Below are 72,089 nucleotides of genomic sequence, written 5' to 3' on the forward strand. Positions count from 1 at the left end.
CCTGTGAGCAGACTTTTCAACAAGATACAAGATACAAATGTGCTTTATTATTATTACCAAATAAAAACATTTGGTGTTGCCAAAGCAAGGAGGAGGTTGGGGGTGGTGGAGGGGGGTGGGTACGGGATTCGTGGGTTGGGGGTTTGAGTGTCTTTAGGGTCTCGTCTTTCTTGTTTGGTGCGTGTGGGTATCGGTGCGTATAGGGTAGACGGGTGATGGGGGGGCTTAGTGGTCTTTTGGGTGGGGGTGGGGGGTTTAATAGTCCATGGGGGGTGGGGGTTCCATTTACAACCACTCTTGAAAAACACTATACATACAAAGCTATCACATGTGCAATGTGAGGAGGAACATGGTCACAAGACGCCTCCACCATTGGCCATTACAAAGCCAGAGCTCCATGCAGTCGGAGCATGCTGCTGGACCTTAGAAAAGAGCGGACCTAAACTAAAGAATAGGGGCACAACTTTTGAATCTGAAGAAATATGGAGATTCTGTTTTGACATAGGAAATACTTAAAATGATTTGTATGGAGATGCTGTGAGCTACTTGCCTAGGCATTAGTGTAGAATTAAATACACAGCATCTCCTCAGCATATAGTATGTCCTTTTAAAATGCTTATAAAATATTTTTTACTACATTTTTTACTTTACTGTGCTCAATTTATTATTTTCACTCAGTGAAATTAATAAATTGGTGTCCCATAAAGAGTTAACCTGTGGACAATTTACTGTAATATTGAATGTACCAGACATTAGTTTAGCTTTGGAAGCAATACAAAAATAATTTTAATTTTTTAAGCGGCTTCCTATGTAAACATTAGCCAATGCTTTTCTGTGACAATACTAAATATATTTCAGGTTACAAGACATAAAAGTCAATTTGTATTTAGTGTGTGTATGTGCCTATTCCCAGATACCAAAGGAGATGAAAGAGGTCCATAATGGAAATCACTGTTTGTTCTACGTAAAACAAATAACTTTCTTGGTCCAGTCTGTATGAACAGGGAGTATTGTGCGACAACTCTTTAGATAAATGTAATAGTCATCTGTTGATCAATGCTTGAAGCATGGCACTGTGTAAAGATGTTATCAATTTTCAAACAGGCCGTCAACTAGTTGTATTAATTCACTACACTTTTACGTGCCATATTATTTTTCTCCTCTCTGGGGTTTAATGTGGTTGCTGGACAACATGATGCATTTCTGTAGTATTCTTCTTACTCACAGAGACTAAAGCACATGTTATAAAGCCAACAAGCCTTTCTATATATGGCTCATAATGTCACATATTGAAAAGCTTATAGCTTTCTTTGCACTTAAACAATTATTTCTGTAAATATTAACTTATTGGGAAGGACAAATATTACTAGAAAGGGAAAATTAAAACAGAAAAAAAATGTTTGTTTGCATAGGTTATTGTGTAGGTTCGCTACTTTTGCTTGGTATTGTTTTAGTATTTTGACATTAAATATAGAATATATTAACTTCCATGTAGATAATATAGAATATAGTTAAACAGGAAATACACAGTTATTTCTAATAAGACATTATATAAATGTAAGAAATGAGTGCATAATTCTGCAAAAATGACCCAATGAGTTTTGTGTTAATCTGTCCGTGTTAAGTTGTTTGCTTTTCCATATTGTAACTGTTAAAGGTTAGTTATGAAAAAAAAAATGACCCAGAATCAGTGTTATAAATATCACCATAGCGGCTACCACAGGGCCCGGGACCATTGGATCCTGGTGCTTTTTTTTTTTTTTTAATAGGCCAGTAGGTAATGGGCCCTACTTACTTACCAACCCCTCAATCTGCTCACATTCGTCTATGCTTCCCCTTGTGTCCCATATCACATCACTGGGGCCCCTTGGAGGACAGAAGGGGAAGCACAGGTAGCTGTGAGCAGGAGTGAAGATCGGTAAGTAAGGGCACAGGCCCACAGCAAGAGTATTTGTTGGGTGAACTGCTTTTATTATACTGTGAGGTCTTTTCAAACTCCAGTGTATAATGATTGGAGGCCTAGGGGAAATGACAAGCATAAAAACCAGTGTTACCCATCTTTCCTGGGCCAGAGCCCAGCCATTCCCTGCCATCTTCAGGCCTTTTACTGTGTGGAGGGGCCACTGTGGGACATAATACTGCGTGGAGGGGCCACGGTGGGACATTACACTGTATGGAGGAGCCACTGTAGGACATTATACTGTAAGGAGGGACAACTGTGGGACATAATACTGTATGTAGGGGCCACTGTGGGACATTATACTGTATGGAGTGGCCACTGTGAGACATTATACTGTGCATAGGGGCCATTATGGGATATTATACTGCCAAAGAACACTATGGGATATTATAGTGTGTAGAGGGGTCGCTATGGTACATTTTAGTGTATGGAGGGGTCAGTATGAGACATTATATTGTGTGAAGGGGCCACTATAGGACATTATACTGTGTAGAGGGGATGCTATGGAACATCATAATGTCTGGAGGCAACTTTTGGACATTATAGTGTATGTAAATTACTGTGTGGGTGGCAGGAAAGAGGGCACTATGCCGTGGGGGGAGGAAGTCAAATGTTTGTTATAGGACCCAGTATTTTCTAATTATGCCCCTACCCAGAATGATTATTTTATGAAGTGTTCAAAATAGGTTGCCTGCTAAGGATTTTGCTAGTATCTGATGTGGGGAAGTTAGCTCGGTAGAAGCAGTGCTGCGGATCCAAACAGTCAAGGCAGGGACACAATACATGCAGCAAACTGATTTATTTATTTAGAAAAAAAAGGAAAATAAACAAACCTTTACATCAGGCATAAAATAAACAAAACAAAATGCAGCCTTAGGGTCAGTTCACACGTGAACTGCCCGCGCGGGTTTTGACACCGAGAGAGCCGTGGCGAGCCGCGTCTCTCTCTTGTCAAAACCCGCCTGCCGCGACCATCGCGGTCGCGGCTTTCCCCTTCACTGTCGGCTCAAATGAATGAGCCGACATAGGAGGGAGCTGCCGGGGGCGGAAGCCGCACAGCTGAGCCCGCGCGGCTTCCGCCTGAAGATAGGGCAGGTCGTTTTTTTTCTCCGCTAGCGGCAGCCCCATTGTAAAGGGGTGGATTTTGAAGCGAAATCCGCTGTCAAAATCCGCCCCTTTGCCCACATGTGAACTAGCCCTTAATTTTATGCAAAATAACAAAATAAATACCTGCTCGTCTGAGCTACTAACTAGATAGTAGATTAACCTAACTATATGTGTAACTACCTCCAGTCACACAAACAAAACAGGTGCAATATTGTCTCACTGGACTCAGGGTTACAGGACAGAACCACACACCTCCTTTCACCTCATGGAACTGCACTGCAATGCAGGAGCTACAGCCTTTTCTGGTCCAGTAATGAGCCAAGAATCTACACCTGGGCTGAGGCCTACTCCAGATCTACCCTGGACTACAAATACATTAGAAACCTGAGGCTGATATATCTGGACTCCAGTACTCTGCCTATCACCTTCTCACATTGGATACATAATGAGATGTATAATGCAGTTATGTTGTTTAATGTCACTATTTATTAGTGGGTATTTGCATGTTCAGGCTTTATGCTGGGTATGTAACTTGCTATTTCTAAGTTGTTATGCATGCAGGAGTGGCTTATGCTCTGAGATTCCAAGTAGGTGGGAGGAGCTTAATGGTTAATGCAGCATTCCAGAGTGCTACTGCTTTAAGTGTTTGTCTATTGTTCCCCTGAGCTATGTTGATATGTCCCATTCTATATGTTATATGTCACTGTTTGTCAGATTTTCCTTTGTTATTTCCCCCTCTCTTTTCAAACCTTTGCCTTGGTTCAGCCAATCACAGGCTGCTAGGTGGGATTATAGGAGACATGTCTCCACGGCAACCATGTGTCCCCAGTTCAGTTAGTTCCAGCTTAGACTTTGTGCAGTGCACAGTGCAGAGTCTTCCTGCACCCCAGCTACTATACTGTGGGCCATCGGTCAGCATTACAGCCATATGGAGGATCATCTTCTGCCCCAGGATCATCCAGAGACCACCCTGAGACGGGGAACGCTTTGTCTGGACATTTGCAAGCGGTGCCAGGAGGAGCGGTGGAGGACCCGTATAGGAGGAATTCATTCAGTCCTAGCCAGGAAGTAACCAGATCCCTGTCAGGTTACCCTGAACCACTATCCCCAGCATCCTAAGTTGGTAGTGGCATTGGAGGAGTAGTAGTGGTGGACTATATCACAGAGCCTGTAACATCCCTAGGCATCCTCCTATGACCAAGGCTGGGGGACTGGACAGTAAACTATTACCCATTTCCAAACTGCTTTGCTGCTTGCTCCAGTTGTGTTCAATAAATTGTTTCCTGGTTCACAGCACCCTTGGCCTCCTGACTCATGCCTGCATACTGCATCAGGGCCCTTCAGAGTAACACCACATTGGCTCAGAGATGAGAGGTCCCCTCTCCAACTGGAAGCGCCCCGGGGGAAACTATTGCTACCACCACCATCTGGTAGTGCTACAGGACCCCCCTTGACTGTGTCCAGCCCTGGAGTGGGACTGGAATAATTGCTGGAGTGTGCTCGGCCTAGCAGGTGGCACAGCATCCATCATTACAATTCCCATCCTCCAGTCTCCTCCATCCGGGTTGTGGCATTAACCCATTTATGCCGGAGGTTGTATTTTTTTTTGTTCCAATAATGGAACTGTAGGCATAAAGGGGTTAATAGAGTTCTTGCAGTATTTAGCCTGGAGGTACTTCCTATATTGACAGACAATATAATGCCTGTCCATTACTGTCTGTTGCCCATAGACTTTAATGTTAAAAAATAATGGACACTTGACGTCCGTCATGAAACAGTTATTTTTCACGGACACAAAAGTCCTCCACGCAGGATTTCTGGTTCATGAAAAATAACTGACGTGACGGATTTGGTGTAAGGGGACATAAATGGTCACTAACGGACAAACGATAAAATCCCATTGACATCAATGGAATTTTTAACAGATTTGTGATGGTTCTGCTAGTGTCCGCTGCTAAAAACTTGCTACAATAAAAACTTGCTACACTGGTTTTCCCATAATATTTGCTACAATCTGTGATGAGGTCTCCAATGTGGATGTATACATAGGCTAACTTTGACATTGGGCTAGTTGCTGATCAATGTCAAGAAAATGTATTTAAACCTAATTTTTACAGTTTTCTCCGACTGAGCATGCTCTGACTTTTTGGAGCCGCTCACAGCCTAAGTGCCAGTTCTCCTCGACTGAGCGTGAGGTCATAGCCACCGCCCCTATTGGGCGGGGACTTCCTTTTAAAAAGAGTGAGTCGACGCCCGCCCGGCGCTCACACTTTGTCTGAAATTGCTAGTCCTCATGACAGTGGTCCCAGGGAGAGTCTCCAGTGTTTAGGCAGGTTGCAGTGTAGGGTGCTATTAGATAGACCTGTAAATCCTGAATGACTGACAGCTCTACACCAAGGCCCGGAGCAATAGACATTGTTCCAGCCTGTGGAGCTGCAGCAGGTGTGGTTTCCCAAATAGCCGTGCTCGCCCTGTCTGACACTGTCAGAAGCTCCTAGCTGTGTGCAGGAGCACCCCTAGCTACTGCAGGGGATTATGTTTGTCGCTGACCTGGGGTGAGTGTTAACCCTGGGCAGCTGTTTTGTGTTTGTTTACAGTCCGTTCACATTGGGAGCTGCACTGTCATTCACTCAGTGAGATTAACTGGTGAACTTGTGTTGCTCCCAGTTCACACTGTGCGGTACTGTTGCATACAGACATACAGCCGCCCATAGGGCCTGTGGACCTCGCTGCAGTGCCTTTGCAGCCCAAGAGGTTCTGCGGTTTCAAAATATTATTTTTGTATATATACCTAGAACCATAACAATTGTATATCCATGCTACTAGTTGAATGATTCTTGATAACTGTAATAAGTTTCAGTTTTCCCACAGCTTTCCTTACGATCAAATATTGAATCCCATTATAGTCTATGGGAAAAAATGCTTGTTTCAGGGGAAACCACTATTTGACTAAAGGAGAGTCACCAAGTCCATGAGTAGCTGGAGGAGAGTGTTTAGGAGGAGTGCAGTTAAAGCGCATGGACCCCATTATAGTCTAGCAGTTGTGGTGATAAAAAGTAAGCTCCCTCGTAACTGCAAGCTTCCAACTCTCTCGACTAGCAAAGACGAGCTTGCGGCAAATCAATGCTGGTTCAGCAGTAGGCTCATCCTTGCTAGTCGGGAGAGCTGGCAGCTTGCTGTTACGAGGGAGCTGACCAGTGGCGTAACTAGGAATGGCGGGGCCCCGTGGCGAACTTTTGACATGGCCCCCCCCCCATCCGACGCCGAAGACCTCGACCGACCCCCTCCTCCGCACTCTATTATGTCCCTTACTTGCCCCTGCACACACTATTAACCCCAATAGTGTCCCCTGCACACAGTATTAACCCCAATAGTGTCCCCTGCACACAGTATTAACCCCAATAGTGTCCCTAGCACACACAGTATTAACCCCTATAGTGTCCCTTGCACACAGTATTAACCCCTATAGTGTCCCTTGCACACAGTATTAACCCCAATAGTGTCCCTTGCACACAGTATTAACCCCAATAGTGTCCCTTGCACACAGTATTAACCCCAATAGTGTCCCTTGCACACAGTATTAACCCCAATAGTGGCCCCTGCACACAGTATTAACCCCAATAGTGGCCCCTGCACACACTATTAACCCCAATAGTGTCCCCTGCACACAGTATTAACCCCAATAGTGGCCCCTGCACACAGTATTAACCCCAATAGTGGCCCCTGCACACACTATTAACCCCAATAGTGTCCCCTGCACACACTATTAACCCCCAATAGTGTCCCCTGCACACAGTATTAACCCCAATAGTGGCCCCTGCACACACTATTAACCCCAATAGTGACCACTGCACACAGTATTACGTCCCACTGTGGACACCCATAAACAATTATTATACTCTGGGGTCTAATAATCAGAGACCCGGGGAATAAAAACATTAAAAAAACAAACCACTGTTGCTTCTTACCTGTTCCCCGGCTCCTGTGCTGTGCTGTCCTCCTGTGCTCGCGTCCTTCGTTAATGACGTCGGACGTCACATGACCCGGGAAGCATGCCGGGTTCATGTGACGTCAGAGACGTCAGACAACAGTAGGACGGAGGCCTGGCAGGATCACGGAGAGGTAAGTAACAGTGTTTGTTATGTTCCCTTACCTCTCCCGATCCGCCGGTCATTATACTCGGGGGTCTGCAAAGACCCCGAGTATAATGATAGCCTTTGTGGGGCCCGCAGTGTCACTTGCCGATCCCGGCCCAGCCAGGATCGGCAAGTGAATAGGGCCCATAACTGCCTATTGAAAAAAACCACAGCGGTAGCGGCTGTCACCGGGCCCCCTAATGGCCCGGGCCCTGTGGCAGCTGCTACTGCTGCTACCACGGTAGCTACGCCACTGGAGCTGACTTTTTTGTCATAGGAATGCATTGACCAGCGTTGATTGGCCAGTGTACAGCATTTGGCCAATCAACGCTGGTTCTGCCGGAGGCTCTTCTGTGAGGAGGCGGAGTCTAAGATCGGACCACAATGGAGACTGCCGTGGGCCCATCTTAGACTCTGCCTCCTCACAGACGAGCCTCCGGCAGACTGGGGAGACAGTGTATATTGTCTATATTGTCTATATTGGGAAACAGTGTGTATCATTGTACTAAATAGCTATGTTTTCAAGAGCCAAGTCCCTGCCTCCCTACGGCTGACATATACAGAAAGAGCTTAGCGTATACTCAGTATGAATGCACCCTTATACTGTTTTTTGGTCTCTTTTTTTGTATCTGCTTTCTGAGCATGCGCAGGAAAAATGGACAGTAATAACAGACAATATAATGCCTGTCCATTACTGTCTGTTGCCCATAGACTTTAATGTTAAAAAATAATGGACACTTGACGTCCGTCATGAAACAGTTATTTTTCACGGACACAAAAGTCCTCCACACAGGATTTCTGGTTCATGAAAAATAACTGACGTGACGGATTTGGTGTAAGGGGACATAAATGGTCACTAACGGACAAACGATAAAATCCCATTGACATCAATGGAATTTTTAACAGATTTGTGATGGTTCTGCTAGTGTCCGCTGCTAAAAACTTGCTACAATAAAAACTTGCTACACTGGTTTTCCCATAATATTTGCTACAATCTGTGATGAAGTCTCCAATGTGGATGTATACATAGGCTAACTTTGACATTGGGCTAGTTGCTGATCAATGTCAAGAAAATGTATTTAAACCTAATTTTTACACAACAAAAAGAGAAGATGTTAAAGATGGGAAGTTTAAGAATGAATATTTTTAAAAGAAATCTGATTGCAGTGAATATGTCAATAAAAACATTATTTCAGTTTACATTTGTACTCAAAATGACCTCAGATTTTATTACTAATGGAATCTAATGACATCATTTTCTGACAGCCTTGATCTTTAACCTAGTTTGATGTAAACCAGACTCCTTTGGAATGATATCATTAAGGTAAATCCCTCAAAGAAAGGGTAGACCATTCTAGTATGAACAGTTTAATGATATTGAGTTACTAAGAATTATTTCACCCAACAAAGTTAACCTCATACAGGACATCAAAAACTTACCTAATAGCTGAACATCTTTTTTTGGTAATACAATAAACCTCAGTGGATAAAATCGATTAATCTGTGTGGTTGCACAGACCCTTGGCCTTCTAAATTAAGACCATATTTTTCATTCAAATGTTATACTCATCTTGGCAACATTCTTTCTCTGAAAATAAATTTGAGCCCATACTTAACTTATTTTAATACTGATATGAAAAGGGGTTAAACATGGATCGGTGCCTTTACGCTTAGATGGCACCATTAGATATCATAAAATATTTCATTTTCCATAATGTATTCCCTATATGTCACCAGTATACGTATATATGTTGCTGCAGCATGTTTCCTATACTGCAACAATGTCAATTTAAGTGATTCCTTTAATGATAGATTGCACTGCACACTTTGGCATTAAAGAGATTGCTCTGCCACGGTGCCAGCCCAATCCCCTGAAGTGAGTACTTAGGTCAGCTAGGTGTTTAGCTGCTGCTATGCCACAAAACAGTGTAGCCATCATAGGACAGGGTTCTGGTGTCATATGACAACTGAGATTCATGATGCTTGTTAAACCAATTTATCGAATGTGTCCTAACTGGTGATTAGAGATGAGCAAGTAGTATTTGATCGAGTAGGTATTCGATCGAATACTACGGTATTCGAAATACTCGTACGTGATCGAGTACCACTCGCTATTCGAATGGAAAAATTTGATGCAGAACCAGCATTGATTGGCCGAATGCTATACAGTCGGCCAATCAAAGCTGGTTCTTCTCCAACCTTTAGAAGTCTTCTCTGTGCAGCTTCCCCGCGGCGTCTTCCGGCTCTGAATTCACTCTGCCAGGCATCGGGCCTGGGCAGAGCCGACTGCGCATGCCCACTTGTAGTGCGGACATGCGCAGTCGGCTCTGCCCAGGCCCGATGCCTGGCAGAATGAATGAAGAGCCGGTAGATGCCGCGGGGACGCTGCACGGAGAAGACTGCTCGGAGGATCCAGCCTGACCCTCACTCGTGGACTTGGTAAGTATAATTTGATCGAACGTTGCCCTCCCCTGAAACAAGCATTTTCCCCCCATAGACTATAATAGGGTTCGATATTCGATTCGAGTAGTCGAATATTGAGGGGCTACTCGAAACGAATATCAAATCTCGAACATTTTAGTGTTCGCTCATCTCTACTCGTGATATCTCTATGTATACAGCGCTGATGTTACATACACAATATAAGATTCTGTAGACAGAAAAGATGAGAGCCATTTTGTGATCTTATGTCTGATCCAAAGTAGAGATGAGTAAGTAGTATTCGAAACGGCAGTTTCAAATAGCAAGCAACCAAAGCAATGAATGGACCTGGCCTGCGTCCTGCCGCTTAACCCCCTGCATACCAGCTGTGTCCATTCATTCCTATGGGGGTGTGCTATTCGAAACTGCCGTTTCGAATACTACTCGCTCATTTCTAATCCAAAGCAATTTCTGCAATTTGCTACTGGGAAAACAACACCAACATTGCAATAGAATTACAGGATAATAGGAGGATGACTAGTGGAGTACGGTTTATTGATATTTAATCAATATTAGCCAAATAGGCAAAAAAATTATAGGAGCTGGGGAAAGGAGAATTTCATCATTGTGCGTGGTGTTTGTGTGAATGGAGGCTTTGCAAACACTGGATTGTTCACCATTTCACTGCCAATAATCACATTTTGGTAAGTCTCTTTCCATTATTTAGTGTAGCTTGCTGCACTGTTATCTGACTTTTGGGCAACAGAGTGTTTTAGGTGGATAGAATAAGACATTGTCCATGTCTGATACATGTGCTAAATTTGGTGATGTGCCGCTAATTAACATATATAGTGGCTTAAAGGAGTTGCTGCTCAAGACCAGAAAAGGGTTCACACATTTTAGCCATTCTTATGTGGCTAAAATACCCTGATGGACTTACAGTGATGAAACAGTTTGCCCTTGCACTGTCTCATCTCCAACATTCCAACTCAATGGAATTCCACCTTGTACATACTGGAGAAACTCTGTTACCAAGAAAAGGTATTGAATAGAGATGAGCGAGTAGTATTCGATCGAGTAGGTATTCGATCGAATACTACGGTATTCGAAATACTCGTACTCGATCAAACACTACTAGCTGTTAGAAGTTAGGATTTGATGCAGAACCAGCGTTGATTGGGAGAATGCTATACATTGCCAATCAACACTGGTTCTTCTCTTATCTTTAGAAGTCTTCTCCATGCGCAGTGTTCCTGTGTCCTCTTCTGGCTCTGAATTCACTCTGCTTAGGCATCGGGCCTGGGCAGAACCAACTGCACATGCCCGCGCATGCGCAGTCGGCTCTACCTAGGCCCGATGCCTAGCAGAGTGAATGCAAGGATGAAGAGGATGCGGGGACGCTGCGCAGGGAGAAGAATCCAGCCCAACCCTCACTCATGGACTTGGTAAGTAGAATTTGATCGAATGTTGCCTACCCTTGAAATGAGCATTTCCCCCCATAGACTCTAATTGGATTCGAAACCCGTTCGAACAGTCGAACAGTGTATGGCTGTTTGAATTGGATTTCGAACTTAGAACATTTCAGTGTTCGCTCATCTCTAGTATTGAATGATGCAGCAACAGTTATGTCATACATTTATTATATCTTAATTTATGTTGACCACAACCACCCTGGCAAAGAAGACCAACCATGGCAGACCCCTAGGTCCATGTAAAAACTTGCAAAAATAACATATGCTTCACTGCTTACATAGTGACAAGCTTATTATTAATATGAAGCAGAGAGATGAGGACATGATCGCAGTGCTTTTAAACCTTCCCTATAAAGAGAAAATGACAGAAAATGGAGGCAAAATTGGCATTTTATCAGGATAGTCTCTACACCCAGCTTGTCACAGCTTTTAGGAAGATCACTGCAACTTGGCAGTTGCATGTCTGCCCAGATGAAGTCTGCCCACTCACAGTCCACCTCTCTCACTCAGCACTTCACCTTCTCTACCAGTGCCACAGCTACAAATAGCAGGAGGTGAAGCAGTATAAGAAGCCAATACAGTACCCAAAACATTATGAACCAGAAGCGTTTCACCTTGCAGTGCCAACTGGAGCCAAGCAGCCAGCTGACAACTACTGGCTGCACCAGCAGGTACAATTGTGCCTAGAGTGCTCTTCTATTCCAGCAGGTAACATTGACCTCATGGCGTTTTGGGGCTAATAGGTCAAATCAGTGAAAGTAGTTGGCCCATTTTGCCATGGGAATTTCATCTTGTCCAGTCTCAAGTGTAATGGCTGAGATGGAGTTTATTCCTGGTGGTATAGAAACAACTATGCAGACCAAACTGTCCACTGCAAGAGTGGAAAAAATTACTTTTCTCATAATGAATCAGCCATGGATTTCTTAGGATTTTCACACACCTCCTGCTGATGCCACTGAATAGATTTGCCACTGTCTCCCTGTATCATGTTTCATTTAATATATTGCTGAGACTTGCTTGCTACTTCTAAACAGCAGAACATCACCTCCTGTGGCCCAATCGATCATATTATTCCATATTGTACTGTCACATACTATAAGCAAGAAACAGAGTAATTCTAATGTTCAAAAAAATTCAATATAGAAAGAACTAGAGGTTTTTGAGGATTTTTTTTTGTGAAAACAGCTTTAAAAAATCACTAATGGATTTAGGAAACATAATGGATTCTAGGGAAGAAGATGGCATCTAAAAACTCCTTCAGAAACCTCTTCAAAATCCATTGACAAAAAGCTTCAGAAACCTGAACATTTTTTCTGCCTAACAAATAAGGGTATGTCTGGAAGGAATTTTTTTTCCCCCTGAAATGGATCAATTGGCATAAACCTCATGTTTTTTTTTTGTTTTTTTTACTTCCTCTGGGTCAACACTGTAGGGATTGTAGGGTTATAGGTTGGACTTGACGGACTGATGTCTTCATCCAATCTCATCTACTATGTAACTATGTAAGTTATGTGTGAACTTACCCTTAAGAGTACTGTCCTCTTTTACACTGTAAAAAATACAGCCTAACCACAGGTTAACAGTAGTAGTTATTTCGCTTGTACATGATAAACCACAGAATTAAGGCTCATTATAGATGTTGTTCACGCTTAACAATATTTTCTAATTAGGCATGCGGAAGGTAAACAAAATAAAATATAAACATACGCACCTGTCCCTGATGCTCTAGTGTCCTCCCAGAGTGGTCCAGCTGGTTGCCTTATTGCTGATGAATTTCTTATTAGCTGTGACAGTTCTCTTCCACTGAGGCCACTGATTGGCCTCAGCAGTCACGTGTCTGTTAAGGCCAATCAGAGGCCTCAGGAAGGGAGCTGAGGACATCACATGTAGTGATGTTCACCATTCCCAGCTTGAGGCTGCTGATTGACTGTTTTAGCTCTCGCATTCCTCCAGTATTTCCGCTTGGAAGACAACAATGGAGCTGAAGGAACGAATTGCACGAGAAGGCGCTGGAACACCAGGGACAGGTGAGTATGGTTTTCTTTTCTTTTTTCCACCTGCCCTAATTGATAAATAATATTTCAGCCTGGAAAATCCCTTTAAGTCCTAATGACATAATTAAACCACCATTGCATCCAGTACATTACATCCATTAGAAATCTGTTCATCTAAATGGCTTCTGTAGAACCTTGTGATGATGAAGTATACACACTTATGAAGATGCTGGTGGACTTATTTCTTTTTTATGAATTGCTGTACATAATCTTTTGCTTTCATTTAGAACTTAATCTCATCCAACCACACAGAGTTACACATTTTTAAGACAGAGTCAATTTAGACAAAGTCAACATCTATATGTGGCATGTACACTGGTTATTCTGCTGTAACTTTCTAAAAGTGTGACAATAGGACATTTTCCTATTCCTATAGGTTTGATTCTAGAAAAAACTATTTTGTTTTCTTAAAGTTTACTGTGTTAAATCTTTGTGAGACTGTTTTGTTGGAATGCAACAAATCTGCAACTGTTTACTGTCAGTTGTATTTTTCCTACTTTACAATGAAACTCCCATGTCTAATGTAGTGTTAACCTTTGCCATTAGAAAATCAGAGCGAGATGCTTGAAAAGTCAGTTATAGCTAAATGCCTGGCTGTAAATACTACAGAGACAGAAACAGATGATAATGTGTTGTTCTTGCTTTTTCACTTCATATATAATGGAATAGCATGTATCTCTAACTACACATTTCAAAAACGTGAATAAATATGTGTCACTGAAATTGCAATAACAAAGTGAAGTCATGTAATTAAAATAAAAATCACAAGATCAATAGACATTATATTGATAAAATATCTCAATTTACAGAAATTCACACACTTACGCATCTTGGCATGCTAACAATAAGGTTAATAACATTTATGCGAGGAACGTTGGAACGTTACGCCACACTGAATGCAGTTGGGCACACAAAACCTCAAGATCAGCTTCTGGCAGCTTACTTGAAATTGGCAAACAATGATGCTCCAGCAAGCTATTTAGGACCACAGAGTCTTTTCACTATAAGGCCCCATTCACACGGGGCACGGGACTGCATATTTTGGTCCTGATTTTGCCGCGGGAAGCCGCGTCAGAATAGAACAAAAATGTGCCTGCCGCGACTGTTACGACAGTCGTGACTTCCTGCTCTGGAGCAGGCCCAAATGAATGGGCCTAGTCTGGAGGGTGTTGCCGTGAGGCAGACGCCATGGCTGAGTCAGCCACAGAATCCACCTGAAGAAAGGGCAGCTTGCTTCTTTTTTCCACTAACGGGAACAAACCGCTAGTGGAAAAGGAATGCTAGCAGTCTGCATAGACCTCTATTGTGAGGGGCAGATTTTGAGGAGGATTCAGTGCCAAAATCCGCCCCCTCTTGCCCTGTGTGAACAAGCACTTACATGAGCATCATGTGGTCTGACGTTGTGCTGTTGAAATATGACTTCTGGTACATTTTGGAGAAATGGCCATACAACTGATTCCATGACCAACTCAATGTAATACCAAGTTATTAGTGTACCTGCAATGAAGGCTAAAGGGGTTCAGCTCCTATACTATATTATGTCACCTGCATGATAAATCCAGGAGAACTACTGTGTTACCTGAATACAGAGGACATGTCATTTTAGCTGCAGAGTGAATGATGTAAAAACAAAACCTGTAAGAAAGTCGCACAAATGCACTTTTTACCAATTCTCTCCCATTCTTAATTTTTTTTTTACAGCTTCCCAGTATATTTTACAGAGTAATAAACAGTACCCTTGTGAAGAAGTTTTTTTTCCTGCAAACATTAAGACCTCATATGGCTCTATGAACTGAAAAGTAAAAAAGTTATGGGGATTGGACGGCGGGGATTCAAAAACGAGAACTAAAAAGGAAGGGGTTAAGGAAAATTTTACTAACTGCACAGACAATATCTTGTGTATATGGATCTGAAAGCCTTTTGGAGTAACTATTTTATAATGGATTTCATTGCAAAACATACAGTATTTTAAAATTCAGTTTTGAAATTAAAAAAATCAACTATGATTTGATCTTTTTAGAGAAAACATCTCAAATACAAAATTGACCAACCCTATCAGAGTTACTTGTTGTTTTCAGATAGTGTGAAAAAAACACAAAATCTATAAGAATTTGCTTCCAGCAGTGATATTGTTGCTGTCTAATTTTACAGGGTCACTTTTAGCACAACGTAAGGCAAAGTTTTTCGAAACCTCTGGGTCAAGTTTCAAATATCTTCATATTCTTAGTTTAACCTAAAACAAGCCCAAAGAGTAGGCACACTTTAAAGATGAATGTTCATCTCTTCTCACATTGAGAACTTCAAAGAAGCAATTACTAGAGAAGTGACATGGTCTGTTTTGTGATATTTCCTGTTCACTGAGTAACTCCTCTGTCCTCTTCATAGCTTCTTATTATGTTATTAGACAAGGAATAACTTTCTGGCAAACAAAAAGATCTGATCCCTGCTTTCCTCTCACATCCTTTTTGCACTTGTTAAAAGCTATTAGGGCTCATACCTAAAGCAGAGCTTGGATTCCGAAATGTTTCAGTTATACCCAATGGCTACATAAATCTTGCATTATTAGATTACATCTTATTACATTTTAAAAGAATTGGCACCACCTGTTTCTTTAAGGCAAATTCAAGTAAGTGAAAAGGAAGACATTAATTGTGACAGTACAAATGCACGCTTGTACCTGAACTTTGTAACTCAATATATTATTTGGATGAGTGCAAATACATTTTTTGATAGCGAATCCTTCAGCATTAAGAGGCACTGGTTGCACAAGCCCAAGGAGAATATTAGAGGAAAGTTTATAGTCACATCTAGTTATAATTTTAAAGATGATAGTCAGACTGAAATGTATTTCATTTGAATTTTCCAATAAAATGTGTTTGAACTCCAAGTGTCTTTGTACCACCAAAATAATTCAAGACTGCTGTTATCCCGAGGCCAAGAAATGCCCATGTAACCTGCACACTTCATATTATTTATTATTGTTTATTTTTAGAGCACCATTTATTCCATTTAAGGGTTTATGTACAATATACAATACTTACTTGTAATGCCAGACGTATCCAGTGAAAAAAGAGTGATACTGTTTATGGAAAAAGAGGACTTGGACGTAAACCTCAACAAGATTTTGATGGGATTGCCCTGTTTCAGACAAATAATGAGAAACAAATGTTATTGGTCTGAAACTGAACAACCCCTTAAAGGCCAAATGCGCACACGCATAATAAACAAGGATGTTAACCTTTTAAGGACACAAGGAGGATGGAACATTAATGCTCTTTAATGCAACTTTTTAAATATTTTTCCTCCCTGATTTACAAAATTCATGACTTTTTTATTTTTCTATTGATCTAGCTATGTCAGAGCTTATTCTTTGTTTGACAAGTTGAACTTTTAATTGCCATGTAATGTTTTTATTGATATTTCTTTAATTTTTTTATGATTTATTATTCATTTTTTCTATTTTGTTTTTATGGTATTCACTCTGTATTAAAAATGACATGACAACTTTGTCCGGCGTGTCATTTTGAGTATGGAGATACCATATTTATATATGCAAGATACGGAAATCGCTCTACCTTGAACGTTGTTCAGATGGTATCATATGACGCGGGGTGCACGGAACATCTGACCATTAGGATGGAATCCAATTGAAAAAACGATGATAAAAATCCAGCACACCCAATAGTTGAAAATAAAATATAACTTTTACTTCATAGTGGTTAAAAACAGCAAAAGCTCCTTAGAGCATGGATCCAGAATAAAACAACAGCCTACGCGTTTCGAGACTCACATCCAGGTCTCTTAATCATAGCATGCCTTTCTGTGCAGCATATCCAGGTGATCAGCCCAGTCTAATTTATTATTGAGGGGCACATCCAGGTACTTATAGGTCTTGACTATCTCAATGCATGTCTCTTGGATCTCCAACAGGGTTGGAGCACTTCTTTGTTTACTAAAGTCCACCACCATCTCCTCGGTCTTCCCAGAACTAATCCTGAGGTGGTTCAACTGGCAACATTCAACAAAATCCCGGTTTAAGTCTCTGTATTCCCTATCGTCGCCATCAGTGATAAGGCCTACTATTGCAGAGTCATTGGAGTACTTCTGTAAGTAACAGCTGGATGAGTTGTGCCTAAAGTCAGAAGTGTACAGTGTGAAGAGAAATGGGGCAAGAACAGTACCTTGTGACACACAGTTCTGGGCTTTCACGTACTGAGGGTACTGAGGGTGGTTTGTGAGGTAGTCTAGTATCCAGTTGGAGAGGTGTGGTCCACACCACCAAAGTTCAGCTTCTCCCTCAATAGCCCTGGCTTAATGGTGTTGAACGCACTGGAGAAATCAAAGAACATTATTCTCACAGTGTTCCCGGGTTTCTCCAGGTGAGAGAGAGCTCTGTGAAGAAGGTGGATGATGGCGTCATCTACCCCAATGCCTGGCCAATAAGCAAACTGGAGGGGGTCCAGAGTGGAGCACACTAGAGGGCATAAGTCAGGACCAGTCTCTCTAGGACTTTCATCAGTTGGGATGTCAGTGCTACAGGTTGGTAGTCATTGTAGTCCATCGGGTTGGGTTTCTTTGGGACTAGTACCACAAAAGATGTTGAGGTACCATTCCTAGCTTTAGACTCATATTGTACATGTGCGTAATAATACCACACAGCTAGTCACCATACATTTTAAGAACCCTTGCGCTTAAACCATGGAGCCTCCGGCCTTGTCTGCTTTAATCCTCTTGATTTCCCTACACACTTGAGACTCCTTGAGGATCAGATAGCCAGATTTCAATTTACTGCCAGTCAGTGTGGGTTGGGTCTTGGTGTGTGAGGGGAGGAGGGTACTTTATTGTACTTTATTACTGATATCCCCCCATATTACATGTGTGTGGTATTATACCTATCACATATCTTTTGGCTATTAGATACATATACACAGGTGATAGATATATTTATTATCAGCGATATTACATGGGTGTTGATGTAATTGGTCTTCTATTGTCCCTAATTCATATGTGTTTCAATCTAGCATGTTACAACTGCCCTGCTGAAATTATTTTATGAAATTTATTAATAGAATTTATATATTTTATAAAAAAAATTCTTTTGAGTTGGTTGGTGTAGCTTAATTCTTTGTTGTTCTGGTATCCTGGATGCCATCGCAACCCCTTAGAACCCACAATATTATCGTGGGTTTTCTGAGGTGCGACAGGAGGGTTGATTTTGCCCCTGGATCCCCTGGATGCCGTGATCACTATTGATCACGGTATCCAGAGGGTTAATCTACTGGAGTCTGAGTATCTTCTGACTCCAATGGCTGGTCCTGGCCCTCGACTCCTGTACCCGCGGTATTACAGAGGTAACCATACACTCAATGTGGCATAATAGTGTGGCGCAGAATGGGAAGGAGTTAAAAACAAATGAATCGGTTCATTGTTAACACATGTTTTCAAGATCATTTCAAAAATCTATTGATAATCCATTCTTACTTTAGCTCCATTAAATAAAATTTAATTATTGGCCTTTTCTTTTTTTATCCAACCCACTGATTCTGAGGCCAAGGTCCCATGTTGTGTAGAGCACGGCAAAACCGCGACGGTAACTCCGTTGAAAAAAAAACCTGTTACAGTCTAATCCCATCCACATATTCTGAAAAAATATGTGTAACAGACATGCTGTGATTTCCAAAACCGTAGACGTTTTGGAAATTGCAGAATGTCAATTATACTTATGGAAATGCCGGTTGTTTGACCATGTAGGTATAGTTAAAGTAGAAAGTCTGCAGAGTTTTCCTCTGGACTTTCTGTGAAATGCGCTGCGGGAAAAAACGCTATGCTTTGCTAGCGTGGTTTTTCCCACATTGCTTTTTTCCTGTAGCCGGCTACGTGGGGCCTTAGCCTGATAGGGATTTTCTTTGATGAGACAAACCCTTTAAGGCCAGGGCCCCACATGGCATAAATGCTGCAATTTGCTTGGAAACGCCGCAGAAAAAAATTACAGTCAGAGAAAAGTGGATGGAATTCTAACAAATCCCATGCCTACATTGCGATAAACACCACAGTGCGGACACATGGTGGTTTTCAAAACTGGTGTGGCTTTGGAAATCACAGCATGTCAATTATATCTACGGAAATTCCGGCGGTTTCCCCATAGGTATAATTGAAACAGAAAGTCCACAAAGGAAATCTCTGCAAACTTTCTGTCTAAAGTGCTGCGGGAAGAACCATGATACATTGCTGCAGCTGTTTTTCCCACAGCACTTTTTCAGCCTCAGTACTCTCTTTTTCTTAGATGGATAACATCTTTATAAAGTAATTAATACAGCAGTTATTTACTGCCTACTTTTATTGCATATAAGCAAAATCAACCATTGCAAAATAATAAAATATTACTGCTACACATTTTACTGTAAGAAAAATTTGATCTGATCACAATTACAGTCGTCATCATATGGAAAGCTTACCCTAGCTTTATTTTTCTTAAAAATATAAAATAAAAAATTCTGTATCTAAAAAATAAAAATGTTTTATTTTTATAATTATATTAATTGTATACAGTTCTAATGTGTTATTATGTTTTATTGCTCAATGCAACACTTTTAGTATATTTTGACATGGCAAACACAGTTATGTTATTGTCTAATAAAAATATATACCTGACATCATTTCCTCTAGGGTGTACATGTCTCTCATGTCACTTTCACTTCCAAAGCCATCTTCAATATCTCCTGTGTATTCATTTTACTTGCTGTATCAAATAAGAATTCACATGCTACTCCACCTGCTGACAATAGATTCAGTGTAGATTGTTCAACAAGTAGTTAACATCAGTTGAGTACAACACATTAGGTGTGTTAACACGTAAGGAAGAGTTTAGAAATCTTTGCAGACATATGTAGCAAAATTTCTTAGCAAATAGCTCGGTTTGTAAACTATACCTGAAACTGTAATGCAAGTGTTACAAATCTAGAAAACATTTACAATAATAAATGTTCGGGTTTTTCATTCCAGGGGTCTGCTTGGAGACCTCCCTAGTGGAAACCTAATCTGCTGATAATGGGGTCCGCCGGGTTTCGACTTGGATTTTGTCTGAAAGGGGCAAGAAATGCGGAGAGAAAAATGCTGCTAGCGGAAAGGAGAATGGGATACAGGAATACAAGTGCTGGCGTAAACCCAGCTTGACAAAATTAAGTAAGTAAAGAGATTGCCCCATCAGGAAAGAGTGTGCCCAATTCCCTTGTTAAAGATTTGGAACAGGGGTGGACTCAGACAGTTCTAAGTATTTGTAATCAGACCTTTGCTCTCTATGAAAGGTTGCACATATGGTATGTTGACAATATGGCTTCCCTCTATAAAATATTTGCTGATTTCTAGGAGTTTCAGAAGCAGAATCCTGAAAGATGAGTTTATTATTTGACATCTTTCTACAAAGAAAAAAAGCCTAATAATGATACACAAAATCCAAAACAAAAATGCAGATCTTTATTTAAACATTAAAGGACTGAATTGATGTATATCATGTATTGACACATACAGACCCATCTGCTTGCCACAATGTATGTTTTTCTCCCACTTTTCTTCTAATCACCTTCTTCTGTTGCCTCTTATCCGTGTAGAGGAGAGTACCTGTTCACCCTCTCGGCAAACAAAACACTTTATCCCATCTGATCCACGTCAGTGTTCTGCACTGATGAGAGGCAACAATGTATTATTTATTTACTGTATTTTGCTTTACTTATATAGCACCATCATATTCTGCAGCGCTTTACAGACACTGTCAATCACTGTCTAATGATCTACATTCCCTATCAGTTATGTCTTTGGAGTGTGGGAGGAAATTGGAATACCCCCATGCAAAAACTTTTTGTAGATGTTGTGTTTGGTCAGATTAGAATTTAGGACTCCAGAGCCGCAAGGCTGCAGTGCTACACTGAGCCACCGTGCTGCCCAACCTTCAAGCTGTCTGTGGATGGGACCCTCTTCCTTTAAGAGTTATTCTGGCTTGGCAATTACATCCAGATTATGCCTTAGGTTTCTTTGAAGACCATGCATTAATCTGCAGGTAGGTACCTTCCAAAAGGTGGTGCTATTAATCATTCCTCTTTTCCACCAATGAGGTCTTATTTTCATATTTCTTACCAAGCATAAGAGAAGCGGAATGTTAAATACAACTAATTTAATAAAATGTTAGATTATTACTAACAGAAAAAAGTTTGATAATATTTAAAAAAAAATGAAAGATGATGATGATGCTATTTTAATATTTGGTAAAATAACAATACCTTGAAGCATTATGCACAATTGAACACTAATTCTCAGTGATTTAATAGCAATGATTAAGTATTCTAATAAAATGCTATTTTACACTAGTAATTGTAAGTTTCTTCATTGTATATTCAAGTAAAATTTTAAAGTGATGACATATATCCTTTAAGCATGTCAAAGCTTGTTGATACATCAACTGCAACAACGAAGGAATTGTCCTCAACGTCCTCTCTTCTAGTTCAATACGATAGCTGAATATTTGTCAAACCACTTCACTTGTTCTCACCTCTTCACATATGGCAGGAAGCAGCTTTGTTGTTATGCCAGATAGCCTAGACCTGACCCTCAACCCTACCCCTAATCAATTATTAACATTCTCCACCTTAGGAGAAGTATTATGCTTCAAAGTTTCACTGTTTGTGTAACATCCAATGGTATGTTTACATGGTGAAGCTTCAAAAAGCTCTTTAGCAGTCTGAAACACTTGTGGTTGACTAGCTTCTATGGTAAAATATTTAAAATGGAAAACACACACTTAGCTTTTTTGGGTGCCTACAATTGCTTGAGACTTTGCTAAGATCCCTTTGAAGATATATTTTACCTTTTTCATGTCAACTTTGATATAAGATTCACAATGTTCTGATTATTTTTGAAGAGTCTGGACAAAAAATGGGTATGTCTATTCCTGCATTCCAAAATAGGTGAACAAGTATTAAGGACACATATTCGAGTTCTGAATCAGAATAATGGAGATAAATAGTCACTTACAGCTCTATCATATTGAGGGCAAACACATAGGCTTATAGTCCACACTGAATAAGTATTTTAATTACATCTAAATATAGAATAAATTTATCTATAATCAATCATGTCAAACATTCAGTACCAGTTTGTGGGTGCCACTCATACAAATTCCTGGCACTGAATGGCATCAGGATGCAATACAATGCTATCCAGAGCTTCAAAGGACCCAATCCAAGAGCAGGGAGTAGCAAGAAAATTGTCTAGTGTGGGGATTGAATAGATTTTAGGGTACAGTCTGGAGTCTGAATTTTTTTAGGGTTCTGTAAGGGTATTGCTAGAGGAGCAGTGCCCCAGTAGCTGGTGGTGAACCCTGGGGGTAGGGGCATGACAAGACAGTTAGCTCTAAGCTGAACCCCCCACCTGTCCCTTCCTACTTGTCTGTCGTGCCCTAAGTGACAGGTGACAACTGGGCAGCAAAACCCTACTTAGATATAGGTGATGACATAGAACACAGACAAGACAAACAACAATAAAAGGAAGGTCAGTCACTAAGGGGTCGGTACCAGTCGAGCAATGTAGTACAGAAACGAGATCCAAGAAAATAGTCAAAGGTAAAACCAGAGGTCAATAATATGAGTACAGGTAACAAATAAGCAAGAGTAACAGCCAGCAAGCACAAGGCAATAGCAAGCATCAATGTAAATGTGAGCCAAGAATAAATAGAAAGGAATAACTTGTCCCAGACCTTATTGGAAGATAGGCTGTCAATTAGAGATGAGCGAGTAGTACTCGATCGAGTAGGTATTCCATTGAATACTACGGAATTCGAAATACTCGTACTTGATTGAGTACCACTCGCTATTCGAATGTAAAAGTTTGATGCAGAACCAGCATTGATTGGCCGAATACTATACAGTCGGCCAATCAATGCTGGCTCTTCTCCTAACTTTAGAAGTCTTCTCCGTGCAGCTTCCCCGCTGCGTCTTCCAGCTCTTCATTCACTCTGCCAGGCATCAGGCCTGGGCAGAGCCGACTGCGCATGTCCGCTTGTAGTGCGGGCATGCGCAGTCGGCTCTGCCCAGGCCTGATGGTGGCAGAGTGAATGAAGAGCCGGAAGATGCCGCGGGGACGCTGCAAGGAGAAGACTGCTTGGAGGATCCAGCCCGACCCTCACTCGTGGACTTGGTAAGTATAATTTGATCGAATGTTGCCTACCCCTGAAACGAGCATTTTCCCCCCATAGACTATAATAGGGTTCGATATTCGATTCGAGTAGTCGAATATTGAGGGGCTACTCAAAACGAATATCGAACCTCGAACATTTTACTGTTCGCTCATCTCTACTGTCAATCACACAGGCAAAGCTAACATTAAATATTAGAGGAGCAGAGGGACACCAAGGTGAAGGAGATGGATGTGGTGGTAAATCAATTACTAAGGTGAGGGAATAGGAGAGTGTTCACACAGAACAACAAAAAACTCTAAGCAAAGAATAAAATAGAACAAGCCTCCTGTGCCACAGTGAACTGAACGGGCAGAGACTTTACAGGTTCAGTCAGGGGTTCAAATTAATTTAGCATAACAGGTTAGGGTTAGAAGAAAGTTTCTGGCACTCAATGGAATAAAGAGAAATCACGTGTTTATTAAAGGCATCCAAACAAAATCCAAACAACATTTCAAAACATGTCCTTCATCAGTACAATGGATGCAGAAAAAGGTGCACGTCTGAGAGTATGGAGGAAGCACTTTAATAAACACGTGATTTCTCTTTATTCCATTGAGTGCCAGAAACTTTCTTCTATATGAATATGGTGGCGAGATGTCTTTTCTGAGCACTTGAAGCCTATTATACACCGAGTGACAGATTATTATATTCAGGTTAGGGTTAGAAATAATTTAAAGGGAACCTGTCAGGTGTTTTTTCCACCAAAAACTGGCACCATCATCAGCATCAAGTAATAAACTTTGAATTGGTGCCTCTCTATATTTTTCTGTTTAAAAAGTGAAATTTTATGAACACATTAAAGTCATATGCAAATTAAATTGGGTAATCATAGTGGGCAGGGAACATTTTCAGCCTAGTCATGCTGTCTACTTACTAATCACACCTCTCGGGTATGATTGACATGTCCCGCATGACAGTCCGCTCACTCCCTGACATCAAGAGAGAGATAATAATCACACCCAGGAGATATAATTAGCAAGTGGACAGCTTGACTAGGCTGAAAACTCTTTGTCCACTGTGACTAGTTAGATTAATTTGTATATGCATTTATAACTTCCACATTGCTACAATAGAAATATTACAGGATGTCACCAATGAAAAGGTAACTACTTGATCCTGCATATGATGAGGCCATCTTAGGGCCCATTCACATGGGCACAGAGGGGGCGGATTATGGCGCGTAATCCACATCATAATCCGTCCCCTCAAAATCGTAGCGAGCTGCCCTTTCTTCAGGCAGATTCCACGGCTGGTTGAGCCGCGGTGTCCGGGGTGTCGGCCCATTCATTTGAGCCAACTCCAGAGGAGGAAGCCATGACCGCAACAGTCGTGGCAGGCGGGTTTTGACCCGAGAGTGACGCTGCTCCCCGTGTCACTCTCAGTGCCAAAATCTGCCCCACTGCGTGAAATAGCCCTTATTGTGGAATAACCACATTGCAGGTTCCCTTTTAAGGGTCTCATCTGGAGTGTGATTACATTTTGGGGTCTCACTTAAGGTTCTTATTTGTTGTCCAAATTTATTTAGGAAATTGTTCTGTGAACTGAATTTATTAGAGTTTAAGTACTGTACTAAATTAATTAGGTTTTTTAGGTTTTAATATTAGATTTTTTATTTTTTTATTCCTTCTTTTTAACTTCTTTTTCTGTCCCTCAAGGAGATTTGAACCTGGAATCTGCTGTTTCCCAGTTCATAGATTCCCTATGTGCAATTGAGAAAGTCAAACTCTTAGACCCTTCAATCTCTATGCGGGAAATGGGGGGATGATCTTGCCGCTGAACTACCAATATGCTGTGATTGATATTAATCACAGCATCTGGGGGGATAAGCCGCCGGAGTCAGAAAATTTTCCGATTCTGGTAGCTTTTCCCAGGTCTCGGCTGTGTAATACTGTTGAGACCTGGAAGTAATGCGGCAGGCATAAATACTTATTTATTTTCTTCAAGGAAATACAAAATGCATTTATTATATATATATATATATATATATATATATATATATATATATATATATATATACAGTTTTAGTATAACATTTTTAGTGGCAAGCATATGAATCCTATTCAGATAAATTACACAGTTTCAGACATTTTTTACACATCAATCTGCTGATTGGGAATTTGCCCTTATGCTAAATAATGCCCAATGAATATACTACCAATGAAGTTTATTAGTTTATTATTATTATTATTATTATTATTATTATTATTATTATTATTATTATTATTATTTTATTTTATTATTTATAGATTTGGTCTCGGATATATATTGAATCATTTGACATTACTTACTTATGATGATGTTTTGTAAAAAATAATATAATCTATATTTTTTGTTCTTTTTACACACATTGTTCATGGGGCCATGAAAATCACGGTTGTGTGTGTTGGCATATAAAAAAGAGTGGGTCAGTGTGTTATCTGTGAAATACATGGATAATACACTGACCCACAGCACAGTCATCTGCAAGGGAACTTAGGCTTCCTTTACATGACCATACTTTTGATCCGAAATTGTGATAAGTACGGATGTATTTCTATGGGTCGTTTTAGCGGTTGTATGTCTGCACCATTTCCAAGGACTGCAAATTATAAAACATTTCTTATATTTGTCCACGTTTGTCATCATACAAGCCTTTTTGCATATCTGTGTTTGTGTATTACATATGGACATCTTTCAATAAGATCTCTTGGGATTTTGTGGCCATACAGTGCAACAAAATTAGAAATATGAGGATTTGCTTGACATTTTTGTGGAACATTGAAACTATTTGAGATGAAATTTTTCTGTTTAAGTCAATGAACTTTGTATTTGAGGATTTAAAATTCAAAATACATCTAATTTTATGACACTAAGTATTTGATATATTTTGTGGTACGCTATGTAAACTCTAGGAAGGGTTAATCAGCTTAGGCTCAGGTGATCTTGCTTTGGTTTTGTTTCACTTCATTGCCCCTCCATAATAGTTATTAGTAAGCTTAAGGACCTCTGGGAGATTAGTGATAACAATGCTTTTCCATTGAAGGTGGGAAATCATTATGCAAATATGGCTTCTCTAATAAAATTCAGTCACACATAGTTTTCATACCAATCCTTGGGGTTGCTAAAGGTCAGAAGGTCTGCAAGTGTTTCATCAATACCACAAAATTTTCTCTTAGTCTTTTTAATTAGCAGATCTACAGAAAGATAGAAATCTGAAGGACAGAGACGCATAATATACATTTCCATGCATGGCTTCTCATTTTTAATTGTCATGCCCTTTTTCATTTAAAATCATTGCCTAGAGTCTACTGTCCATATCTTTACAATCTATATTCTGTGAATATGCATGGAAAATATAACCAATGTTACTGTGATGATCAGAATGTTTTTAGGTTATGTTAAGCTAAGGACTACACATAACATCAAAATGGCAAGACTGTGCACTTGGGCTTCCAAGTCATCTTATTATTATTTTCCTTTTACATAAGCTTCTCAATGGAGCATGAGTAGTGGAAGAAATGGAGGTGTATGTTAAGAGGGCTGTATTTAAAGGGATTCTACCATTAAAACACTTTCTTTTCTGGTTGACACATAGGAATAGCCTTAAGAAAGGCTATTCTTCTTCTACCTTTAGATGTCTTCTCTGCGCCGCCATTCAGTAGAAATCCAGCGCAGGTGATGAAACTTACACAGTAAGTAAGCGGCCATTTTCTTGTGGCCTGTGGGCATGCGCAGTTGGCTCTGCCTGAGGCCTGAGGCCTACAAGTTTCACCGCCTGCGCCGGAAGAAGACGCATGAAGAGGACGTTCCTGAAGAAGATGGAGGTGTCACTGGAGAGTTCTCTCGCAGCATTGGGGATGTCCCCAGTGCTTGTTTGAGCGCTGGGGCCCGCCCCCAGTGATGTGAGAGAACTCATTTGCATATTGTCGAAAACTGGGATTTGTACGGAACGGCGGCGTGGAGAAGACATTTAAAGGTAGGAGAAGAATAGCCTTTCTTAAGGCTATTCCTACGTGTCAACCTGAAAAAAAAAGTGTATTAATGGTAGAATCCCTTTAAATGACCTTACTTTATGTTTGTGGAGTCTGATAAGTGTTATAAGCAATGTTTCTGAACTTAGGAAATGTAGTCAATACCTTTCAACTACACCATGGATCAGGCAAAAAGTCCAGCTGGCAATGCAGCGAAGGCTATTTGCACAGCTAGCGGTGATAATTTCCAATTGTTTTTTTCCGGTTGCTGTGCCTACAGAATATTCTTAGATAGTATAAAAGACTGCAAGATAGATCCTGTATCACGTCATGATATTTTTTGGATATTAATGAGTTATTCCCAAATCCAAGATTTAGCTTCTTTCTTCATTGCTCCTATGTTGTGCGTACCCCGTACGCTGCTATTGCTAAAAAGCAATGTATGCAGCATCATGATTTTCAAGCATGATGAGTGCTCAGATGTTCCATATATAACCACTGCATTATAGAACAGAATAGGATTACACAAATTCTACCGACATACACCATAGCCATCCTATACAATCGCTAGGAAACCAAAGTTTGCCATGATTTTTATTTAAAAATTCAAAAAATCTAATTTGTAAACTGAAAAACTGTTTGAGATTTCAGTTTACTTTGAATTACTAGACTAATGTGTAGTGTTATAACTATTGTTTCTGAGAACTGTTTGACATCTGTGTTGCATGGAGTCAACCAACTGCTGGCACTTCTGAACAGTTAATTCAGTCCAGAAAGATTGGACTACATTCGACAATTCTTCTGCATTTTTTGGCTTTGGTTAATAAACCACATTTTTTATGTCACTCCACAGGTTCTGTATGGTATTGAGGTCAAGATATTTCGCTTGCCTGTAACCCATTGTAGTTCGCTTACTGGTATGTTTTGGGTCATTGTCATGTAGAAAAATCCATTTCAAGGGCACTAGGTCTTTCAAGGTCATTGTCATGTTGAAAAATTCATTTCAAGGGCAACTATGGTATGAGAAACATTTTCATGTCTTGCACCACCAAGCTTTTAGGGTCTTTTGTGGCTTAAATTCAGTTCTCAAGGGTTGTCTATTTGGGTTCAATAATCAACAAAACCCTTGAAAAATGTTAACCTATTCATGACATGTCTTGTTTTCAACAACAGGACTTTGCAGATATCTTTTGCTTGTAACTTGGCTTCGAATAATGGTCTTCTGATAGTAGAGGTACTTATAGGTAACTTCTAGTTTTGGTTTCCACTTCATGGCATATACAATAATTTAAAATGAACAGTCTACAATTTGCTGCCATTTTTTTCTTTTTTTTTACATTTTTTTCAACTTTAATCAACTTTTTAATCAAAGCTTTTTTTCATCAGAGCAATGGGGTAATTTAATAATTCCCTCTATGCCATGATACAAGGCCTTTTCTTGCACCAAACCTGCTTCTCAAGCCCTGATAATCCCCTTACCCATCCTAACTTTCTGATCAGGTACAAAGGAAATCTGGTGTAAATTTACATTTTGGCACAGACAGATTTATGAAGAGGTTGTAGTCTCTTCATAAATCTCTTGGTCCCTGTGGCAGGGACTGGTGTACGATAGTCTACTTTTATTAAATTTGCATGGAACAACCCGTTTTCACCAGTATTCCAGAAGGAAATGCACTATAACCAATATGTGCCACTTTCCTACCTTAGCTCCTTCAGGACTGACCTAATTTTAGTTCTTGCATTTCCGTTTTTCCCTCAGCACATTCCAAGAGCCATATTTTTTTCATTTTTTTAGTTCACAGATTCACATGATGGCTTATTGTTTGCAAAACAAATTGTACTTTTTAATGACACCATTCAATACCCTGTGCAATGTACTGTGAAGCTGGAAAAAAAAATTATGAATTAGATGGAATTGGAAAAAAAACACATCTGAGTCAATTTTTTCTGGGTTTAATTTTTATGGTTTTCACTATATGATAAAAATGACATGTTACCTGTATTCTGTGGGTCAAGGTGACAGCAAATATATATAGTATTTTTAATGTTTTGATACCTTTTAAAAATAAAAAACTTTACAAAATAGAAAAGAAAATTTCGCCATATTTTGGCATCATGTAACTACGTGTATGGAGCAGACAAGATGATGTTTTTATTGAAACCATTTTGAGGAAAGCCTAATGGTTTTATCTCTTTTTATTTAATTTTTTATGGGAATTAAATTGTTGAAAAAACAGCCATTTTTACATCAATTTTTTTTTTTTTTTTTTTTTTTTTTGCTACATTGTTCACCATATGGGATAAATATTCTTAGATTTTAATAGTTAAGTTATTTTTTAGCATGGGGAAACCTAAGGTATTTATGTTTACTTTCATTTATTTAATTTTATATGTGATCTAGGGAAAGAGGGGTAATTTGAAGTTTTATATTTTTGGTGTTTTTTTTTTATAGGGGTCTAATAGCTCATACTATACATTATATTAAATTAATTTACTGTGGCAGCTAAACTGTTAACAGTTGCAATCGGTGTTGGCACCAATCACAGCTGTTAGCAGCGGCTGCTGGTTGTATTATACAGCTGGTATCTGCCATGTATTAACAAGGCTCAGCTTTTGAGCCCTCTCCATATACCCCCTCACACATAATCACATACATGTACATGGTTTTGTGTCAAGGGGTTAAACAAGAGGTAACAGAATGAATGACTTCACCAATTTAACTCCTCATTGCTGTTATTTTGACCAACCCCTTTTCAATAAATGAATCAGTTATTTAGACTGAGCCGCATGTATGCCCATATTTTCTGTTTTTCTACTGCTCTATTAAACTTACAAGTACATTTTTTGCTATGTAGAAATATCACTTCTATAACTACTGGTTTTAGGGAGGGCAGATGGGGTAAGTATTCCAGGTCTCAACGACACCCATTTAAAAAGGATTGCTAGGACAAAGACTGTTCCACTCTCTTTTTGACTCCTTTCCCTTTTCTCCCCTATCACTGATGTTTCACAAGAGGATATAGCTGTCTGATAACTCTTAAAGCTCACAGCAGGTCTTATTTTAAAATGTAAAATGTAAAATGTTTATAAATAAGTTTTCCTACTTATGACTTTAAAGCTACAACCATTTATCCCAGGAAAAGTGGAATAGGGGCTCTAAAACAATATGCTCAGCCATTTCCCCCAATATATTTATATAAGTATATGAACTGAACTGAAAAATCTCCAACATCTCTCCCCTGTTCTTCATCGGCCGCTCCCCTCTGCCAATCCCTTCACTGGTACCCGTTGCCCAGCGAATTGAATTCAAGTTACTAGCACTGACATTCAAAGTCGTCCACAGGTTTTTTTTGAATTGCCTAATATAAGGCACCCTCCGAAAGTAAGACATCCCTCAATAATAATAATGTTTCTGCGTAAAGATTGTATGAAGAAAAACATTGCAGCCGGCTGAACACTGTGCACACAGATATGCCAGCTGCTGACACCACTGCGACATGTTCTATTTACTGTTCCTGCTGCTGTAGGATGAGCTGGAAGATGCTCACTGTGCATACACTAAGCATCGTATAAGGCGAGGGGGGTCCCAGCTCATCCCACAGCAGCAGGAACAGTGGATACAAAGTAAGGTATCACAGCAGCGGCAGCAGCCAGCTTTTCTCTCTATATGGAGCACCACACACAGCGTCCAGCCGGCTGCGATGTTTTTCTTCATACAATCTTTGCGCAGCAAGCACATTTCAACGTAGCGCAGTGGTGGCAGCAGCACACTAAAATAAAATAAGCCACCCCCTGAAAATAAGACATAGCATATCTTTAGGACCTTAATTTAATATAAGAAACTGTCTTATTTTCGGGAAAACACTGTATATCTCTGACCTAATCTCCTGCTACCTGCCCACACATAACCTCTGATCCTTCAAAGACCTCCAACTCCACTCTGCTATTATCCGCTCTTTACACAATCGTTTCCAAGATTTCTCCTGTGCATCCCCCATACTCTGGAACTCCTTACCAAGACACATAAGACTGACCCTCACAATCACAAGCTTCAAGCAGACCTTGAAGACTCACCTATTCAGGAAGGCCTACAACCTCCAATAACACTACTGTCACCACACCAATAAGCCTCTCTCCTCTCTTTCTGTCTCCATTCCTCTTCCCTTATAGATTGTAAGTCCTTGCGGGCAGGGTCCTATATCCCACTGTGCCAGTTGGTTACTGTTAGTATATTATATTTGTTTTATATATTTTGATAACTGTATGTAAACCCTCAAATGTACAGCACGAAATTAATGGTGCTCAATAACTATAATAAATATATATGTAAATATAATAATAGCAAGATAATTAAAATCTTCAGCATTTTACAATCCCTGCAAAGATGATGTGATTCTAGAGAATCCCATCCACACATTGCAGAGAAATACCCACAATGGAAATTCTGTGATTTCCAAAACCGTTGCGTTTTTGGAGCGCTTTTTGGCTGCAGTCTGCCATGTAGGGCCTTAGCCTAAGAGCAACTTGATAAGTAGCCTGGTAATTTTTGTATGCCAGAGCTGCTTAGTTATCATGAGCAACAGGCATATTAAAAAAGCATTGACTAGATGTGCCAGACTGTCAGTAAAATGCCACATCAATGTGAATGTTAAAGTAATGATAAATTGTAATTGCATCCTCCTGAAAAGCATTTTTTAACTTCATATACATACATGTAGATAGAAATAATTTTTATTTTCATAAAATTAATAAAAAATAAAATGTAGGGACTTATGAGATGGGGTGTTCAAACTCTACACCAAAGTCTCTTACACCCTCAACTCAGCTGGCTCTCCTCTTCGTCATTCCTGGAAGGATATCTACAGTGAAGAAAGATCGCCTGTGGCATTTCCTCATGGGCATCAGAACAGTAATTTCCAGGCATTGGCAAAGGGAAGGATGGTCGTGCCTACCTTGGTGGAATTCTTACAGGAGTTTCTCCTTATCCGGAGAATGGAAGCCCTATTGGAGGAGCACCTCCTCGATTTTCTGAGTTTGATTCCCTCTGGCAGCCGTGGGTGGTATTTCAGGAGTCCGCTGAGTGCACTAACTTTTTCTCCAGACTTGCAGAGGCCTCTTCGATTCCTCTCTGGGAGACCCAGTCCCCTCTCCTTTTCCCCTTTGTTTCTCCCCCTCATGTATATCTTGTCTGTCTTTTTCTTAATTTTCTTGTCCTCCAGGTATCTGTTGGTGGTGCTATTTTCATTCTTGAAGATTTGTCTATCTTAGGTCCCCTTGCCCCACATTCTTCTCCAACCCAATCCCTCCATAGCCTCTATATTAGTTTGAAGGCGTCTAACTTGCTTGTTAACTTTGTTCATGTTCATTTTAGGCATACACGCGTCTAAGTGTTTTATTACATTGTTTTTCCTTCCTTGTTATATACAAAATTTTCAATAAAAACTGATTAAACATAAAATTAAAATATAACTAAAATGCATTAAGTTGGTCACTTTACTGATACACTATATATTGCAATGGCATAGAAAGCTCTCAAGTTTTAAGAATGTCAATACCAGCGCTAGGCGATATTTTAAACAATTGCAGATGGTGAAATGCTACTTGCAATTGACAGCAGCATCAGCTTTAGAAAGTATTTTGACAGGCTTCATTGTACAATGATTAATTACCACTAGGCTTCCCTAGGTATTCTAATTTCCGTTCTCTTTCAGCTCATGGGTAAGGGTAGAATCTGAATCTATAGATCCAATTACAGTGTATTACAGGAAATGTCACTTTTAGAGTCTATCAAAGTACCAATCAGAAATAAACAAGGCTGTATTTATAATACTCCTGTACTTGCATTTCCGGGGGAAACGTTCACCTCTTTGTACTATGCTTATACAATAACATTGGTGACAGTAAATTATAGTATTATCTATGCCATGGTTACTTCTGGAAGGTTGAAAAAGTCGTGGATGTAAAATATTCATTAAAACCATAAATAAAATGAAAAGGTGTAAAATATGTATGCAGGATTTGTATATCATATATTATCTTTCTAATGATGTATATCAGTCTCAAGGCCTTCCTCTATAATCAAGAGCAGAGAACATCGGTTCTCATGTTCGACACCTTGGGCTCTCCATGCATTAAATTGTCAATAATTCATCTGAATGGCTGCCATATAATACTACATTTACATGTCTTACGGGGTATAGAGATAATAACACGTGCTAGGGCAAGGGGACAACTGACGTCACAAATGATGCCAACAAACACACAAACTTGTTCTCATCTAAAACTATGGCATCCGTTTGGTTACTATCTCTTCAGCATTTGTACTAAACCTGAGGGAATTATAATGGGAATACCAGATGTACAAAGTCCAACAAATAAATATTTATAATGTCAAATCACAATAAACAAAATCACAAAAACATCCAATGGTGATGCGTGTACTAATAAATAATGCTGATAAAATCCATACAAAAACAACATGTGTATACCTGGATGTTGTACCATACATCCAAATCCTAGACATAAAAAGATAATTGAACATATTTGGACAATATATCAAAATAGGAACATTCATAAAGGCACAGCAGCAGAAGACAACATAATCCTAATAAAAACTAGCATTTTTACTTAATGTATACCAGAGGGAGTCATGGATATAACAAACACATGCATGGCACCAGGATCGGAAATCCAAGATGACTACATTGTCATCTGTCCCTGCTCCACCCTATTCATCGAGTCCTATTATAACCCTAAATTCCTATCTTGGGTGTCACTGTCCTAGATTGTGTGTGACCCTGACCAGAACCTATACCTGTAAATTGGAAGCCCTAGTACCACCCTGGTCAAAGGTGTATACACAACAAAAATATATGTTAAATTATTTAATCCAAATTATCAGTCTGAAATTAAATGGTCTATATGTCACAAAAATCTGACATGCATGAACTCATGAGGGATCAGCAGTGACCAAGAGGACACTAATAGTCTAAAAAAAAAAATAGAGTTGGATAAAGGACTACCATTAAAAATATAAAATATATAAAATTAAATATAACTTTTATTAAATAAACTTTTAAAATGAACATTAGAGCGTCAGCCCCAATATCCTATGTGGTCACACAATATATAAAGGACATATAAGATGTCCCACTGAAAAAGTGGTGGCAATAAACTTATTCACAAGACAATTGGAAAGATGGGGAATATGAGTATATAGGCGGGATGCTGTTACTGCAGTATCTGTTAACAAAACATTGCGTATTTAACCACTCTAAGACTCGCAGACAGACTCCCTGGGACAAAAATTCCCCTTCCTTCTTTCCTTATATGCCAAGATGTATAAGGCGGGTATATTAAAAAATAGGAGAACACATCCTTATGTTGATGAAAACATGGATGTATTCCCTAAATAGAGTGTGAGCCAGAAATAGGGAAAATGAATGGCGCATGTCAAGGATTGCAGTTCAATAATCTGTGATCATAAGCAAACACTGTCTATGTCATTGGTACAAATACCTCCACATTCGAGGCAGAGTACTCAGTGTTTCAAAAAGTATCAAATTGGTACAGACCAGCAATAATGAATGCCTCTGGTCTATTGCTCACATAGCCTGAGAGAGCCTCACATTTGATTAGGTGAGTCCACGCCACTCCCCCACACTCACATTCCCTATACCATGGACAATTCAGACAGTGAAGATGGATGTGATTATCACTGAGTTACTACTTCTCATGTGCAACGTCTCAACGCATTTTGCTAGTGTTGTTCTAGCTCCTCAGGAGACCCATCTACAATTTACCCTGATACCAAGCAAATTTTGGTCAAAACTGCAGTTCCTGGGACCCTGATGGTGGGTCCCGATACTTCATAGAGGCTGAGAGCTAGTAGGTGGGTCCCTTTTTTGCTGTCTCCTGCTAATTAACAACACCTGGGCCAAATGGGGGGAGAGTTGGTACCAAGGAAAAACAACAAAAATGAGAGGACAGACTTACTATATGCATTCAAAAAAAGACAAAAACATGGATCGTATATCCCAATTTTATACATTGATCTAGTGCTTCTTAGCAAATTCTATAATATTGAACAAGAGGTTCTTAGTATACATATTGATCAAGGTGTATAAGCCCACTAGCCACTTCACGGCAACCTATTTATAGTGGGTCCCTACTCTACTGGGTGCGGCGTTGCACAGCGACCGCTACAAATGCAACACGGTGCCCACAGGGGAGCGACCCAGTGGTCTGGCAACACTCCTGCCACCAGACCAAGCCCCCAGGCTCTGGGCCGCACCACCCCATGGGCACAGCACCACAGGACCATCAGACACCACGCAGCACCACTCCATGTGAACGGATCTCAAAAATTCACCTTACCATATTTCCCCAGTCAGAAGACTGAGAGCTAGTAGGTGGGTACCTTTTTGCAGTCTCCTGCTAATTAAAAACACCTGGGCCAAATGGGGGACAGACTTACCATATGTATCCAAAAAAAGAAAAAGACATGGACCGCACATCCCAATCTTATACATTGATCTAGTGCTTATCAGAGATCGCTGTGAAGTAGCTAGTGGGCTTATGAACCTTGATCAATATGTATACTAAGAACCTCATGTTCAGTATTCTAGAATTTGCTGAGAAGCACTAGATCACTGTATAAGATTGGGATGTGCGTCCATGTCTTTTTCTTTTTTTTGACTACAACACCAGATGTGTGTAATGGAGGCTTAAAATATAAATACAGGTTATTGGAGTTATTCTGACTGGAAAAAAGCTGACTTAAGGGTGACTTAATAACAATATGAATTAAGAGTGCAGAATTATTTCTCATAATCTCTTCACATATACTGTAGGACTCAAACTATGACAAGGAGGTATCTAGAGAAAAAAAGATTTCACCATTGTCATAGATAGGTTTCTTTACAGAAAGAAAGGTGAGAGGAGACTATACATCTTTCTTGACAATTAAAAAAATAACATGTTATTAGAACTAGTATTTTGGAATGGAATGTTGATCCAAGGATTTATTCCAAGGGCCATATTTGCGGTTGGAAAGGAATTTTTACATGGGCAGATTTGCATGGGGTCTGTCGGTGGTCTGGATCAGAATCATCGGATTATGGCTAGAATGTGATGGACTTGTGTCTTTATCCAATCTTATTAACTATGCAGAAATGTTCTACTGCATAGGCATGAAATCAGCTATAGCATTAAAACCACATGAAGCAAATAACATTGCTTAACTTGTTACAATTAAGCCTCTCAAGGGGTGGTATATGGGGCCCTCACATTTCTCAACTAACAGATCTTGTGGGGTGATCCTGACATGCAGCAGTTAGTACATGTGAGCATCAGATCTGGACCATGAAGCAATGATAGTTGTGTTTTTGAATGTTATTGCTGATTAGTTTATAACCATTAACCCCTTAGTGATCACCAATGTAAAAAAAATAATAAATAATAATCTTCAATATATTAAAGGAAAAGGATTGACTTATCATTTCCTAACTAGTAGATATTTAACCAATAAATTAGAAGCTGATATAGTCTTAAGTCTACGAGTTTTAGAGGCTTTCATAAGTCTTTATAGAGGCATATTTTGACCTAGAACTTTTTTAGTGCCAATTGAAAGTATTTGACATTGATTATTCAAATTTTGGGTATATTACAAAGGTTTAGGATTCTATATGTTACTATTAATTTAATAAATGTGGGTAGTATGCATATTAACCGTGTATTATACATAATTATCCAATAAAGGTCTACACAGATTTGCAGATGTTCTAGTCATCAGTTTTTCATTATTTTACACCATGAAACTAAAGCCCTACATATAAGACATTAGAGTCTACAATAGATAAATATGTTAGGCTGCAATAATAAATTGAGCCAGGAAGAAACAAAAAACAGACATGATGATTTAGGGTTATATAGTGATAACAAGTATTAACTAAAATTGAGAAAAATCGAAAGTGTGAAATACTACCCAGAGTGTTTGTGTATATATATATATATATATATATATATATATATATATATATATATACACTGACGAGCAAAAGGGTAACAATAGTTACATAGTTTCATGGTATGATAATCGGGGAATGGAAAACATCATGGCAATCTATAAATTTCCACAGCCATCAGTGCTGTCAGCTGTGACTGCTGTGACCAGCTCCTGGGGTAGGCTATTCCACAGATTCACAGTCCTTACAGTAAAGAAACTGGCTTGTTGTCGGCTTTTGAGATTAAACCATTTTTTCTCCAGATGGGAGTGTCCCCTTATCTTTTGAGGGGATTTCATATGGAACAGCTTTTACCCATATTTCTTATATACAGTCATGGCCAAAAGTTTTGAGAATGATACAAATATTAATTTTTACAAAGACTACTGCTTCAGTTTTTCTAATGGCAATTTGCATATACTCTAGAATGTTATAAAGAGTGATCAGCTTAACAGCAATTACTTGCAAAGTCAATATTTGCCTAGAAAATGAACTTTATCCCCTAAAACACATTTTAACATCATTGCAGCCCTGCCTTAAAAGGACCAGCTAACATCATTTCAGTGATTGCTCCATTAACACAGGTGTGGGTGTTGATGAGGACAGGGCTGGAGATCAATCTGTCATGATTAACCCCTTAAGGACCCGGCCATTTTTTGGTTTCGCATTTTCGTTTTTCCCTCCTCACATTTCAAGAGCCATAACTTTTTCATTTTTCAGTTCACAGAGTCACATGATGCTTATTGTTTGCGGGAAAAATTGTACTTTGTAATGGCATCATTCAATATGCTGTGCAATGTACTGGGAAGCTGGAAAAAAATTCAGAATGAGGTGCAATTGGAGAAAAAATGCATTTGCTCACTGTTTGGTACAAATGACATGTTACCTGTGTTCTACGTGTCAGTACGAACGTGGTGATACCAAATTTATATAGTATTTGAAATGTTTTGATACTTTTAAAAAAATGATAAACTTTGCAAAATAGAAAAAAATTTTTGTGTCATCATGTTCTAACACCTGTAACTTTTTCATATTTCCATGTATGGAGCTGGTTGTGGTGTCTTTTTATGCGGGACAAGATGACGTTTCTATTGATACCATTTGGGGAAAGATCTGATGGTTTGATCACTTTTTATTCAATTTTTTATAGGAGGCAAAGTGTTGAAAAAAACGCTTTTTGGCGGTTTTTATTTTTTTTGCCGCTACGCCGTTCGCAGTACGGGATAAATGTTTTAATATTCTAATAGTTCGGGCATTTTGGAGCGCGGGGATACCTAATATGTTTATGTTTAATGTTCTTTAATTACTTTTATAGCTAATCTAGGGAAAGGGGGGTGATTTGAACTTTTATATTTTTTTTATTTTTTTAATACTTTTAAAAACTTTTTTTTTTCTTCTGTTACATTTATGATCAGACCCCTTAGGTACCTTGAAACCTAGGGGGTCTGATCGCTCATACTATTCACTGCAATACTACAGTACTGCAGTGAATAGCAGAATCCCAGCACTTCTATTAGACGATGCCTCTGGCATCGTCTAATAGATCTCATGCAGAGACAAGCCTGGAAGCCTTCAATAGGCTTCCGGCTGTCATAGCAACCGATCACCGCCCTCATGTGACGTTCAGGAGGGCGGCGATCGGCGAAACATGGCGGCGCCCATGCCGCCTGCGCCGTTTACACACTGCGGTCACGTGACCGCAGTGTGTAAACGGTTAACAGCAGCGATCGGCTCGGGCACCGACCGCTGCTGTTATTGGCAGGTCCTGGCTGTATTATACAGCCGGCATCTGCCGTGTATGGAGCGAGCTCAGCGTGTGAGCTCGCTCCATACATCCCCATGCGACCTATGACGTACAGTTACGTCAAGGGTCGCTAAGGGGTTAAGTAAGAATGACACCACTGGACACTTTAAAAGGAGGCTGGTGCTTGGCATCATTGTTTCTCTTCTGTTAACCATGGTTATCTCTAAAGAAACACGTGCAGTCATCATTGCACTGCACAAAAATGACCTAACAGGGAAGAGTATCGCAGCTAGAAAGATTGCACCTCAGTCAACAATCTATCGCCTCATCAAGAACTATAAGGAGAGAGGTTCCATTGTTGACCAAAAGGCTCCAGGGCGCCTAAGAAAGACCATCAAGTGCCAGGACTGTCTCTTAAAAGTGTTTCAGCTGCGGGATCGGGCTACCAGCAGTGCAGAGCTTGCTCAGGAATGGCAGCAGGCAGGTGTGAGTGCATCTGCACGCACTGTGAGGCGGAGACTCTTGGAGCAAGGCCTGGTCTCAAGGAGGGCAGCAAAGAAGCCACTTCTCTTCAGAAAAAACATCAGGGACAGACTAATATTCTGCAAAAGGTACAGGGAGTGGATTGCTGAGGACTGGGGTAAAGTCATTTTCTCTGATGAATCCCCTTTTCGATTGTTTGGGACACCTGGAAAACAGCTTATTTGGAGAAGACGAGGTGAGCGCTACCACCAGTCTTGTCTCATGCCAACTGTAAAGCATCCTGAAACCATTCATGTGTGGGTTTGCTTCTCAGCCAAGGGAATCGGCTCTCTCACAGTCTTGCCTAAAAACACAGTCATGAATAAAGAATGGTACCAGAATGTCCTCCAAGATCAACTTCTCCCAACCGTCCAAGAGCAGTTTGGCGATTAACAATGCCTTTTCCAGCATGATGGAGCACCTTGCCATAAAGCAAAGGTGATAACTAAATGGCTCAGGGAACAAAACATAGAGATTTTGGGTCCATGGCCTGGAAACTCCCCAGATCTTAATCCCATTGAGAACTTGTGGTCAATCATCAAGAGACGGGTGGACAAACAAAAACCTACAAATTCTGACAAAATGCAAGCATTGATTGTGCAAGAATGGACTGCTATCAGTCAGGATTTGGTTCAGAAGTTGATTGAGAGCATGCCAGGGAGAATTGCAGGGGTCCTGAAGAAGGGTCAACACTGTAAATATTGACTTGCTACATTAACTCATTCTAACTGTCAATATAAGCTTTTGTTACTCATAATATGATTGCAATTATATTTCTGTATGTGATAAAAACATCTGACAAACACACATAAAGACCAGAGGGCAGCAGATCATGTGAAAATATAATATTTGTGTCATTCGCAAAACTTTTGGCCATGACTGTATATATATACTAGCATTACCCGTGACTTTGTCCCTGCTGCCCTTACTCCCTGCACCAATCACCTCTTACATGGGCCCATCCTCCCCTGCGCACCCGTCCGCCTTCCCCGCGCATGTCCGGCATCGCCAAGCCAGTTTCCTTGCCGTGCCGCACCCAAGCCTGCCACTCCCAGCCATGCACAGCATCCGGGACCCGGCGGCGGCACGCAACAACGTCCTCGCCAGTGCTACACATACTAACTTCCCCTTGTGGCCTCACTTCCTATTCCCTCCCACCACCCCCGGCCCCCCTAACGCCACCTCTGTGAAAGCACCCCCCCCCCAGACCCCCTGCCTACCCCCCTTCAGAACTCCCTCAAACCCGCCCCAACCCCCCCATACAACCAACCCCCTGCTCCCTGTACCCACTACACTCACCATGGTGATGGTATGGAAGTGTGTGTGTTGCGGCTACACAATCAGCCGGCGTGTCATGGCCGAGACGCCTGCTTTCCTGGCTGCACAGTATGCGAGAGCGCAGCTGCATGCTATGCTGGCATGAAGCAATCTGAAGCCGACTGGCATGGCAGCAGCGCTCAGAACATGCGGGCAGCTGCCATTTTCCACAGAGTGTTCATGGCCCTGCACCACGCCCACATTTTCCCACTAACGTATGGGGCCACTGCGCTGTCTCCATAGCCCGCCCACACACCGGCATGCACCAATAGGAGGTGCATGGAAATCCTGGCGCTGGCATCACAACAGATCCTCCAGCAGATCCAGAGCCAACTTTGGACAGTCGCGGTGGCAATTTGGGGTGAGTGAGCCACTTTTAGAGAAGCCTATTTTTCCTTCCTGGCCAACATGTAGCTCTGTGTGAAATTTCCGAAAAATCCGTTCAGCCGTTTGGGTGTGATTGATCCGCAAGCATCCAAGCATCCAAACACATAGACATTTCACATTTATAATATCAGTAAGAATATAAAGGTGTGCTCTAGGAAGACAGGTATGTCCCAGCCAGGCAGCTAAAGGGTGTTTGGTAAAGGCACACAACAGGGAGGTCAGCTGACTAATCAAGGCCTGATAATAGTCTGTATGTGAAGACTAGGAGTGTGGCACCACACAGACAGAGCTGACCTGTCCAAACCGAATATACAAAACAAATACTGTTCCACCCGTTGTTGTTGCCAAGGTGGGAGCCTGGTAGTCAGGCTTCTGTATAGTCAGGGAACAGTTTTCCTATGCTTAGCGAGTTCTCAGCCGAGAAGGCTTTTGTTTTGTTTATTTTGTGCCTTTGAAAAAGCAGTTAATGCACTACAAGTAAAGAAAGCCTGAACCTGTGTGCAATCCAGTGTCTGTGTACCTGTTTCCTGCACTGCTACAAGCATCTACCTGAGCGATTCCCCACATATCGTGGAGGATGCAGGCATAAGTGCAGTGAGACATACACAAGCTGAAATATAAAGCCACAGCTATGGAGGAGATTGTGAAACAGCTGATACTGGCTAATCAGCAGCAGCAAGAGATTAACAAGCTGTTGCAGCAGAGACATGCAGAGGCCAATGCAGTGCAACAGGAGACCAACCGTCTTTTGGCCAAGCAGATATCCATGTTGCTGGCTGCTCAGCAAAAGTCTGTCCCAGCAAAGCAAGAGAGGGATGCCAGAGGTCCGTAAGACATTGACCAAGATGACATCAGAGGACGACGTAGAGGCCTATCTGACTAGGTTTGAAAGAGTGGCCACCCGTGGGATTACCTGGAGACGTTACCACCAAGGTCATAAATTCACCACCATGTACAACTTGTCTGGAAGTGGCTCCAGCTGGAGACATTAACCCCAGCGCAGATTGTGGAGCGGGTTGTCATAGACCGGTACCTGAAGTCTTTACTGAGTAAGATCCAGAGGTGGGTGGGGCATGGAGACCCAGGAAACGTCAATGCATTGGTGGGATTGGTGGAGCGATACTGGGCTACACAGTCCCTTGGGAAGTGGCGTCTTCAAATCCCACAAGCTCCCAAGGCCCAAAGGGCCAATTTATCTTGGGTTCCCCAGGATAAGGTAGTGACCCGGGGAGGTCTGTCATCTGCTGGGAGTGCCACGAACCAGGCCATATTGTGGCTAATTGTCCCTGTGCCTCTGAGCCCATGGACTGCAGCCTGGGCTGGAGGGTGTCCCTATATGCTGCCCCTGTCTATACTGCCGCCACCCCAGACATTGCTGATGAACGCCACCTGTGCCAAGTGACCGTGGCTGGGTGCCCAGTGGTGGCACTACTGGATTCTGGCAGTTGGGTGACCCTTGTTAATGGGAACTGTGTTGACCATGGGACTGTCACCGGACACACAGTCGGGGTCCTGTGCATACATGGAGATATAAGGGACTACCCAACTATGATTGTCTCCATCCAGACCCCCTGTGGAGAGAGCCCCATGACCTGAGAAGGCTGGTACTAAGCTTCAGAAGTCAGATTTGAAAGTGTCTCATGGTACCGCACAACACCAGGATCCCACTTTGCAAAGGGCCTGGGAAAATGTTATTGTTATCAATAGTGTGCCTCAGCGCCCAGGTGCTGATGAAGTGTTCCTCCACATGGTTGTCAACCAGGAGTTGTTATACCGAGTTGACAGGGTACAAGGTGAGACCTTAGAGCAATTACTGGTACCCCAGCCTTATTGCCAGACGGTGCTGGAGTTGGCACATAAACATGTGCTAGGGGGTCACCTAGGTACCACAAGAAAGCTGGACCACATATTGCAACATTTTTATTGGCCGGGGGTATATCATGAGGTTAAAGTGTTTTGTGAAACATGTCCAGACTGTCAGTTGCATGCGCCCATGGCACATTTTTGAAGCCCCCTGGTACCTCTGCCCATTATTGAGGTGCCCTTTGAAAGGATTGCCATGGACTTGGTAGGTCCTTTAGTTAAGTTGGCTCGAGGGCATCAGCATATTTTGGTAGTCATGGACTATGCTACCTGATATAATGAAGCTATCCCTCTACGGCACACGTCGACAAAGTTCCACTGTAGGAACAAGAACCAGAAGAGCTTTTCTCCTAGGGCATATTTTGCATGTAGATTATTCATAACTTTATATTTATCCACATTGATCAACATTATTATTATTATTATTATTATTATTATTATTATTATTATTATTATTATTATTATTCCATTGATCAATATTGCATGTGAAACCTTAGTACAGATGTTGGCATTTCATATAGAAATATTATGTTAAATTCTAGCAGCTAAATTAACAAAAGTTCTCTATGTCTAAACATGACCAGTTTTATGTATTCTGTTTTTAAAGATTTGTGTTTAATTTCCATCAATGAAATGAAGCTTTTTCTTTTGGCAGCTTCTCTTTTGTAGGCACATTGTCCAAGCGTAACTTAGAAAACTGTTGAGTGACTGCTGTTAAACTTATTTATCAAGTAGGAAACTGCTTCTTAATGACTTGCTGTCTTGAGGATTACAGCTTCCTATGTCTTTACAAGCAAAACTAGTAGTCATTTGTCTACAGAAAAATCAAGGGAATTATAATTCTTGGCCCTTTGCCTGGGTCATTAATGTATGTCAACTAACAACACAATGCACAATTGCTGGTTCTGCATTCCCTACTTCAGTGTAATACTTAAGAAGCATTTATTTAAATCACTATTGTAATAAGGAATTAGACATTCCTATTATTTTATTTTAATGAACTTAAGTAAAATACATTAAGAGGACTAAAAAAACTGGAAAAAGAACTTTCATAAATCCCTTTTTAATGGGATATGTCACACTAAAGTATTAAAGCTAGTTTAATTATCTTTATTTTGTGTAGCTTTCTTGTTAGCTAAATGATCGTATTAGGCAACACATGTATAATATAATTCAATCATGTTATATCATTCATAAGCACTTTATCATCTAGGAAAGCACAAAAGCACATGTTCTGCTTAAAAATAAAATATGGTACAGTTTTTGATATACATTTATTTTGCTTTAATGGAATCTAGATGTTTTATGGGACGGAGGCTAGCAGTGAAACCTCACCAGTTTGAAGTGGTGCAGAGCAATGGAAGTACATCCAGTAGGAGATCGCTTGTTATTTTAATTTTTTAAAGGTAAGCTAATTTCCTCCATGTCTCCAAAGCATTTCCATTGCTTCAGTTATTGAAATAATGAGGCATTTACCCTCTTACTGCTCTCCACTACCAATGGGACCATCTTAGTTATTGAGCAATTCAATAATGTCCTGGCACATTTCATGGCAAAGAGATATTTGATAAATATATAAATTCATTCATGTTACAATGCAGACAGTACACATTTTTAATTCCAAGACTTTGAGGCTTTCTCTTGGTCCTATATGTAGAGTCATGGCTGTAAGTTTTGGCACCCCTGAAATTTTTTCTGAAAATAAAGTATTTCTCCTAGATAATTATTGCAGTTACACATGCTTATTTCCTTTTATGTATTGGAACAACACAAAAAACTTCCCTTTGGAAAAAATAACTGAAATCAATTACTTCCTATAACCATCAAAAAGCTTGTTACACATCTCAACTAGAATTTTGGGCTACTTTGCTTTTACAAACTGCTCCTGGTCTTTTATATTTGAAGGACGCTTTCTACCAACAGCAATTTTAAGATCTCTCCACATGTGTGGATTTAGATCTGGACTCATTGCTGGTCACTCCAGAACTTTGCTTCCATCCATTTTAAAGTATGTTTGGGGTCATTGTTCTGCTAGAAGACCCATGACCTAGGACACAAACCCAGCTTTCAGACACACAGTGGTCACAGTCTTGATCAGTTGCCAATGGATACGACAATGAATGAAGGGACTTTCTAAGGTCAGAAAATCCACCATGATTTCCTTATTATGGCTGGAATATTTTCTCATACATGTAGTGTCCTTGTCTGATGACCCTGCTACAATAAGAAAATCATGGCTGGGTTCCTGACAAGTCCCAAACCATAGAAAGTTTCTGTATTTTAGTTGTATCCTTTGGCAACCGATAAAGACAACAGATGTCACCACTAAGATAGTAGGAGAAAATCTTTAAAACTGCAGAATTTTTAACTACTATATAATTTCAAAAATGTTTAATAGAGATGAGCGAACAGTGTTCTATCGAACACATGTTCGATCGGACATCAGGCTGTTCGAGATGTTCGATTCCATATGGACACCACGTGGCAATCTCCAAAAAAATTTGATTCCCCTCCACCTTCCCTGGCGCTTTTTTTGCACCAATAACAGCGCAGGGGAGGTGGGACAGGAACTACGACAACGGGGGCATTGAAAAAAATCGGAAAAAGTCATTGGCTGCCGAAATCAGGTGACCCCCATTTTAGACGAATAGTGGATTTCAAATCCAGGTCATAGGAGACTGTGAACTTTGTGACTATGAGACAGGGATAGCTGTACAGGCAGGGATAGCTAGGGATAACCTTTATTTAGGGGGGAATGTTATTAAAAATAACTTTTTGGGGCTTTATCGGGTGTGTAATTGTGTTTTTTGTGAGATAAACTTTTTTTTCCATAGGAATGCATTGAGCAGCGTTGATTGGCCGAATGAGATACAGAAGACGTGTAGAGACTCAGCAGTGTTGAGCCAGTTCTGCTCAACTACACCGTGTGCTGGTCGGCTCTGCTGTGCGAGCTCGGCACACACTCAGCTCTGCATCACCGCATACCCATAGGAATGCATTGGCCAGCGTTGATTGGCCAGTCTCCAGTCAATCATCGCTGACTCTGCCGGAGGAGGTGGAGTCTAAGGTTGGACCTGAATGGAGACTGGTGTGGAGCGATCTTAGACTCCGCCTCCTCCGGCAGAGCCAGTGCTGATTGGCCGAATTCTGAATACTGGCCAATCAACGCTGGCCAATGCATTCCTATGGGTATGCGGTGATGCAGCAGAGCTGAGCGAGTGCACACACTCACTTCTGCTGTGCAGAGACTCAGCAGTGTTGAGCCAGTTCTGCTCAACTACACCGTGTGCCGGTCGGCTCTGCTGTGCGAGCTCGGCACACACTCAACTCTGCAACACCGCTGGCATTGGCCAGCGTTGATTGGCCAGTATACAGAATCAGTAAACAGAATCAGCAGAGCTGAGTGTGTGCCGAGCTCGCACAGCAGAGCCGACCGGCACACGGTGTAGTTGAGCAGAACTGTTTACATGCTGTAGCTTCCTGCCCTGCAGCTTCCTGTGTAGTTGCTGCACTAATTCCCTCTCATTCAGGCCCCCCTTCTCTCTCACTCCTTTATTCCCCCTCCCTGTCTCTCATTAGAATAGCATGGTCCAAGATGTTGTGGACCTCGGGGATAGCAGTAGAGGTATTTGACAGAATAACAACCTGGTCATCAGCAAATTGTGGCTTCTAAGTGTTGGAAGTCAACTGTGGTAATGCCATGTATAGAAGGGGATTGCTGTATTTTTAAATCAATGTTTCTATCACTAAAATTAAGAGGGAAGTGGAGAGAGGACATCCCTGTATAGTACCATTTTTAATGCAAAAGTTTTCAGACAGAGAACCAGTGACCTTGACAAGGGCAGTAGAGCATGTGTATAGTGAAAAAATAGCTAAAAAAAAAGCAGAGAGGAAATGCTGTGAAATGCTGTTTCAGCATCGGTACCTAGCAGTGCTATTGGGATGTTCTGTCTCTTAGCTAAGTAGGTGAGGTATATCAATCTAGAAGTATTGAGCTTCCCTTCCTTTCCTGGCACAAGAACTGTTAGCTAGTATTTTGGACGACCACTTTAGGTATATGATGGTCTAATACTAAAATAAAATTCTAGATTTTGTCCTTCCTTAGCGATGATAGAAACATGTGCTTCCAGAGATTATTTTGGCCAAGGCACTCCCAACAGGAAGGAACTACAAAGTTCCAAAATCTGGGAAGGAGGGTGTCCTGGAATTTTTTGTAATATGAAATTGGGAAGCCATCTGGGCCAGGGCTTTTATCAGATGGGATGGATGTAATTCCTGTTCCATGAATAGGTCAAAGAGTGCATCCCTGTGGGCACCTGAGAGGCTTGGGAAATTTAAAGAGGACCTTTCACCACCGCAAGCCTCAGCAGTTTTCTGTACCATATTATAGGCGCTGCTGCACAGACTCTGGGGCACTTTGAACTTTCTCTCTAGCCCCCCTCGTTGCGGAGTTCTGAGCCCCGTTATTTCTGGCAGCCTATATGTTAATGAAGCCCTTCACTGTCAAAAGGGCGTTGCTGACAGTGAAGGGAGCAGTGACGTCATTCTGACACTGTCCAATTAGCAGAGAACAGTGTCAGAGCAGCCTCAGCAGCGTGATCTCGTGAGTTCTCACAAGATCATGCACTCCTCTCTTCACAGGACTGCAAAGAAGACCCGGAGGAGCAATCAGGGAGAGTTCTGAAGCGGACGAAGGAGAACTTTGGTGACATTGCTGGTAAGTATAGAAATCCCTAAGCATTGAACATAAGTGCCCAGTAAACCCTAGGGACCTAGGTCTAGCCCCTGAATAACGAGCATTATCCCTAGGAAATGAGCATTAATCCCTAATAGCTCCTAGGCAACAAGCAGTAGTCCCTAGCTACGAGCATTAACCCCTGTTAACCCATAGCAATGAGCAGTACCCGCTCGTTGCAGAAAACTGCACAGGCTTGGGGTGGTGAAAGGTCCTCTTTAAAAACAAGGAAGTCTCAGATGAGTTTAAGGCCGGGTTCACACGATGTATTATGGCATGTAATGTGGTATGTAGACGGCGCGGGAGCTTTTGTGGGCCGTATACGCTCCCATTGTTTTCAATGGGAGCCGGTACCGTATATGCGGCGCTATTTTGTGGCCGCCGCAAAATCACGGCCGCAAACTAGCACTGCGTATACGGTACCGGCTCCCATTGAAAACAATGGGAGTGTATACAGCCTGCAAAAGCTCCCACGCCGTCTACGTACCACATTACGTGCCATAATAGATCATGTGAACCTGGCCTTAGGCCTTCAACACTAAAGCTAGGGGAGTCCAAATTATATAGGGAATGGTAATAGTCTTGCAGTAGTACCAGGACATAATTCCACTAGGTGTCTAAAAAAAAGAGATAAAATACCTTTTTTTGCTATTTTAACAGCAGTGCTAGCACTGATGCCCATAATGCTAGCATATACTGTATGTTTAAATATTGTCTGTTGCCAGATAGTGTGCCTGCAAAACATAGTATTGGCAGCCTATAGCTCCCTCTTGCTGTATGATTATTTTATCAGCAGGAAGGTGAGTTTAGAACCTCTGTTGTCATGAACAGGGTTTATGACGACAGTACTGGAAGGCTTTTGCTGCTCTTAAATTGAGAAGATTTCTAAGTTGTTCTCTAAGAGCAGTTAGTTCTTGTTTGGGTTTAAAATTTTTAAGTTTAGTCACCTTTTCAAATTTACCTATACAAGAGAGCAGATAGCACATCCTCTCTATTTTTCTTTAGTCAGGAGCAAATACTTTAACGTCCCCCTCAAAACTGCCTTGTAAGATTCCCATGCAATGGGCATGGACACATCAGCGGTGGTGTTTAGGGAAAATAAATTAAGTCTACTGGTGCTTATTAGAGTAAAAGATGAAATATAAGATGCAGTCTGGAAAGAACGATTGGCAATCTATTTAGCATTTTGGAGAAGTGGATAAAAATTCTCGAGGAGGAGTCGATAGTGGGATTAAGGGCTAGGTTAAAGCCCCCACCCAGAATTAAATAACCTTCTACAAAACAAGGCGCCAAGAAACCTGTAGTGAATAAGAGGAGTATATATTAATAAATGTGAAGGTCACATTGGCTACATTACCTTTTATAAAGAGGAACCTGCAGTCAGGGACCAGAGTGTATTTGTAAAAGCTTGCAGGGTGTATGTCTAAGGCTATACTGACTCTTCTAGATGCCAAACAATAGGGGCTATTGAACCAGAGGTGGAAGGTAGAGTGGGTTGTAGTAGAGGGGGTGTAGTAGTCCAATGGTGTACCTGGTGTATTCTACCTGATGAACAAGTGGAGAGGAACAAAAAACATAGCAGAGATGAGTTGAGGCAGCATTATTGCTATGGGATAGGTTTGTGTAATGATTTTATATACCACTGTGACATTCAAACAGGGTGGGGGGGGGAGCGGTCTACTTAAAACTTCAAGTGGAGGCTAGGGCTTTGTATGGGGGAAACTAGAAACTACATGGCACTGAGAAGAATGGCATGCATAGGGAGCTGGTGATTACCTCTAATTAAAGGTACCATAGTGGGGCGTGGCAACCTCCATGTGCTATGAAGTAGTAGAAGGAGTATAACAACTAAACAACTGTACCATCAGGAATAAAAAATGAGCAGTATAACAAATAGGTAAGTAGAGAATAATCAAGGACAACTGTTCTCAATAGAATCTGTATATGGATAGGCATCCTCATTGAGTAATGCAGTGTCCATCAGTATTCTTTTGAGAGTCTTTTGCAGATTTTGGAGCTCTTACTTGTTCTTGCTAGCTCCCAAGGAGTGGGGGTGGGGAAGGGGGTGATAAAAAGGCAGGGTAGCAAGGTCGTGGACGGAGGACCAATCCAGAATGAACAGATCAGGTTGGCTGAGAGAAATCAGGGCTTCTGGAAGATTAGAATGGTGGCTGGTGATGCAGCTCATAGAGTCCAGTTGGAAGGAGATACCAAAAGGAAAAAGCCACCTATATGGGATTTTCTGTTCTTGAAGGACATCAGTAAGTGATTTCATCATGCGTCATTTGGTGAGAGTGACAATGCAGAGGTTTTGGAAGAAACAGAGCGGAGTGTCCTGAAAAGTATATGAATCAGTCTCCCTAGCTATTATGAGAATGGCTTCATGGATCCTAGAGCAGAAAAGGCGACAGATATTGTTGTGGGGTGGTTCAGATGGTCTGGGTTAAGTTAAGCCTTAAGTTTGTGGTGAGCTTGTTCAATCTGGATCTTGTCAGGGTAGTTAGGACCCAGTAAATCAGAGACAATTTGTTTGACTAGAGTCTCCGGGTTGAACGATTCAGGGAAGCCTTTGATGTGGAGGTTGTTTTGTCTTCCCCTATTGTTTTGTACCTCCATCCAGTCAGCTAGGTTGTTAAGGTATTTCTGACATATGTGAAGGGATGAAGTGGCAGCTGGGTAGTCAGCAGAATGAAGATTCCCGGAGAGGTAGGTATAGAGTACAGGAGTAAGCTGGAACAGCAAATTAGAAGACAGGAGGAGAGGTAGCCACCTGAGGGTATGTCTGGGGCCAAAACGTCTTGACTACTAACTTAGTTGATGTGTACTATTGGCTAGAAGGGGTCCAACCAAAACAGATCAGAAGCAGAGGACTTATATTGTGTTGTCTTGGTGGGGCAGGGCTCAGGTTGTTCTTCTGGGAAGACATAGACACACCAGATATGGTAGATGAAAGAGAAAAGGTCAGTAAGCATGGTAACTTGATTAAGGAGGTATAGGAGTTGGGGGAGACAGGGGGAGCTGGACCACTGACCTGATGGTAGAGTATCAGTGCCTTCTACGCCTCTAGCCTTTGGAGTTGGGGAGAAGAGACTTAAACAGAAGTACTTAGTAAGGGGGAAAGGCAGTGGATATCCCAAAGAAAAAGTAGCACTCCATGTGAGGAGAAGTTTTGCATTCACCAAGATGGCCGCCACAGCTCTGTAGGGCTGCAGTGCTAGGCAAAGACCAACAAGGTAGTGGTTTAGCACAGTTTTAACTCCTGGTGCAGGTGATGAAGACACCAGGAAGCTGGAGGAAGAGTCTTAATGTTAAGGAGCAGATGGTTCTGAACAGCTGCAGAGGACTCGGCAGGTGGTGTGCGCTTGTATGTGCGTGGGAAGTGTCAGGTACATCCAGGGAACGAGCCCACAGTACCTACCCACTCAAGCAGACATCAGAGCATTCCAGGAGAGGCCACGGAGGAGAGAGCCAAAGAAGCATTCCAGGTAACGATGCTGCAGCAGTTGATCGAAGGTAAGTGGTTGCGGCGCCGAACAGGGAAATTCACGGTTGATGTCAATGACTCCATGTAGAAGGCACGTGGCGGAGCAGTGGTATTGTGAGACACGTCAGTGGCTGTTCTATGCAGTGCTGGTAAGGTAGTGAGGCTCAGAAGCAGCAGATCCATACAGCTCTAAATGGTATGGTGATAGGTCTGTGGTGGCAAGATGGCAGGCTTGCAGCGAGGTTGTGGTAGGCTGCAACCTCAAAAGTTGCCTGGGCGTCATCCAGGTCCAGAACCAATACCCTTAAAGTGGTTTCACTAAACCTTGACAGAAGAAACCTAGCTGTCATTATTTCTCTAGGAAAGCTGTGTCACTTTATATCACTATGCTTTGTAGAATGTGGGCCTTTCCTTGGATATACTGTATAAGTGTGTGAAAAGGTACCACACATGAACCAATAATGGAAAAGGACAATACATAGCTTTCATGGCCCACTAGGTCATATGTTTTCAGCAGTAGCAGCCACAGCCCAGAAACTCAAGAAAGACAGGTGCTAGTAACACCCCATTTATTCAGGCCATGTTCCAACACCATACAGAGCCAATCCTCTGGATCCTCCTCTCTGAATCATTTCCCACCCCCATCTTCACCAGGCCAAGCCATTGCCTCCACTTCTCCTTCATATCATATTGTAGGGTGAAGCACTGAAATGCATGTTTTACATGTAACCCCTGCAAGGAGCATTTTGTATACAACAGATTCTGCAGTTAATGCCAAGCCAGGACCCATTACAGCAGACATCAGCCATTTTATTCTGAGGGACAGTGGATTACATTTCCCTACACCCCTTACTCCGGTATCAGAGAAAGGGACTGATTGGCTGAGCAGGGAATTATGGGAAAGGTCTGCAAAAGAAAGAGAGAGGACAGCCACATGGGCTGAAGAAAAGGTTTCTTCCAACCACTGCCAGAGGGCACATATCTTAGTACTAGGTAACCCAGGACATAGAGACAGTCCTGCCTGCTCACCAGCTAACTCTGAGGGGAGAAGCAGCCACCCCACAGCAGTACCACCTCTCCAGAGTGACCAGACTCCCAGAAGGTACCCAGGGCTGCATCCATGAGGACTCTTGCCTCATATTCCATTAGTGTCCTATCATGTGAAAGCTGTGGCTCCCAGTGATACTCCAGGCTGTGGCCCCCATTGATACTCCAGTCTAGCCCCAGATTCCCTGGAAGAGTTAGTGGGTAGACTTTGCTGGAATTTGCTGTACCACTGTTAGGGAGCCTTCACACGGAGTATACACTCCGCTCATTCTGAATGTAAAACTCGTTCAGAATGAGCGCGTAAAATCCAGCTCCCATTGATTTCTATGGGTGCTCATATGTGCGCTCCCCATTGAAATCAATGGGAGGCTTTTTTCCCTATTGCTTTCAATGTGATACGCGCGTATCACATTGAAAGCAATAGGTAAAAAAGTCTCCCATTGATTTCAATGGGGAGCCCATGTATGCTGGCACCCATAGAAATCAATCGGAACTGGTTTTTACGCGCTCATTCTGAACTCGTTTTATGTTCAGAATGAGTGGAGCGTATACTCTGTGTGAAGGCTCCCTTAGAGAGTTTCTGAGAACTGTTGTAGAAAGAATCTGCTGTGTCTATCGTGCACCAACCTTTCCAGAATGCGGGCCATTGTCTGCAGCAGCTCAGCCCCAACGGATGGACTGTTCTTATCATTGCTGCAGCCATTAGTAATTCTGCATTGTGTACTGTTATTTAGGAGTGCAAGCTGTTACCTGCAGTATGTTGGCATGTCTGTGATGACTATCATCTGTGGGTCACTATATTAACCCTGTGTTATTCCCTATAGTCTATTATACCCGCCAGGCCTGGCACATAGTCCATTCCCACCACTAGAGGGATTAATACTATAGGATGTGCCTATGCATTGTCATGTGAATCACCAAAATATTTCTCTTTTCATATTTTATCAAGTTTGCCCTGTTACCCTTGCCATAATAAATTGGTAAAGTAGTTTTAACCTCAACATTTGTGAGTGTGTACTGAGTTTAGGTGGGGGTTTCCCAAATCGACCCCTAGCAAAAGAGGAAGACCCTCCTGCATTCCTACAGAGCTTCTAGCAAGATTCGGGTGTAGGCACTGCACCATACAACACACCCTGTAGCTAGTAGCAGAAAAAAGAAGCAAGATGCCCTATCTTGCCACAGATTCCACGGCTGATTCAGACACACTCTTGTTTAGGCGCATTCATTTGGGCCTAATCAGGAGCGGGATGCCACGACGGAATGCTGATACTGCATCGGCATCCCATCGCGGCTAGCCATGCGGAATGTTTACAAGGTGGAAAAACTTTCTGCAACCTTTTCCTCCGTGTGAACATACCCTAACAGTTTTGCATGTGATTGTTGAACTATAGAAGGCATTCAATATATTTATATATCAATTCTCGTCATCTAGCATTCCTCCAAGCTGGAGTTGTACTGAGGAATTTTAATAGAGTAAACCTATTTTGCTATTTTGTACACATGATGTTATGTGGCATGTTTTATGTTCTTCGACGCACAATGGGTGGGACTTTCTCAATCTCTTTAAGCAACAAAACTGGCATCGAGGGATGATATTGTGGTGCATATATGGTGCAAGGCCCTTTTTAGTGTCAACGTTCTGCATTTCGCATCTCACTCACCACATTGTGCGAATGTAGGTGGAGCTTCACACTGTCCCCTGAGTTGTTCATTGGCAAGGTAGACCTAGTTGGTACAATCCTGGAGTTGTCCATATGTACTATAGGAAAGGACACTCAACAAAGAGTCCAAAGAAATAGACAGGGGAACCTTCTGCTCCATGTACACTCATTTTCTGGCATATATGTAAACAGATTAGTCACATCTATGGCATAGTGTTTTAATTATTAACAGGTTAGAGCTTCTTAGTAATTCTGGTGCATCTCTTACCAGTGGGAAATAAATGAAGACTGGCGTAGGAAATGCCAGTCTTCAGAAATTACCATCTATGTGTCCAACACGCTGGATTGGTTTTCCATCAAACAGCTGTGTCAGAGTTTAATTTAATTGAAGCCCCTTATTAAAAGTTTAATGAATGCAAATATAAAACAAACAATGCTGTATTCATGATTTTGCAAGCATACTAGATGCTGAAAAAATATATCATTATTTTTTTTCTGTTATTATGGTTAATTCTGCGTATATTAGAAAGCCTTGAGGAAAAACATACTCTATGAATTAAATCTTCTATAATTCATGGTGTTAACTGGGGAAGAAAATGGTATGACTGGCATTCTTTTTTTATTTAGTGCTGTTCAGTGACTAGCATAATGATAAGTGATGGTAATTTCCCTTAAAAACCTTAATGAGTGGATCATTACTATAGTGAAATAGCTCGAAAACTTTAATCCCACAGAGGCACAGCGCCATGCTTGGCTGTGCAATAACCAGACAGAACTCTCAATGAGATTCCCAAGCTTCTGTTCCCTAGATAAAATTTTCTCTCACTCCACTTTTGCAAAGGTAATGAGGAGGTAATGAGGCTTGACTTGAATTTTTTCTACACTTGATTCTCTTCATTCCCCAGCAGGTTCCCATAGGATAGAATAAGATGTAGGATTTATATAAAAGCAGTGGTGATAGATAGATGGAGGAGCTGAGCCATGCTATTTGGTTTTGGATTTTCCTTGTATGAGAAAGGGGTTCAGATACATTCAGAGTTCTTTCAGCACTGTCAATTCAGTCTGATAGTTTCCACAGAATTAGACAATTTGACAATATGCAGCGCTTGTCAGACTTGCTGAATGTTTATTTTGTCACTTTGCTGATTCTAAACACTGACCTTTCTGTGCCACCTTCCTTTCCTATATCCTCCTCTTTAGCAGCACTGTGATGCCTTCTTTAAGTAAATAATAAAGCGAGAGAGGGAAGGAAAGTACACAGGAGTGCTGCATTAGATCATTAGCTTAATTTAAACTGAAAGGTCTTTGTTGTAAATTGGGGCGGGAAGGGACCTGGGGACCTTTGCAAAGTATTTTGCTGGCAAGCTTGTTGAGATTTGATTGCCTTTGTTGTGATAATCTGAAATTAATTTGCACTTGAACCCATCTTTCTTCTGGGCTCAATTTAAACACTGTTATAATTATGCACCCTGCATGAAATTGAGAACAGACATTGATATGACAAGGCAGAATATTTTAATTCCCCAGGTACTGAAGGCTTTTTTCCCCACTTATCTCACAAGGTAATAAAACAAAATGTTCCAGTGCACAGGCTTAAGAGAGAGGTATTTGCCTGAGGGTAAACCGTAATAATCAGTGTATTGCTACACATTTACTCATGTACTTTCTCAGTAGGTCAATCTCTTTCTTTTAAAGTGATGTTAAACTTCTGCTAATATTGGTTGATTTGAACTTGCTACACTTTAGAAAAAAAAATCATATATTTTTATTCATACTAGGCAGCCAACATACCTAAAGAATCAAGAATCCATTTTGATGTGTGTTTTAATTGCTATTAAAGACTACCTCCTAATGTCCACAATTGATCTTGCCAGCGAACCGTTCTTGTTCTCTGTATGAGCTGTAATATCCTTATCATGATTCTTTTAGTTTTAGTACAGATTAGTGTTTTTGGTGGGAATCTCATTAACTACAGTAAAGCCATCTTCTTTTGTGTTCTGCTTTGGAATTATAATGTAGCGAAGGCCACCAAGGTCATTGCCCTGGGCAGAAATTCTTTGAAATCATCATTGTGCTTAAAGAAACAACAGTCTTTTCAGAATTAAATGTTTTAATGATTTAGAACAAATGATACAGTTATCCGTACAGTCAGAGGCTAGTGTTTGAAGACGGCAGGTACTTGTTTTCACAGAGAGAGAGACTTCGGCAGTGGTCAGTAATCTGATTAGTGTTCTCTTCACATGCTGCTTCATAATATCTTCTGTCTTAATTAGTAAGACAAAAAGGCGAGAATGAATAGGAGCTGAGCTTCTTATACAGCCCAGACAATCTGCTAAGAGCCCAAACTCATTCGCAATTCATTACAATTATTTATGCGCTTGTAATAACTAATTGTATTAGCACACATAGAATAATAGGGGATCTAAAAAATGGGTGAGTGTTACATTTTGTGGATTTTGGAAGCACAATTTGTATAGTAGCAGTCTTTATTATTACTCCATCCCAATGCATAAATAATATCAGATGGAATTTGCACTTGTGTCATACACGCACATTCTGGGTAGCAAACAGTGCTGACTACTGGTAACCATTAATCAAAGTGATCTCCACTAAACAGAGTGCATAGTTTTTTTCCACTTAAGATACCATTATCTGCTCTTACTATTGATTGGATGTTTCTTGGGTTAGTTTCCTGAAACTTTGAGACAGAGTACCATGCAACAATAGCTGCAAGGCCATGGAAATTAAATTGCCAACTATCAGTTCCCTGTCAGCTAAGGTGAAGCTGAAAGTGTTTGGCGAGATCTTTGGATGTTGTCTTGACTTAATCTCTTCCTTGAGTATGTGGAATCTGCTTTGAATCCTCCTAGGCAATTTACTGTTCTTTCTTGTCATTGATCTTTATCATCCAAATGGGTCTGAGTGAGCATCTATGAAAAATGACTTCCAATGTGATAAATTCCACTCTGTTTTGTCTCCATTCGCCCTAATTGGATAGACCTAAGTCATTAAATGGAGCTTTTACCGCCATGTCTCCCCTAAATAACTATAGATTTTTATCTTCACTCATCCAAAAACTTAAAACAGGAATGTTAAACCAAGAGTATTTTCTTCTACATAAATACTGCATTTGGCAAACATTATTTAAATACATCCAGAATACCAAATATCTTTACAGCTTCTTTATCTCTTCCATTTAGAGATAGTTTAATGAGTCTAATACAGCTAAGCAAACATACTATAATTTCATGGAGAGCATCTTTCAGTGAGCTTATCATATTGTTATTCAGGGATTGTGAATGTTGACATAGGCATGCAAACCATAAAAAACACATTGTATTTGTTGCTTGGGATGTAAAGATGTTAGAACATAAATGCTTTGAACTCCAGACATCTTACTAATTCAAATAATAAACCAATTCCCTGGCCTGTACGAGTTATGTAATTAATAGTGAAGTATACCCCCAGTACATTAATACCCTCTGACTACATTGTCAAGAACAATCATCTACTAGCTTACACATATAATATGTATAATAATGTCATACATTATGCAAAACTAAACATTTACTTCAGTGGCATGCTTATTAAAGCTTCTCATACGCGACCAGTTCATTGGAAAGCTATAACTGGGAGAGATCGCCTTTCACTATTTTTGTTCTGTGTATCTTGCTAAAGTCATCAGAATAGCTTGCGGAAAACTTACGATGATCTTGACATTTCCATCATTCCTTCTTTCTTGACATTTCTTCATTATTTTTAAAGTGTTATGCAAGAAAACAGTATTTGCAGGTATCTAAAAATACTATCAAATCCAGAAAATGAATCAATTGTTAAACATTGTAATTTTTTTTTATTCAAATGGTTCAAATTGGAAAAGTTGGTGTTTATATCTGGGAATGTATGGTCAGCTTAGCTTACAAATAATAAGACCTTGAAAATAGTGAAGTTGAGCAAAGTTTAGTATTAAAAAGTTACTCTATACAATACATTTTATTTACTAGTAAACCCCTCGAAAGTTTAGTCCTAGAGAAGCAACAGCTGAGTCAACTACTATCCGTATCCTGCTGTCATTCATGTAGAACCCTCTCTAGGGGGCCATGGAGGAGATTCTCTGTCAGCTATTATTAAGCAAGTGGCCCACACAGGGGTCTTACATGCCACTATATGTGTCATTTATTTAATACTGATGAAGAATACATATGAGATTTCCAAGTATTTTTTTTAACCTTAGTGATTTTTTAGCATAGTTTAGCATCTAAACTTCTCTGTAGAAAGTATACGGAATACTATTATTACCTTAAAAGTATATAAAACCACTTAAATTTAGGTACAGTATATTGACATATTTTAGGAATTAAACTTCAATGTACATATTGATAACCAGACCTACTGAGGTTTTCTTGATTCTACTTTTACAGTTGTCGGAGTCCAACAGCAGAACCAAAGGACCAGTCATGAAAAAATTATCATCAGTCTTCTCTCCCCTAACATCAATTGTCAACTTACTCCCATATACATGAGGAAGTTGGCCAGTCCTACCAAAAATAATAGATTTAGCAACTTTGTTTTTTATGTATATGGACACCTTAATATAGAAAACTATCACCTCATTATAATCTGCTAATATAAGCATCTGCCAACCAGAACTTGATATTCATGTAGCTGTTTTTTTTCCATCTAACAATTGGCCAATAACACTTTTGTAAAGTCCTTATTCTACTGAACGATTTAGTGGTCAGTAGGGTTGAGCGATCAGGATCGGAAAAGATCGTATTCCGATCGGAGATCGAGTAAATTTCACAATCACAATCGGAATTCCGATCCCGATTTTTTTAGTTGGGATCGAGGTCAGAGGTTATTTCCCACAATGCTTTGCTACTGGCTAAGCATTGTGGGAAAAGCTAACAATGTTAGCTAGGTCCCATAGGAATGAATGGATGCAGCTGGCATACAGCCTGTGCTGGCATCCGGCCACTTAACCCCCTGCACGCCGGCTACGTACATTCATTCTAATGGGAGACTAGCTAACATCTCTAGTAGCTAACACTTACCTGCACGGATCCCTGGTCCGGTCCCCGCTGTTCTCGGTCCTCTTCTCGCCTCGCTGCCCTCACCTCCCAGGTTAGTGTTAAAGACCTAGGAAGAAGGTGGGGCTTGTGGCTTAGGAGAGTGTGGGCGGGTACTGGGAGGGGAGACATCATGTGCACGATCTGTGCAAGTAAGTGGACAGTAGGGGGGACTAAGTAGACAAAGGATTTTTTAAATCACTACACAGCGTGGATTCTAACAATTAAAGTATTCAATTTTTAGACTCCATGCTGTGTAGTGAATAGGATCGTTTTTGAAATCCGATCTCCGAGTATTAAAAAAATCCCATTGACTTGCATTGGGATCGGAATTGGGATTGTGATGGGGTTCGAATGGTAAATGATCGGAAATCAGATTTTAAAAACAATCCTGAAATCTCAAGATCGGCTCAACCGTAGTGGCCAATTGAACAAGCATGTGCAATAGTACTGACAATCACCTAATGGACAACCACTAACTACTGAACTACTGATATTAGCAGGACAAAAACTCATTATCTTCCATCAGCACATCATCCTGTAATAGGAGCTCTGCTTCTTCTGGACAAAAAGTATATGCCAGGGGAACAATCATTTAGTGATTGTTCCCCATAAATGTCCTCTGAAAGCCTGCGTAATAACACCAACACAGTAGAAGCACTGGTTACAAGTTGTGTAGCTGATCAGTGCTTATTATAACACACCATCGGGCTAAGCATGGTCTCATTAAGGCCATGTACAGAAAATACATGATAGTAGATCATTGTCGGGGTAGTTTATAGGATGGAACCTTTCCAGAAACCAAAATTAAATGACAAGCATTCAGCATCATAAATTCAATACCCTAATCTTTTGTCTACAATAAATGTATAGGATTATTACATAGATTTTTTTAGATTATAATTTTATTTATAGTGTCAAAATATAATTAAAAAAAAAATATATACAATATGACACAAATACAAAGCAAAATGAAGAAATGCTATCCAACCTATCCCACCCCTAAAAAACTCCCTAAAAACAGAAAAAAACACAACCAAATAATATGTTACTATTGTGTAGAGGGGGGCTACTGTGGGACATTATACTTTGTGGAGGGACTACTATGGGACAGGACATTATACTGTGTGGAGGGACTACTATGGGACATTATACTCTGTGAAGGGGTCACTATGATACATTATACTGTGTGGAGGGACTACTGTGGGATATTATACTTGGTGAAAAGGCGACTTTTGGACATTATAGTGTGTGTGGGCCAGTAAAGAGGGTGGGAGAAAAAAGGGCCTGTGTGGGGAAGAGAGGACAAGCCAAAAGTTTCCTATGGGGCCGAGTCTTTGCTAGTTATGCCCCTGACCATAATGACATTTATCTGTACAAACCATGATAAACTCACTTTTCAAAAATTACTCAATTTTTCCTTAGCAACATAACAACTAGAGATCAGCGAACACTAAAATGTTCAGGGTTCGAAATCCGATTCGAACAGCCGCACACTGTTCGACTGTTCGAACGGGTTTCGAACCCCATTATAGTCTATGGGGGGAAATGCTCATTTCAGGGGTAGGCAACATTCGATCAAATTCTACTTACCAAGTCCATGAGTGAGGGTCGGGCTGGATTCTTCTCCCTGTACAGCGTCTCCGCGTCCTCTTCCGGCCTTGAATTCCCTCTGCTAGGCATCGGGCCTGGGCAGAGCCGACTACGCATGCCCGCACTACAAGTGGACTCGCGCAGTCGGCTCTGCCCAGGCCCGATGACTGGCAGAGTGAATGCAGAGCCGGAAGAGGACACGGGAGCGCTGCGCAGGGAGAAGACTTCTAAAGGTAAGAGAAGAACCAGCGTTGATTGGCAATGTATAGCATTCTGCCAATCAACGCTGGTTCTGCATCGAATCTTAACTTTGAACAGCTAGTAGTACTCAATCGAGTACGAGTATTTCAAATACCGTAGTATTCGATTGAACAACTACTCGATCGAGTACTACTCGCTCATCTCTATTTTTTTTAATCATCTTATAAAGTATTTTATGCCACTATTACACAACTGGAAGCTTTAATGTTGATTGATAACCACTTGGTGGGATGGAAAATTGATCCCAAATGTCTGATATTTTTGTTCATTTAACCTATATACTGTAAGGATACACTAGAAAACCTATAATATCCTTTAACTGGGGCACAGACAAATCCCAGTGTACCCTGTTAAATACCTTCTTGGCATCCTATGACAGAGATAAATATCCTTAAATGTTATTAGATATTCATTAATAAATCTATCAGGATCAGAGGATTTCTATAGTCAGGCAATTGCCTGCTTAATCTCACACACAGTAATTGGACTATTCAACAATACTGTTCCTCCTTTAGTGGTGTCACAGTAGGGAGATTAATAGTCCAATAAAAAGATTACACATCTTCAGGTGAGGGTGAGGATTTTGACTTTCCGAAATTATAAAGTTTCTTGTAATATTCTTAAAAAATGTTTGCTATATCCTGGAGAGGATAGACCAGATCACGTGCTGTATTTTTGAGGCAAGTCACTTTATCCTATTCTTCTTTAATCTATTATCCAATATTTTGTCTACCCTATCTTCCATCTGATAGAAGCTTGCTTTAATTTGCAGGAGCTCTTCTGCATATTCATCTAAGAAGAGCAATCTGATAACGTTTATCTCTGATAAAATGGCTGTAAGATGGAAATTCTTAAAGCCTTTGTTTCAAGCGAGATAATTGATCTCTAAGTTGCGAAAGCTTAGCATCCTTACACTTCTTAGGTCCGGTTCACATCTGCGTTCGGTATTCCGTTTGGGGAGTCTGCTTGGAGACCCTCCCTCAAACAGAATACCGAATGCAATAAAAAGTAGTTAGCATAGAAACCATACAGACCAAACAGACTATAATAGGGTTCGTGTGTTTTTCGCACGATGTCTGCACAAATCATGCAGATAGTAAAGTCTATCGGGTCCATATGATTTCTTTGCTAACCGCTTTTTAATGCGTTTGGTTTTTCATTCGGGGGTCCCCAAGTGGACTCCCCAAACGGAATACTGAATGCAGATGTGAACCAGGCCTTATAAAATTCAGCTAGTTGCATAAATTTGCCTCCAATTATCTATTTATATGCACACCACAACACTTGCTGCTGAATATTACCTACATAATTCTGGGCAAAGTAATCTATTAGTTTGTTAGGTATTGTGGCCTGAGAATCCACTAAATCCAATATTGTTTTGCTAAGATGCAAAAATGATTCACTACCAGGTTAACACGGTGAGTCAGTGGTTAGCACTGCAGCCTTGCAGCGCAGGAGTCCTGGGTTTGAATCCCGCCAGGAATAACATCTTCAAGGAGTTTGTACATTCTCCCTATGTTTGCGTGGATTTCCTTTTATTCTACAAAAGACATACTGCTAGGAAAAGAAATGTACATTGTGATCCCTATATGGGCCTCACAATCTGCATTTAAAAAAAAAAAAAAAAAAAACAATCTTGGCCAAAGTTATATTTTATAATAAAGAACTACTGATCCAAAACATATCAATCCATGAATAAGAGTCATGATGTGAGCAATAGCATGAATGATCCTGTTTGGCACCATGTAAATAGTACCAGATGTCATGCAATTTGGATTTAAGAATTAACTTTTGAATACCTTTAGGTCTCCTTGCTAAGATTTAGAGGAGTCCAGGTTTGGATCAACTGCTTTGTTAAAATCCCCTGCATAAATAATAATTCCATAGACTCATTCTTAGCTATCAATCACTTTGTAAGTGTCATTTGTCCTCGACTTGGAGAATAAACATTAACCAAGGTGTATGTAACATTATTAATCACATAATTCATGATAATCTTCCATTTGGGTCAATATCAACATTTACACAAGAAATCTAGACTGTTCTTAATACCAATAATAACTGTCCTCTTAGAGGAAGCAACAAAAATCTCCTAAAATGATTTAATAAAAACCTAAAATTGTCTTGATGCAATAGATAAGATTCCTCAATAAAAAATATGACAACCAAATTTAACCAGCTTTATCCACACTTAAATCTTTTGTATGGTGCGTTCAAACCATTGACGTTCTGACATCTCGAACCTGGTTCCCAAATTGTAAGCGAAAGATAAGCAGATCGTTTATCACAATAATTTCATGTTGTTCATATCATTAATTTTGTAATTTGAAAATATAAAATGAATCCAACACTTTATGACATAAACAAACTTGATATATTATATGTAGACTTCTAAGCCAAGACTGATGGGCAAACCTCTCAAGATTAATATCTGGTAGAACAAGTTTGGTAGGAACCGCAGCTTAAATTAAAACAGTGTATAACAGGGTTCCTAGGAATGTATCTATCCAATTTCTAGCTCTCTAAGGCCAACATAACCAAAGTTATGTCAAAGTAAAAGTGACATATGTTTATGGAAAAACAGATTTTAAGTACACTGCACTGGCACTAATTTTTATGCATTTTAACTTTTAAAATGCTCCAGAAATTAGTCTTTTTTTAGAATGACTTGCTGTGGTTTTTTCAAGAAAAATGGCGGCTATATTGCAAAAGGCAAATTTTTTATAGAAAAATTAGCCTGTTGGGATGACTTGTTAGTGCTACAAATTTGTTGTTATATGGGTGTCAAATGCGTGCACAGTTGAAAACTGAATAGGTATTGAAAGAAACAATAGAGAGGTATCTTCTTATTTTCTTCTAGAAGGGTATATTCTTCTTATTATGCCAATGGAATGGCAGTAACAAGTGAACACTATCACCGTGCCTGCCACTTGAAAATTGAAGTGATAAAAATTTGACTTCATAAAAAACCCACCACAAATTGGCCCTTTATGGGAGCAGATGCAGCACCAATAAGTGACAATTACAGAATTTTAAGAAAAATTTGTGACAAACTATCAGTGTGCCTGGCCTGCCAGCAGTAAAAGCTAGAATATTTTCTGAAAGGATTATATGACTCTGAGAACAGCACTTGGGAAACAGAAAAGAACCTGGATTATTCTGATGGTTATCCTTGTATAGGAGCACATATGGAGTTACAATTTACAGAATTTCTAGAAAAAATTGGGGCACACTGTCAGTGAACCTACTGCCTAGCCTGCCAATTGAAAAAAATTAGACTATCTTCCAAAAGAGATCACATAGAAGTTGTTTGTCTTTTTCCTCTCCCACTCAATTGTTTCTGTGGTTTGTTACATGCACTAAACATTCTTTTTTAATTCAAAAAGTTTTTTATTGAAGTTTTTCAGGTATACAACAAAAGCCAAAGGCTAGCAACATTAAAGTTGTGCAAAAAGTCAAGGAAACACAACATAAAAGTGTCAGCATAAGTAGCATGAAACATTATCAAGTAATCAACATTAGGTGAGTGTCCAAGAACCAAGGGGAGAGAGGACTTTGAGATATGAACAAGGTGAGCCTTAGGTGAGGTAAGCTTGTCTAGGGAAATGATGCTCATATACGTATTGATAGGATAATGCACCTTAGAAATAAGGGCGAGGGGGTACTTGAGCAGACCTCGCAAGTACCTGAGCGAAGAATAGGGTGGGGGGGGGGAGTGGAGGGGGGGGAAGGGAAAGGAGGGGTGGGATGTACAAGATTGCGGAGGAGAAAAGGCCAAGAGCAGTAAAGGAAGGGGGGGGGATGAAGAAGAGAGAGGGGGAGAGAGAAAAATGAGGAAGACAGAACATAAGTAGAAAAGGAAAGGAGGGGTGGGGTGGGAGTGGGGGGAAGTGCCGAGGACCCTAATTTAACATTAGTGGAAAGAATCAGATAGACAGTTAGGATCTTTGAGACAGCCAGGGAGACCATATCTGTATAAATTTGTCATGGGACCTATTGGACCAGCTAAGAAGCTCTTCAAATCTAGCCACAAGATGTACTTTGTTCATCCATTGTGAACAGGTAGGGGGGGTGGATTGGAGCCAGTGAAGTGGGATGAGTGTTTTCGCCGCGGCCATAAGGTGAGATATGAGAGTGTGTTTGGAGGGGTGATATCCTGGTGATGGTGTGGAAAGAAACAACATAGCAGGAGTTATCTCAAAAAGTGGGTGTCCGAGTGATCTAATCTTGTCTTCAACCTCCTTCCAGAAGGGTTGGATGAGGGCGCAATCCCACCAGAGATGTCGGTAAGTTCCCTCCTCTTGGGTGCATCTCCAGCAAACATTCGTAGTAGCGAGTCCTTTAGAGTACAACCAGGAAGGAGTGCGATACCACCTTGACAGAAGCTTGTAGTGGGACTCTTGGAGACGTATGCATCTGGACGGCCCGTAGGAGTATTGAACAATGGTATCGATATCTGGATCCGAAAATGATATACTGAGATCCGCTTCCCAGGCAGATATGAAATGTGGTTTATTGTAGCTAAATGGGTCAATATAGCGTTGAAGCAGACGCAATGTTTTCCGAAGGAGAGCGGTTCTGGAGTCCATAAGCTTTTCAAATTCCGTCAATTTGGTTCTGAGCGTGAATTTTTGTGATAAGAGCACCAGGGAGGCTTTCAGATGGCGTTCATGTAAGAAGGAGAATGGGAAATTTGGTAATAGAGCGAGTAAATCAGCGAGAGGGCGAAGGGTGCCCGTTGAGGTCATGATGTCTCTGAGGGTATAGTTAGCAAGTTTGGACCACATGGGGCGAAAAGGGGAGCCGTCAAGGCCTACTAGATCCGGGAGGGATTCCAATGACATGAGCGGAGAAGGGGCAGGTGCCAAGTCGTGACCAAGTTCCATCCAGATGGACATAGGGCCGTGAAGGAAGGGGTTAGAGAGGAGTTGTTTCCTTGGTTTAGAGGAGGGAATCCACAGACCAGGTAACGGGGAGGGTTGGGTGGGTGATGAAAGCAGGGTAAGAGGTAGGCGCGAATGAAGTGGAGTTGTCAACTCCAGCCACCAGGCCAGTTGAGCTGCTTTATAGTATTTCCGAACATCGGGAAGACCGATTCCACCGGAGTCTTTTTTCTCCGTCAATTTCTCCCAAGCGATCCTTGGAGTTTTATTTCTCCAAATAAATTTGGTGAAAATACTCTTCAGCGATGTAAAGAATGCAGGTGGGAGAGAGATCGGGAGCATCGTTATCTTATACAAGAGCTTAGGTAATATATAGGTCTGGATCAAGTTTTTTCTGCCAAACCAAGATAGAGGTAACGTGGAGTAAGACACCAGTGATCTGGAGATTTCGTCAATGAGTGGGGGAAAGTTTCTAGCATAGAGGTCTCGGATATGGGGGGTCAAGAAGATGCCAAGATATTTCATAGAAGTGTCAGACCAAGTGAAGGGGGTAGCGGCTTTGAGTTTCTTCGCTCTAAGTGGAGGAAGGGAAATATTAAGAACTTCCGACTTCGACAAATTAGCTTTGTATCGCGAGACTGAGGTGAATTCAGCGAGAACGTCTACAAGCGCAGGGAGACCTTCTTCAGGATTCGTAACAATAAAGAGGACGTCATCGGCATAAGCTGCGGAGTGGAAGGGTCTATCACCCAGTTCCATACCTTTAATCCTGTCATCCTGTCTGACTCTTTGAAGCAGAGTCTCCATGACCAAAACGAAGAGTGTAGGAGATAAGGGGCAGCCTTGCCGTGTGCCATTGGTAATCGCAAAGCTGGGAGACAATGTGCCATTGATTCTAAGACGGGCAGTAGGGGAGTTATAAAGGGAGAAAATAGCATTAGTGAAAGTAGATGGGAGACCAAATTTCTCTAGGGTGGCCTTCATAAATTGCCAGTCGACTCGATCGAAAGCCTTTTCAGCGTCAACACCTAAAAAGACTAGAGGAATGTGGGAGGAATGTGCTCGATGTATTAAGGGAAGGAGTCTGGCAGTGTTATACCTGCCCTCTTTGCCAAAGACAAACCCTGACTGTTCGTCATCAATCAGGGTAGGAATAAAGGAGTGAAGGCGACGGGAAAGAATCTTCGCCCAGATCTTCAAGTCAACGTTTAGTAATGAAATAGGGCGGTAACTACCGCAGGAGGATGGATCTTTGCCGTCCTTGGGGATAAGGGTAATGTGCGTTTCCTGCGCTTGCTTCGGGAGAGAATCCCCATGTAAGACAGCGTTGCATAGCTGCAAGAGCTGTGGGGCCAGAATATTTTTGAATTTTTTATAGTAGAATAGTGGAAGCCCGTTCGGACCAGGGCTTTTTCCTATGGGAAAACTGCTCATTGTGTCATTGATCTCTTGAAGAGTGATGGGTTCAAGGATGGACGACGCTTCAGATGTGGACAGTTTGGGAAGGGCAAGAGAGTCCAGAAAGCGGGTAATCAGGCTGCTTTTTTCAACCCTGTCAAGCTGTGTGTCCTCATCACGTAGATTATATAGAGAAGAATAAAATCGGACAAAGGCCGAAGCAATGTCGGGGGTGCGGGTGAGAGTTTTGCCACTCGGATCTCGAATTGAAGATATGTAGGATTTAGCTTTTTCTTTTTTAATGAGATTCGACATAAGCCATCCTCCCTTGTCCCCGTGGGCGTACAGGAGTTTATTGTAGTGAAGGTGATGCTTAGCGGCTCTAGAGTTGAGAATATCCTTGAGCTTGTTTCGTGCCACATCCAGGTCGTTTTGCAAAATCAGACGTTTCGATTTCTTTCGTAGTCGTTCAATGCTCGCTATAGTGCTAAGAAGATCATCAATCTCCTTTTGTTTAGCCCTTTTTACTTTGGAAGCAAGTGGAATCAGAATACCCCGTACATAGGCCTTATGTGCTTCCCAGATGGAGGCAGGTCGGACGTCTGGGGTTGAGTTAAGGTCAAAGTATTCCTCCAGATGTTTCGTGAGAAAATCGCAGCGTTCAGTAGAGTCCAGAAGAGACTCATTGAGCCGCCAAGTCCAATGGGGACGAGGCAGGTGAGTGAGCTTCAGCGTGAGGAGGACCGGCGCATGGTCAGAAATTGTGATGCTGTCAATGCGGGAAGAGACAAGACTTGGAAGCAGAGAATTAGAGACAAAGAGATAGTCCAGTCTGTGAAAGGATCCACGCGGGATCGAGAAGAAAGTGAAATCTTTAGTGGTCGGATGCTGAACGCGCCAAGCGTCTACTAGCTGCATATCTTGAAATGCAGACATAAGTTTACCAAGTGCTCGTTGCGTGAAAACCTGCGTTGAGGAGGAGGAGTCCCTTTGCGGGTGGAGGGCAACATTTAGGTCTCCACCCAGAAGTATTGGGCCTTCAGCGAATAATTTAAGAGTTTGCAAGGCGTCAAGGATCCATGAAACCTGGCCTCTATTGGGGGCGTACAAATTCGCAAGCGTATAAGTCTGGGATGCGATGGTGCCTTTGAGGAACAGGATTCTCCCCTCCTCATCCGCATACTGCGCGCAACAGGTAAAAGGGACTGATTTGTGGAGGAGGATGGAAACACCCTTCGAAGAAGATTTGGGGTGAGGATTATGGAATGCCAAGGGGAAGTGATTTTTAGGAAGGGTCGGGATGCGGCCCTCCTTAAAGTGGGTTTCTTGCAGGAATGCAATTCCTGTTTTTAGTTTCTGTAGAAGGAATAGAACATGACGCCGTTTGGCTGGGGAATTAATGCCTTTCACATTGAAAGAGGAGGAGTTGAGATGGGCCATCGTCAAATGAGAAAGAGAAAAAGGGGGGGGAGGGAGGGGGGGAGGGGAGGAAGGAAATAGAAAAATGCGAAGTGAAAAAAGAAGAGAGAAAGAAGAGGAGAAAAAGGAAAGAAAAGAGGAAGGGGCGGGGGGGGGGAGATAAGGGGAAGGGGAGTGGTACTAGGGAACGGAGGGGGGGAGAAGGCGAAGCAGAAGGGATCAGAGGGGTAAAGGGGGAGGGGAGATGGGGCGGATATGCGGGAAGGACACAGGAAGGGGGGGGGGATGGGATAGGGCGTTCACAGAGGAAGGTGCGAGGTCAGCTTCAGTAGGTCTACTTGTGTGGTGGACACCACCAAGGAAGACTTAAAAAGTAGTGGAATAGATTTGCGTATCCACTAAATGGGTAAGAAGGGAGCGAAGGTAACAACATGCGGGTTACAGTTGTTACGAGGCGGAGGGTAAGTCCTGATCAAAAATCGTATCCAGTGTACCATCTCCATTTAAGACAAGCTATGAAATGTAAAATTATAGCGCACAAGGTCAAGGAAGAGGGGAGAAAAGAAAAATAGTGGAGGGAGAGGGGGGGGAGGAAGATGAAATACATATGGAGAGTAAATAACAATTCAATATATAAACGCAATGTATAAACAAAATACACAGTATATATGTATAGATCAAGACTCCTGTCCAAAGCCCAGTCAATCATTCCTAGGTCAGTTAGTCTTAGGTAATAAGTGTGTGAGTGTATCGATTAAGGCGTCGGACAAGAGCCTTATACCCATCAGTAACAAAATAATAATTCAATGATGACTCATGAGCATCCAGTAGCAAACAGAAACTCACAAACTATAAAAGAGTGAAGGGGAGGGGGGGGAGGGTAGGGGAGGGAACGTGGGACAGTGAGCTAGAAGGGACAGAAGGATGTTACTTATTCATGAGATGGGTAGGTATGAAGGGTTATATACGAGGGGGGGGGGAGGGGGGGAAGGGGGGGGTTATATCACCACACCAAGTGTATCCAAGAGACCATGAACTAGAGCCCCGCACAGCATACGAATCAGGAAAGGCATTACGAGTGCATTGAGCGGGGCACCAGTTCACGGAGCACTCCTTAAACACGGAGCTCCGTGGCGGCGTAAAAAGCAGTGAGAAGGGAAAGTGCGAAGAAACCTGAGATTTGGAGGACCGCGGAGGCGCCAGCAATAAGTCCGGTAGAGCGGTCAGTATATCCAGCAGATCGGTGGGGCCGTCCTGCGAGGACAATGTGTGTAGAGGAGAAAAAGGAAGCGAGAGCGGAACCAACGGAAGTAGTAAGAAAGTGGGCGTGTAGGAGCTTGCAGGAGCAGGCAGCGTCAGAAGTAGTGCTGCGAGACAAACGTCATCAAGAGGGAAGGCGGGAAGAGCGCGAGTGGGATCTTGGGAAGAAGAAAGGAGGAGTAAAGGGGGGGGAGGAGGTACAAGGTAAGGAGTGGTGGGGGGGGGAGGGGAAGGGGGAGGGGGAAGGGGAGGGAGGGGGAGGAGGGAAAGGGGAGGGGAAGGGGAGGGAAGAAAGGGGAGGGGAAGGGGAGGGAAGTAAGGGGAGGGAAGGGGAGATAGGAGGAGATATAGGAGTTCAGGCTGTGGGAACGAAGAGTCAGGGAGGGAGGAGAACATGAATATTGGGAGGGGGCATGAAATGAGAAGCGGGAAAAACGAAGGGAAAGAGGGGGAGGAGCAGAAAGTAACGAAGAAGGGAGGAGTATTAGACGGAGATACGCGGGGTGGACAAGATGTGAGAAATATAAAACGTTAAATGTGTGAAAAGTAAAAGCATACACATATTGGAATATAGAACCTAGGGATATGAAACATTAAGATGAACAGTTTTGGTCAGGGGGAGAGAACGAGGCAAACAGAGAAAGTAAGCTCACAATTAAACAAACTAACCGTCGGTGAGAATTCAATGATACTACACCTATCAGGAGCGGCATAGGTCCATAGAGCTTGTGAAAGGCGAAAATGAGCCAACAATGTATTACAGTTCAGGCTTGAGAGGGAGATGTAGCAGAGTTAGCCAAAAGATAGGGCTCCCAGACTCGAACCAGGTTTCGGCGTAGCTCTTCTATGGCCAGGAGATTTAGTCTTGGCCGGAGTGTGAAGAGAGGCTGCAGGGATCGTCTGAGGAGAAGGAGGGACCGGATCTTGCACCGGGAGCCAGGATGGGATGTCCAGCGGAGGTATGTCCAGGGTTAGGTAGAGGCCATCTAGGTCAGCGGGAGAGTATAGATTGTACCGTTTGCCATTACGAAGGACCGACAGGTCGAAAGGGAACAGCCAAGAGTATTGTATGTTCCTAGCACGTAAGACATCAAGTAGTGGCTTAAGAAGTCGCCTCTTCTGTAGGGTGGCAGGGGAGAGATCTTGATAGAAGTGCAAAGGAGAGCCTTCATATTCAAACTTAGGTCGGTCTCTCGCTGCTTTCAGAATTGCCGTGGTGTCTGAGGATGTGAGGAGGGCACAGATGATGTCGCGCGGAGGATCGTCTGGGCCAGGTTTTGGCCGCAGAGCTCGGTGAACCCGTTCGATACGGGTAGCATCAAAGGGGACGTCTGTACCTCTCGAATCTGAGGAGAGAAGTCTGCCGAAGATGGCTGAAACAGCGGCAGGGAGGTCGTCAGGGAGGACCTGTTCCGATAGGCCACGGATCCTTACGTTTCGGCGGCGGTTTCTATTTTCAACGTCCTCCAGCATCCTTGTTTAAGTGTTCTGTATGAAGATCTAGGAGTCTCGAGCTAGTTTTAGAGGCTTTCACTAAGATGGTCTGTGTAGCTTCAAGCTTGTCTACGCGTTTGCCGATAGCTTGCATGTCAGTACGCAGCTCCGAGAGTTCCGCCATTACGGGGGCTATTGCTTGAGCTAGTGCCCTAGCCAAGGTCTTTTTCAGGTAATTCCTTGAAATAGGTGCGGGTGTAGGAGCGGTAGTTAAATCAGGTAGTGAGCTGTCAACGTCAGATTCAGGAGCTGCCTCCCCCGCACTGCTACTATCATCAGGCGCCATATTGTCCTCCAGGGCCGGGATCTTTGAGGAGCTCTTCTTGAGGAATTTATGCATTCCAGCTTGGGAAGAATGGGTTTTTGAGGAGCCCGGAGCTCCAAGCGATCTGTCTCTCCCGGGTTTGACCATTGTGCGCCGTAAATATCGCTGGATGGAGATGGATTCGGATACTCGAGTGGCAGAGCTGCAAATCAAGCTGCCATCTCGTTCCCCGGTCAGGCTCCGCCCCCTGCACTAAACATTCATCGTATACTTCTACTCAAACTAAAGCTTCTGAGTGTGCCACAGTGCTACTCAATGTTTGTTTCACCTTACAGCTATGAAATGAGGGAGAGCTAGG

This window comes from Leptodactylus fuscus, chromosome 4 (genome assembly GCF_031893055.1).
Source record: "Leptodactylus fuscus isolate aLepFus1 chromosome 4, aLepFus1.hap2, whole genome shotgun sequence".
In the NCBI taxonomy this organism is placed as follows: domain Eukaryota; kingdom Metazoa; phylum Chordata; class Amphibia; order Anura; family Leptodactylidae; genus Leptodactylus; species Leptodactylus fuscus.